The following is a 72,089-nucleotide window of genomic DNA, read 5'->3' on the forward strand; positions in this document are numbered from 1 at the left end:
TATCTCACAACTTCATTTTTCTCGTTTATTTTGCGCACCAATACCCATTCGAGTCCCACTGTTCTTACTCTGTTTAGTGTACGGACTACAGGTCCAAAAACTTTTCGTTGAGTAATAGAATTAAGCTCTTTATTTGTTTCATCTTTCCATTTTGGTCAATATTTTCTATTCATACATTTCTCAATAGATTTAGGTTCAAGATCCTCATTTTCTTTATAATCGCGCGCGGAACATGATATGAAAAATTATTGTCGACGTCTATCTTATTTCGGTTTCATCTTATTTCTGTTATAACATAATTTATTTAGATCTCATCATTTTCATTTTTTCAGGTACCTTATTTTCTTTTGTTATATCATTGGGCTCTTCTAGAGCTTCATTAATATTTTCAAGAGATTATGTTTTCTCTTTTGGACCATCAATTGTATTTGCTTCATTTCATTTTCGAGGATTTTTATCTTTGGAACCGGCTGATCTTCCACGCTTCAAGCGTGCCTATGATTCATTTGCAGTTGTATTTTTTTTTCCTTCTGGGATATCAATTCTAACTGGAGTAAGTATAGCTGGTACATGAGACTTTGTTACTCACTTAGGGTCAGTAAATACTTCTGGCAATTGATTTGCTACATTTTGTAAAGGAATTATTTTTTTTTTATTTCAAGTTCACATTGACTTGAACGAGGATCTAAAGCTGAAAGTGATAATTCCTTTCAATAGATTTTATTTTCCAGCTTCTTTATTTCTCCCCCTAATGTTGGAAAATATGATTCATCAAAATATTAATCATCAAATATAGATGTAAATAAATCTTTAGTTGATGATTTTAAATATTTTACTATAGATGGAGATTTATAACCAACATAAATTCTCATTCTTCTCGAGGACCCATTTTTGTGTAGTGAGGTGGAGAAATGGATACATAAATTGTACATCCAAACATCCTTGGATGGTAAATATTTGGTTCCTGACCGCAAACCAATTGAATAGGGGATAACTCATGATAACTAGTTGGCATTATACATATAAGTGATGTTGCATGTAAAATTTCATGCCCTTAGGTTGATTAGAAAGTTTATAATGCATTAGTAATGGTCTTGCAATTAATTAAAGGTGTTTGATTAATTAATCAATTAGACCATTTTGCGTATGAACATGTGTAACAGGATGTTCGATCCAATCGACATGCAATAATCGTTAACAACTTGCAATGAAATTTTTGCAGCATTGTCAAGTCGAATTATCTTAATTGGGTAATCGTGGAAATGTGCCCTTAGGCTGATTATTTATGCAAGTAATATTGCAAAAACCAAATTACAGCTAGACAACAAGCACACATGTGACCATCTAGTTGACTCATCAATTAAAACCAAAAAATATCTAAATGGTCCACATGGTAGTTGAATTGGTCCACACATATCCCTTTGAATTTTTTCTAAAACTACGACTTTCATACCCAACTTTGTTCAATGATGGATGGGAAATTAATTTTCCTTGAGAGCATGCAACACAAGACAATTCATTATCTTGAAAAATCTTCTAGTTTTTCAAGGAATGACCACTTGAAGTTTCATTTATTCTACATACCATAATTGATCCGAGATGGCCCAACTGATCATGCTAAACTTTGAAGGTATTATCATACCTTTTATTTTCAATATCATGAGATTCAATCATACTAATATTTGTATAATACAATCCGGAGAATAATACATGTAATTTTTTTTTAAAAGATTTTTCTTACCCGATATCATTTTTGTAATATCGAGATAATTTTTATTACCATCATTAGTTATTTCAATATGATATTCGTTAGACCGAATATCCTTAAAACTTAATAAATTTCATGATGATTTTAACGAAAATAATGCATCACCAATTGTCATTATTGTCACTTGTGTAATACTATATTCGCTCTTCCGTAGCCTTCAATCTTGGTGATTTAGACGAAAATAATGCATCACTAATTTGTAATTAGTGTCCCTTGTAATATTACATTCGCTCTTCCGGAGCCTTCAATCATTTTTGCATTACATGTTATTATATTAACATTTGCTTCTCTAATTGATAAGTAAGCAAAATACTTTTCTTTATTAAAAATGTTATGTGTTATTGCATTGTCTGTAAGAAATATATCTTCCTTATTTCTTTTGCGAATATCCATATTTCTTTTCAATAAATAAAGAAAACACAAGAAACATTCGACTTAGAGAAATAAAGTCATATTTTATTAATTTAGGAAGATTGTGACGACATCATTTCTCATGAAACGAATATGACATAAAAACATAATAAATGTCATGCAACAAAACTACACATTATTCTGATCAATCATCATCCATATCACCACTTGTCCCTTCTGGGTAGACAAGAAAATCGGCAACATCCAAATGTGTCATTTCTAGTTGATCTTCATGAACATCACTTTGAATAAAATTTGTTTCGATATTTTTCCTTATATTTTAGAGAATCTTGATAAAGATCAACAAAATGATTTGCTAAGCGGCATGTACAAGACCAATGATCGGTCATTCCACATTAGTCACAAACATTTTCAACTTTTTTTTTGCCTTGACCACTTTTATCATTAGGATGTGGATTTTTGCTATTTTCCAACTTCTGATGGTTACTTGTAATCTTGTTATTTTTATGATAATTATGATAACCTCCACGACATCGGTTAGACCCATGACTATTATAATTATATGATGTTGCATTCACTTCAGGGAATGCACTAGAACCAGTCGGGATTGATTGGTGATTTTTCATCAATAACTCTTGTTTTGTTTAGCCACAAGAAGACATGAGATTAATTCATATTTATTTTAAACCTTTCTCATGATATTGCTACTGCAGGAGCATGTTAGTAGTATGAAAACTAGAGAAAGTTTTCTCTAGCATGGTTTTCCATAATGAAAATAGAAATCAAAATAAAGACTTGTATGTTAAGGAATTGTTAGTTAAGAAATTCCATAAAATAAGTTGCAAGCATTGACATGTAAAATTATAAAAAATACATACCTGAAAATGACAAGAACAACAAGGAGTTAGAGCTCTATGGTAGAGTCGTGCTGATAACATGTTATAAAATATGATCAAGTAACAAGATAAATTATAAAGTAAAGAAAGACATGAGAGTAGAGAGAACTTTTATTTCAATACTTGTGATGAAATCATCAAGTTTCTAATACATATGGCTCACTATTTATACTATCCAAATAAGAAGAAAGACGAGCTATAATATGAATACACATTATGATGGTGTATTATTACATTCATAAAACACATTGAACTGGTTGTTACTAATGCTAAATAATGACGGAGAGTTATGGGAGAAATGGAGAATCCAATGGTCATTCACAAACTAATATTTCATAACACATTAAACAATATATTATATTTAATTTTATTCATGTGTAACTCGCGGATAGAAGTCATATAACTCAAAATAACCAATATATTATATTAATTCAGTATACAAACTATTTTATCAAATTTAACAACGTTATTGTTATATTAAAATATATATATATTTGTAAAGACTCCAATTATATAGGAATTTCTGCGCATTACAATATTAACATAAATATAAATTTCAGTTCCACTTCAATAGCCCAAGAATATTTTGTAAATAATTAAAAGTGATAAATTGTTGTCATAAATGCAAAAACTAAATTGTAATATCAAATTAACTAAAATATTTTCAAAATATATTTTTATAATTGTTAAAAGTTTTCAAATAAGTAGTTTAAAATAACTTACAATAACAATAGTTAAAAATAATTATGTATAAATGATTATATTGTTACCTTTAAAATAAATAAAAAATAATGTTTGATGTTTTAAATAATTATAATGATAGAAATTAAAACATTAAGCAAATAAATTTTAAAAAATTAATTTACAATAACAACTATAAATAACAATAAACCATATATTATATTTAATTTTATTCATGTGTAAGTCGCGGGTAGAAGTCATTCAAACGATTGAGATTAAGAAGTTATAATAGATGTATATATTATCATATAATTCAAAATAATCAATATATTATATCAATTAAGTATAAAAATTATTATATCAAATTTAAAAACAACGTTATTGTTATATTTAAAAAAACATATATTTGTAAAGACTTCAACTATATAGTTGTTTCTGCGCAACGCGCGGACATTCGCTTAGTATATATATATATATATATATATATATATATATATATATATATATATATATATATATATATAATAGTTTGTTTTCATTTGGGGCAATAAAGGTAGTTTAAAAGTAAAATCAAATTAAAATATTTTAATCTTAAGTCATTAAGATTTAAAATGTTAAAAAAATAAACATATTATAACTCCTTATCATTTATAGTAAATTATGTCGTTAACTTAATTGTTCAAGAAAAATATCATAAAATCAAAGTCAAAATTACGAATTAATGAATTGTAGTAATTTTGTCACTTAACTAATTGAGAAATTTTAAAATTAAAAATAAAGCATTAATGTAATTGAAGTCGATTTAATATGACGTTTATAATAATTATTACATATCATTATTATATCATTATTATGTGGAATTTAAAAAAATAAAAAAACCCCATAAAATACAATATTGAAAATATATATATATATATATATATATATATATATATATATATATATATATATATATATATATATATATATATATATATATATATATATATATATATATAGCTAATAGTTTGTTTGCATTTGTGGCAATAAAGGTAGTTTAAAAGTAAAATCAAATTAAAATATGTTAATCTTAAGTCATTAAGGGCGGAGCGTTTTAGAGCTTTTAGCTTCTAGTGTTTGACAAAACGCTCCGTTTAAAACAAAAAGCTCCGTTTGACACTACAAGCTTCTAGCGTTTAGTTTAATCAAAACGCTACAAGTTACAAGCTACCCGCTACCAGTTAGTTTTGCCGAACACGCCCTAAGATTTAAAATGTTAAAAAAACATATTATAACTCGTTATCATTTGTAGTAAATTATGTTGTTAACCTAATTGTTCAAGAAACATATCTTTAAATATCATAAAATCAAAGTCAAAATTACTAATTAATGAATTTTAGTAATTTTGTCACTAAACTAATTTAGAAATTTTAAAATTAAAAATAAAGCGTTAATGAAATTGATGTCGATTTAATATGACATTTATAATAATTATTACATATCATTATTATGTAGAATTTAATAAAATGAAAAAAAACCCATAAAATACAATATAGAAAAAAATTAATTTTAAATAACCACAAATAACAGGTAGCAAAATGGATAGGTGGTGTGATATATGTCAAAAAAAAAAAAGATATTTATCTTATATATATCAAAAGTTAATAGTTTGTTTCTATTTAGAGCAACGTACTATAAAAGTAAAACCAAATTAATATTGAGTCTACCGTTAAAAAAAATAATAATATTAAGTCATTAAAATAGTTTACAACTCTTTAAGAGGTAATTATGTCATTAAACTTAGGTTATATTCGGTCTACTAGTTAAAAAGCTAGTTGTTAACTGAAAAATAATTGATAGCTGAAAATTAATTGTTATTTGAAAAACTATTTGATAAAAAGAAAATTAATGTTTTGTAAAAACTAACAAATAAATTAGTTGATATATAAAATGATTTACAAAATATTATTTTTATAATAAGTTATCGGTATATTTGAAAAATATTAAAAAATTTCTGAAAAACTAGTATAAATAGTTTTTAAAAAACCCAATTTATAATGATGATTTTAAGCTTGTTTTGAGTTGCAAAACATAATAACTTAAAAAAAAAAAAACTAGGTTTTCAATAAAATGTGGTGCGACAAACACAATATAATTTAGAATTTTTGAAATTATAAATAAAACAAGAATAAAATTGATTCCAATGACATTTATTAAAGTGGATATGTAAAAACAAAATTTTCCAATTACCATTGAAAAGAAAAAATAAGTGCCGATTTAGAAACGAATTTAATAGTCAATAAAAGTCAAATCTTGACTTCTTTTGGAATGAATCGAGTATATTTTATTCGTTCTCATGAGTGGTCGTCACTATAAATTGTGTTCCTTGGTTCCAAATATTTATTCTCAAACTTCCTTCTCTCTTTATCTCTCTCTCTCTCTCCCTCACTTTCTCAAAAAATATGAAATTGATTATGTCAATGGGTGTGGTTTTATGGGCACCTTTACTTGTATTTCTCTATCTCGTCTTGAAGATTGCTTATGAAACTCTTACTTGTTATTTGCTAACACCCATACGCATCAAGAACATCATGGCTCGGCAAGGAGTCCATGGCCCCAAACCCCGGTTCCTGATCGGTAACCTCATAGATGTTGCCTCCCTCGTCTCCAAATCCACCTCTTTTGACATGCCCTCCATTGATCACGACATCGTCCCTCGCCTCTTACCTCATCTCGTCCTCTGGTCCAAAATATACGGTACCTTTTCTCATATATATTGGATTCCACACACCATTAACGAGTTTGAAATCCTTTGTCTTTCGTTAAAGACAAACGAAAAGACAAGTTTTTCTTGTCATGTTTTGTTTGTTCTCACACTTGCGTTACGAGTCTATAACCATCTTAAATTCTTGTTCGGAAATGTAAAGACAATATATTCATTTCCTATAACTGATTTCAAATCAACTATGAAGAAAATTTTGAATTCATAACTTGCATGTAATGCAATAAAAGCGTTTCAAACACTTGATCTCTATATATCTTGAAACGTACCGAGGTGAAAAGATATTATACTTATAAGTATTTAATAACATAACGTCTGGGAAAATTATAGTATCTTGTTATGGATTTTAATGTTGTTACTTATATAAATCATAAAGTAATTAATAAAAGGAGTTTCCATTTCCAGGAAAAAGATTCATATATTGGAATGGTACGGAACCGCGGATGTGCTTGACGGAAACTGATCTTATCAAAGAGCTTTTAGTAAAGCACAGCACTAGTTCCGGGAAATCATGGCTTCAACAACAAGGCTGTAAGCATTTTATTGGCCGTGGACTTTTAATGGCCAACGGCGATGATTGGCACCACCAACGTCACATCGTCGCACCCGCATTTATGAGAGATAAACTCAAGGTATATACATACATATTTTCATATATATCTACGTACCACCTTCTATTATTTTACATTAAAACTTAAACTAAAGTAGACTTATTAAAGACTTTTTTATTTAGAGTTATGCGGGTTACATGGTGGAATGCACTAAGGAGATGATTCGATCAATGGAGAAAGAAGTAGCGATGGGACGTGAGGAGTTTGAGATTGGAGACTACATGGCTCAGCTCACAGCAGATATCATTTCACGAACTGAATTCGATAGTAGCTACGAGAAAGGGAAGCAAATATTTCATTTGTTAACGGTTTTACAACAATTGTGTGCTCAAGCTAGTCGTCACTTATGTCTTCCCGGAAGCCGGTATAAATCTTTTTTCCTCAAAAAAAACGATGCAACATGGTTTCCTATGTTTCTTCAAACGTTAATATTATCTCCTTTTTTTTTTGTGTATATATAGATTTCTTCCGAGCAAATACAATAGGGAGATAAAGTCGTTAAAGATGGAAGTGGAGCGACTATTGATGGAGATAATACAAAGCCGGACGGATTGTGTGGAGATTGGTCGGAGTAGCTCGTATGGGAATGATTTACTTGGGATGTTGCTTAACGAAATGCAGAAGAAAAGAGGGGAGAATGGATTCAGCTTGAATTTGCAGGTGATAATGGATGAATGCAAGACGTTCTTCTTTGCAGGACATGAAACGACTGCACTTTTACTCACATGGACGATCATGTTATTAGCTAGCAATCCATCTTGGCAAGATAAGGTCCGAGAGGAGGTTCGACTTGTGTGCAATGGTGGTTCACCCTCGGTTGAACATCTATCGAAGCTCTCTTTGGTATGTGGTGAACTTAATTTAAGAAGTATATATCTATAAACAAATCAACAAATGAGTTCATATTGATCAAATTGTAGATTAAAACATATATTTTTGATGGTTTCCACGTCCAAAATATTAATAGTTTTCGTGAAGTAAGCATCACTAGCAAATATATTAATCGACTCGTTTCTTATAAATAGGATACATAATTGTAGTTTGACTGGTTAAAACTATTAGTTAATTCGTTCATGTATATATAAAATATTAAAACGTATGGTGATGTGACGTAAAGGGGATGGCTTATGTAAAATATACCAAAATAATAATAGTAATAATAACAATGATACTGAAATAGATCTTTTAGTAATTAAATCCAATTTTATTTTTTAGGAAAATAAATTGTGAGTGGAAGTGCCTTGCTTTAAAGTAGGTGAAGTATAAATACTTAAAACAATCCTAAATGATTTTATTTGTTTTAATTAATTTAATATTATTATAAAAAAACAAGTTGACTTTAAATTAATAATTAAATGCGTTGAAATATTTTCACTGAAAACCATTATGATTTAAATAGACTCAAGATTCTCATGCATGGTTGTCTGGTTATAAACGGGTTTCCATTTTCATTATAATTTAAAAAAATAAAATGACATAATTATACTAAACTCTTAATTTTCTTTTGAACGGCAACTAAATTCTAATGGGTATGGTAACCAAACTTAATTCTATTCAAGAAAAAGAAATTTGTTTTTAATTTATTCAAACAAACGCTATTAGATATGAAAACAATAATTTTTGTTTTGTAGTATATATCTAATATCTAAGTTTTGATTAATATAATATTTGTTTTGAAATTGATGCAGTTAAACATGGTGATCAACGAATCTTTGAGATTGTATCCTCCTGCATCCGTGTTACCGAGGATGGCGTTTGAGGATATAAAACTAGGCGACCTCCTCATTCCAAAAGGGTTGTCGATATGGATTCCAGTGCTTGCCATACACCATAGTGAAGATATATGGGGTAAAGATGTAAATGAATTCAACCCTAATCGGTTTGCCTCAAGATCCTTCTCTCAAGCACGACATTTTATGCCGTTTGCTGCTGGCCCACGTAATTGTGTTGGACAATCTTTCGCATTGATGGAAGCTAAGATAATTTTGGCTATGTTAATATCCAAGTTCAAATTTATAATATCGGATAGTTATAGACATGCACCAGTTATAGTGCTAACTATAAAACCTAAATATGGGGTTCAAGTGTGTTTGAAGCCCTTAGAGGAATGAGAGAAGAGACGTTTTAAGTTTGCAAATCGAGAATGATCAATTTTGACTCTTTAGTGTTGGATTTTAAAGATATTTATGCTTTTTTATTTGTCTGTAGTTAAACTTTTTATAAGGGAGTGGAGAAGAAAGAAAAAAAGAGAGATAAAGATGGAATGATGGTTGTAATGATCAATTACACAAGATATGTTAATATAATGTGAAAGAAAAAGAGACAAGATTTTGGCTTTTTATGTGGTTGTTGTCATTAGTAGTTTTAAATTTATATAATCCCATAGAAAATATTGGAATTAGGAGTAAGGATATTTTATAAAACTTACCAAATTTCTAGCAATTTTCTTAGAGCATGTTTCTTTGATTCACTAATAGAAAAAAGAATAGGCATAAATTAAAGGAAGATAGCATGTATTTGTGTCTCATAAATACATATGTTTGTTATATATTTGAATTGATTTTTAACACATGACAGATATTTTCTATGTTATGACATTATGGTATATATATATATATATATATATATATATATATATATATATATATATATATATATATATATATATATATATATATATTCACTAATAGAAAAAAGAATAGGCATAAATTAAAGGAAGATAGCATGTATTTGTGTGTCATAAATACATATGTTTGTCATATATTTGAATTGATTTTTCACATGACATTATGGCTTTATATATATATATATATATATATATATATATATATATATATATATATATATATATATATATATATATATATATGTTATTGTATTCAAAATAATTATTGTGTTATTTTATGCATAAATATGTAACATTCATTTTCTAAATTTATCAAAAATTTACTTATTAGGAAACACAAGTTTAATTAATAAAAAGTTTCGAATTTTCAGATATATTTGATTTTCTTAATTTTGAATTTTCATTTTTTTAATTAATTTTATTATAATTCTAAGATAATTTTGTTAATGATATTTTATGAGAATGTCAGAATATCTATTCTGTCAAAATAAATGTTTTGAATGAATGCATATTTTGAAGACAAACAATAGTTTTAAACCATCAGTTTAAAAATAACTTTAAAAATTTCTTGGAAAATAACAAATTCTTGAACCATCAATTCAAGATTAAAAACAAACATTACATTAATTCTTATAGAATATGAGTAATGATTGCTAAGAATTACATTTATTGTTCAAGAATAAAAATAAAAAACTTTCAAATTGGGAAAGAAAACATCAAAATCTAACAACGACTAATATATTCTAAAAGAATAATGTGCTTCATTTCAATTTTGTGGTCCATTCTTCAAGCATCAACTTCTATGATTCCAACATAATTGGAATTCGTGATTCCATTCTAACAGAATTGGAATTCATATCTTACCTAACCAATTGCAAATAAAATCATATTCCCTAGCATAAATAAGCATCTAAATACCATATTCCAAAAGTGTATTACCTCTGGTACCCCTAATACCTTTTAGTAACTCCATTCTTTGTCCACACATTCATCCAGCAAGTTACAAAAGGGAAATTTCCTATGAATTTGATAATCCTTTTTATTTTGCAAGATTTACACCAGTGGATATTTTATTCAAAGCTAATATCCAACCAAAACAGTTTGGTGTCTAATTGTTTCATTCACAAGTATTGGTCCACCTACACAATGTATGTCTTGAGAAATTTCATTTTATCTCATTCGACCAGTGAATATGGTTCACCTAAACAATGAAATTGTAAAGAAAGATCAAGTGAATCATAGATTGAATAAATATCAATAAATCACAATGCTTTGAAAATCAAAATTAAAGAGTTGACCTCTCGATGCTTAGAAAATCGGAATGCAAAAGCAAAGGGATGAAGCAGAGTTAAGAACAGTAGGGTTGAACAAACCATCACACACATACAACAAAATCGAACACTAAGGTGCAATAGAATCGAAGTAAACTCGTTAAAAAAAAATCGAACTGATGGAAGACTATGGTTCAAAAATCAAACCTTTGATAGAAATCGAAGATTTTACCTGTGATGGAATCGTCGACTGGAGTGGAGTCGTCGGTTGTGTATACGCTAGAGATGAAAGCCTTGCTGGAGATGGGTGTCGTCGCGTGGATGCCGACGGGATAGCCAGAGGTGAGCAGTCGACTAAGGGTCGTCTCGTGTAGCCGGAGGTAAGCAGCGTGGAGAGAAGCGCTAGTGGTGAGCAGCGGAAGTGACCAGCACCGATTGACAGTCTTCTAGTGTGGCCGGAGACGCCTACATTTGGCCTGATACGGAATACTTTGGACTTTGGAGGATTCACGATGTAGGCGAATCCATCTTTTCTCGATCGAAAGGAACACAGGTTTAAAAGCCCTAATCTTTTAAGTGGATCGACTGAAAGCTCTAGCCTCTTATGTTCTTCAATCATCGGCATCGGTTAGGTTGAAAAAGAAGGGATGGATCGGTGATAAAGAAGCAGTAACCGTTTCAAGGGATTTAAAGGAAAGCAATCCAATATTTTAGGGATTAATTAATTTTTTTTTTAATTATATGTCCTTATTTAAGTTTTTGAAATGATTGGCCCACATTTATGCATACAATAACACAATACTTACTTTAAACACCTGAACTTATCTCTCTCTCTCTCTCTCTCTCTCTCTATATATATATATATATATATATATATATATTCCAAATTTACTTTATTCAAACTAAAATACACTTGTAATCCAAAATAAAATATTATATATAAAAAACAAATTTCAGAAAGTCTATATCTTATGTCAAATACAAAGTAGCATTTCAAATTTATTGAAAATATTGATTCCAAGTACAAATAATTCACATATTTAATTTCTCATTTCAATCTCCTTTTTTTTTTGTTTTATGTCAATATCTTCATCACAATCGAACTATTTTCATAAGGTTTTAACAATGTAGGTTTAGAAAATACTTTGTCTCTGTCTATATTCATATTTTCAATATCATTATTATCATCATGACATAATCATCATTTTACTAATTTTGTTTCCAGACCTATATTAAGAAGAGGTGATTGATCACAATCTATGGATTTGTGAAAATACAATTGTAAATTGTTTCAAATAATCAAAGAACTAATATTATAGCATCTAATTTTCTTTTTCTTTTTTCCTTTTACAATATTGTACTTAGAAATATCTACCTAATTAAAGTAATTTAATTTCATCAAAATAAAAAAAAAAGTTTTTAGTGATGTAGATTTTTCAATGTAAATAACTTTATAAGAACAAAACTAAAAGTATAACGTTATTATCATGTACACTTTTTAAAGTTTAATGTGTAATTAAGAAAATAAGTTGAAAATACAATTCTATAATATATAGAAATAAACATGTTATAATACAAAAATAAGTTAAAATATAATACTATATTTCGCATTTAAACCAAAAATATATTCTTTAACTGAATTTTTATAATAACATCTTACTTTCATTTTTTCCTATTACAACATTATAATTTAGAAAATCTATCCAGTTAGTAGCAATGTCACCAAAATACAACAAATTTCACAATGCCAAAATTGGGCTTGTTTTGCAAACTATAATATCGTAATAAGAAAAAAATATGAATGAATAATGCTATAACAAAAAATGGAAGTATGTTATTATTTTTTTGCATTCCAAACACACTTAGAAAGAAAGTAACAAAAATGATAGATCTTACTTTAGATTTCTATCAACCCATTCAGTAAGTGTTTCAACTCTTGTTTGTATCCAATATTTTTCCAAATCAACAATCAATAACTTCTAAGACCAGATGATATCTCTATACGTGGTAATTTGCCAATGGTAGCTGCTATAAATATATACACACAAAATTTTCACTTTTTTAGAAAATGCCCCATAACAAGCAATGTTATTTTTAGCAAAAAGAATTATCTATAAGAGAAAAAACAGTACGCAAATGATATATATATAATTTTTCCTATGTCACCTTTAAGCCACTTGGAACCTTATAATAAAATATTATATTAAGATATTTAATAGGCTACACACCAATAGCTACGTATAACTAGGCTAGGGAAAAATGACGACATGTATAACTTAAAAGACTATGCAATATAGTATTTTACTTTGAATTGTCTCCTGATTTTAGCAATGAATTTCAACCACAACTCATGCCTTTAAATCAACATTTTGATTCGTCACATGTAATTAATAACAAACTTTTGTTAGTATTGTAAAAATAAACACTAAGACAATAAAGAAATTACTCCCCAATGAGAAGGTATAACTATGACCAGTTTATCACCCGATATTACTCATTGGTTCTACATGTAACATTATTTTTCTTAAAATAGGTAAAAGAAAACTTGACAAAGACTTTAATAGTAAAGAGTATTGTCGAAAATCTTACATTCATTGATGTTCTCTTATGATATGAATTCTGTCATATAGGTGTTCAAGATACCAACTAGTGAGATTATTGTCCCTAACATCCATTGGAAAGTGGACTATAAGGTCATTCGTTTAGTCCCCGTACCATAGATGAATGTTGTTAACTAAAATAGTAGCCTTTTGGATATAACACCACAGTTGGATGTCATTGTTTGATTATTGTGTAAGCATTGGTAGCAAGACCTATTGGTGATAGTTGTTGATTGATTTTGACGAGCTTAATTTGTCGGTAATATCTATAACTAATATTGTTGAATAATTTTTGTATCCTTTGCAGTTGGATTGTAACGCCTGGTCTCCAAGTAAAAATTCTTAAGATATAAGTATTATTGAGTTTGTGATTTGGCCTAATACGTTGGGCGTAATCATGGCACGCTGGGCGTACCATGGCGAGCTTTGGACACATGGTTTTCCCCCTAGTAACTTGGGCGGACATATAGTATGCTGGGCGTACCAGAGCTAGATGAAAACCCTAATTTTTACGGTTTGTACCCTATTTAAGCAACCTTATTCCCTAATGTTCTCTCATTACCAGCCTCCATTGTCCCTAAAAGCATTATCTCGAACCCTAACCCATTTTTAGAGAGAATTGATCCTTGTGTATGTTTTGGTGTGTGTTTGGTACATCTTGAAGAAGAAGAAGCTTGGTGAATGAGCATTAATCAGTTTAGATCTTGTAGATCCATGGTTTATTCATCTTTCTCAGCTTCATAGAGGTATAAAGTCTTGACCTTGGTTATTATGTGCTTAGAGCTAGAACTAGTTGAGATTTGAGAATATTTTGGTCCCATGAATGAGTTCTTGTGAGTAAATGTTATTCTAGAAGTTTTGAATTGTCCCTTTGATGTTTCTGAGGTTTTCAGTTCATAAAGTTTGCAACTTGATGGTTGTAGATCAACCATGCATAAGTTAATGATTATTAGATGGAAGTAGAATGCTAAATCTAGGGTTTTAGTCTTTTTCCATTATAGCTAGACAATTAGAATTCGTTTTACTGCTGTTAATTACCTCAATCATGAGCTAAAACTCTTAAACTTCTGTTTGGGGATACAATATTGATACTATGGTTTGATTTATGGTAGGATTAATTCAATGTTGGTGATTTTGTTGATTTTAGCTTGTTAAAGAACCTTGTGTGTGAATAATAACTATTTTTCTATTAATAGGAAGATAATTAAATAGTATGAACATCTTTTAATTGTCAACCTCATATGCTTATGTGACCACTTTATCATATGTCTAGGATTAATGAACATGAAACTAGAATTAATAAGAAAAATAGGTAAATTCAAGTATGAGCTTGTGTGATGATCATCAACAAGAAGTTAACTAAATGACCAAATTAGTTAGCTATTACAAGTCTAAATTAACCCGAATAAATAATCTAGTGAATTAAAATAAATTAGACAACTGATCAATGTTTGAGTTAGTTTGTTCTCTAAGGATTAGTGCAGCGAATGTGAATCTAATCACTTGAATCGGTAACCAATAGAAGAATTAATCCATTGCAAAATTACCATAATATCAACCATAGGATCAATTGAGTTGAACTAAACAGAAGTCCTTCCCATTATTGAATCTAGTTAATTCTTTGCTTTTCTAGATTTTAGATTAAGTGATAGCTAGTAAGTTTCTAGTCTTGTAAAACTAGAGAAACCCCCTACTTATTAATTAATTTCGATAAAATTAGTTTTTAGTTTTAATTTACCGTTCCCTGTGTTCGATACCCTACTTATTTAACTATACCACAATGATAGGTCCATTGCCTTTGTGTGTTCATTTGATAATTAAAAGTAGGTTTAAAACTAGTTCGTTTCACACACAACAAGTATTCTAGGCTTAGGCAATGGATTGAGGAGCCCATTAAGGGAATGGTCAAATAACCTTTTACCCTTGGAGTCGCGATTAAGGATTTGAACTCTCGATTATGATTTATGTCCCAATTGTTAATTAGGGTTTTATTAATAGTGATTTAATACGGAGATTTTCTTGTTCAGCAGCTCGGATGTTATTTGTTTATCAATGGATCGAGGTGAGTCTTTTCACAGTGTTTTAGTCGGTCGAAGGCACCAATGTCGGCCCATCAATTATTGTTATTAGAATGCTAGCTATTTGTGTAACTCTTGCATGTATTGTACGCATTTGTATGTGTGCCGGGTGGGGCCCGGTGCTAGGCGAGGACTGATGAGTGTGTTGAGGGGACCTAACACATGTTACTGACTGATTCGTATCGGGCGGAGTCTGATGGAGGTCAGGTAGGATTAGTCTCTAAGCCCGTAACTATATTTGGTAAGTATTTGACCCGGTTGTGCATGGTCCTTTTAGGTTGCCTTCACCGAAGCAACATGATAGGATGATTTATGAATAAAGAGATTATTATGATTTATTAACATGTTTTATGAATAATATATTAAAGGAGAAATCATAAATTTTAATTAATATTAGACAATAATTAATTAAGAATCAATTATGTGGCTAAAAGAGATTAATTAAATAAAAGGGACTGGAACTGTCAATTGTGTGATAGTTGATTTGGGCTGAAAATCCTTTTGGATTTAAGGGGTGGATGAAATTTAGAGTGGGAGCCCATCTGATTTCGTCCAAGGCCTTTATTTTGGAAGGTTCTTTGGATTGCTTAAGGCCTAAGCTATCCAATTAGGGTTTTGATTGAAACCCTAGCAGCACAAGTATAAATAGACCCTTAAGGATTCAGAAATTGGCTCACCCTAATTCTAAGAGTATTAGAGCCGACTTCAAGAGCTTCCAACCTCTCTCCAAGATCATCCTCTTGCTTGTGGTGTTTGTAAGCCATTAGAGGAGTGACATTTGCGACTCTAAGCTCCAAGGACAAGAAGATTCAAGCTTTTCAAGAAGAGGTAATCATCTAGATCTGTTTTTTATGTTAATTTCGAATTATATACACTAGATCTAGGGTTTGCAAGTCTTGGATGAATTGCATGTACAATAGAGAAACCTAGACCCAAGCATTAGGGTTTGTATGAGCACATAAGATATTCTTTTGGCTCAAACCTATCAGTGGTATCAGAGCCTTGATTGGCTTCTATTGTATTTGATGCTTTATGTTTCACTCTTGCTTGAAAATTGAGTGTTTCGGTCCTTTGCCTGGCAGACTCGGCGAGTCCCAATGTGGGCTCGATGAGTAAATGAACTCGACGAGTCCATAAGGGGACTCGGCGAGTCGAAGCGTCAGACAGAGGGATTTTCGGGATTTCTTGTTGTTTTACTTAAGGATAATTGTCAAAATCGTTTTCAACTAATAAAATCCGAATTTTATTGTTGTTATATGTTTATCCTTTCCAAAACAAAAGATAATTGCCATTTATTTGAATAATAAATTCCTTATATGATAATATTTGATTATTTAAATTATTGATGAAATATCTTGTGAATAAAATTGATTATGCCAAATTTAGATAATCATTAAATTAAATGTTTAATTTTAAATGCTATTTGATCCTATGTATTTTGAAAAGTTCAAAACTTGCCCTCAAGTTTTGAAATTTAAAATTTTTGATTAAAAGTTTAATTTGAACTATTTAAATTTCGAACCCTAGAAATTTACAAGTTTAAAATTCAACCTTATACTTTATAATATTATCAGATTAATATATATATATATATATATATATATATATATATATATATATATATATAACTTAAATGTTAGTCTTACCATTAGTAGGCCTCATTCACGAAGCCGGTCTATAAGGGGGTATAAGGTTATGGCCTATAAAATGGTCGTTTAATGGGTGTCCACTCTCACCCACCGCTTCCTTGATTGGTGGAGGTTCATTAGACGAACGGGTAGGATAGGGCAACCATTTCCTCATAAAAGTATAATGAATTTATAAAAGTAACTAAATATTTTTCAAAATTCCCAATCTTAGTTACTTTAGGCAAAAGTGAATTGATGCAATTTCGGGAAATTACACTTTATACCCTTGCTAAGACGTTAGTGGAACGTGTGTGGTTAACCGGCACACTAATTTGGTTCTAAGAAAAGGTGGCAAATGGTGACTCATTGTTTGTCATAGTTCGATGGAGCGTGTGTGGTTAACCGAAACATTGAATATGTGACTATAACAATGAGGGCACCATGTATATTTGCATGGTTATTCACACCCGCTTTGTGATCCTCGGCATCCCAGTCACAATCTTGAGGGCATATCGAGATTTAAACATGCCATTGAAAAGTTCAATGAATCTCAAAAGATCTAGGAGTTTTCAATACATTTAAAACATAATTTTTTTATTTCGTTTTTCATGGTGGAGAATTAGTGAATCGTCATTCACTTACTTTCAAATTATTTACTTGTTAGATTACGACATCCCTTTTCTGATTTGTAAATAATGTTGTTGGATCCTAGCCCTAATTTCTCATTTGGGTGTTTAATTGGGGATTCATTTCTAATCAAACTTTGTTGTTTTTCCTTTTCAGATGTCGAACGTCAACAACAATGCTTCCGGCTCGAATTCCTCCGGCTCATTCTCACTCATGAACTTGTGTGGGAGAGTGATCTTCGACGGGTCCAATTTCAATGATTGGATCCACAAAATCCGAATGGTCACTCGTTACGAGGACAAAGAGTATTTCCTCGATGAGAAGCTGAAGGAAATCAACGTCAACACTGCCTCTGCAGAAGAGATCGTGGCCTTTGAGGCTCATGAGCGTTATGCTACGAAGGTCCATTGCATCATGCTGGCGACTATGACTGCAGAACTCCAGAAGTCCTATGAGGACATGTATCCCTATGAAATGCATAAAGACTTGCTGGACCGGTACCACCAGAGCACTAGGCAAGAAAGGTATGAGATCATCACTTCGATGATCACTACCAGAATGGGTAATGGAGAGTCCCTTACAACTCATCTGCAAAAGATGTAGAGATATGTCGATCGACTGCTAAAGTTGAATGTTAACTTTGATGAAGAGTTGGCAATTGACATCATCCTTCCCTCCTTGCCTCCCTGCTATAACCAGTTCCGCATGACCTACCACATGAATAAGATAGAGGTCGCTTTGAGCAAGCTTCAAGGCTTGCTAAGGACTGCTGAGAGAAATCTCAAGGATAAGTTTGTTGCATCAACTCCTACTCCTGTTGTTGCCCTTGTCATGGCAATTGGGCAAGGGAAGGGTAATAAGAGGAAGGCTCCCTCAAAGAGCCATCACAAGGAAAGTCCCAAGATGGTACCTCTTCTAGTGGAACCAAAGTTGGTTCTGCTAAACCCTACTCAAACCCCAAGGAGGCAGAGTGCCACCACTGCCACAAGATAGGGCATTGTAAACAAAGCTGACCAGAGTATCTGCAAGCAATCAAGGATGGGAAGATCAATCCATCCTACACAGGTATTTACACTATTAAATCTAATGATTCCTCACATGCCATTTCTTGGGTACTTGATATAGGATGTGGTTTTCACATTTGATCTGATTTGTAGGGCCTAAGAAGAAATAGGGATGTGGAGCATGGGAAGATAAATTTGATCATGGGGAATAGAAGATCGTCGCCTGTCACCAAGATCGGAGTTTACTCTTTAATGCTCAGTAGTGGATTAGGATTAGATTTAAATAATTGTTATTCGCCAGATATGGCAAGAAACATCATTTAATTTCATGGTTTATATAGACAAGATTTTAGATATTCATTTGATAATGAAAAGGGTTCTATTACTGCTTATCTTTATGGTGTCTTTTATTTTGAAGCATTGCCTTGTAATGGAATATATGAAACTGTGATGGTTATATATAACTTAGGAAATGATGTAGTGTGTGTTGATTCATCCAATGGTTTGGATAAAGCATGCTTGTGGCATTGTCGTCTTGGACATGTCAACAAGAAACGCGTAGCCCAACTCCAAAAGGATGGAGTGTTGGAGTCATTTGACCTTAGGGACGATGACGTGTATGAGTCTTGTTTACATGGAAAGATGACCAAGTCACCCTTCACTGGCACTTGTGAAAGGGGTGAGGGTTTATTGGATTTCATACACACCGATGTGTGTGGGCCCTTTAGATCCACCACAAGGGATGCGAGCCGCTTCTATGTGACTTTCACCAATGATTATAGCAGATATGGGTATATCTAGTTAATCAGGCACAAATCAGAAACCTTTGAAAATTTCAAGGAGTTTAAACAAGAAGTGGAGAATCAAATGGGAAGGAAAATCAAGATGCTTCGATCCGATCGAGGTGGAGAGTACTTAAGTCTTGAATTCCACAACAACCTCAAGGAATGCGGAATTGTTTCGCAATTGACGCCACCTAGGACACCGCAGTTGAATGGTGTGGCTGAGAGGCATAATCAAAACTTGATAGACATGGTTCATTCTATGATGAGTCGTGGTTCACTAGCTATGCATTATGGGGGTATACCTTAGAGTCTGTCTCCCATATCCTTAACTTAGTCCCTAAGAAGAAGGTTGCCAAAACACCTCACGAGACGTGGACAAGGAAAGCTCCCTCATTTTCACTTATCAAGGTTTAGGGTTGCGAGGCTTTTGTAAGATGAGAGACTCACGACAAGCTCGAACCTCGTAGTGAACGGCGTATTTTCATCGACTACCCACATAAGTCCTTTCGATATCTCTTCTATAGACCGAGTGACAATTTTGTCTTCGTCACGAGGAGAGGGGTTTTCCGTGAGTGAGAACTCATAAGCCAAGGGGACAGTGGGAGGCAAATCGATCTTAAAGATATCCAAGAGTTGAGCGATGAAGGATCCTCTAACGATGGCACTCAACGCAAGGAAGTAACTCCGGTTGAACCGATTGACGCGTCCTTACCTCTTATACGTTCCGAAAGAGTCAGGGTTTAACCCCAATTTTATGGTTTTCGTATTACTATAGAAGGGGATACATTCATTAGTGATGGTACAATAGTAAATTTGGACAAACCTAATAGCTATAAGGAAGCCATGGCAGGCCCGGAGTCTGCAAAGTGGAAAGAGGCGATGGACAACGAGATTCAGTCCATGTATGACAAACAAGTTTGGAATTTGGTTGACAATGTACTAGGTCATAACGGTTGGGTGCAAATGGATCTTCAAGAAGAAGACCGACATGGATGGGAATGCGCACACCTATAAGGCACGATTGGTTTCGAAGGGTTTCAATCAAACACCCGGAGTTGACTATGATGGAACCTTCTCACCAGTTGCGAAGATAAAGTCTATTAGGGTGATGCTGGCCATTGCTGTATTTCATGACTATGAAATATGGCAGATGGATGTCAAAACCTTTCTACTTAATGTAAATTTGGCTGAGGATGTTTACATGGCTCAGCCAGAGGGTTTTGTCGACGCAAAGCATCCGGATAGAGTGTGCAAGCTTGAGAAGTCCATTTATAGACCGAAACAAGCATCTTGCAGATGGAATCTTTGTTTCGATGAGAAAGTTAAAGAGTTTGGTTTTCTACGAAGCGAGCATGAATCATGTGTATATGTCAAAGACAGTGGGAGTATAGTTAGCTTCCTCGTATTGTATGTCGATGACATACTGCTCATAGGAAATGACATCCTGACGCTGCAGGAAGTCAAGTCCTGGTTCGGGAAGTGCTTCGCTATGATGGACCTCGGAGAGGCTGCCTATAGTCTAGGAATAAGGATAGTGAGAAAGAGAAGTAAGAGACTAATAAGACTTAGTCAGAATACTTACTTGGACAAGGTACTAAAATGTTTTACTATGGAGAATTCCAAGAAAGGGGGAGTTACCAATCCAAAGTAATGCCAAGTTGAGTAAGACTCAAAGCTCGAGTACCAAAGTCGAGATAGCAAAGATGAGCAGAGTACCATACACTTCCACAGTTGGCTTGATTATGTATGTTATGACTTATACTCACCCTAATGTGGCCTTCACTTTGAGCATGGCCATCAAATATCAAGGGAACCCTGACAAAGCGCATTGGACCGTAGGCAAGAATATTGTTAAGCACCTTCGGAGGACCAAGGAATGGTTTCTAGTCCTTGGAGGGAGTGATGACTTAAGGGTGCAAGGGCACAATGACGCCATTTTTCTGACCGATAGGGACAATTACCATTCGCACTCGGGCTGGGTCTTTAGCCTTAATGGAGAAGCAGTGACTTGAAAAAGTTCCAAGTAGGAGACCATAGCTGATTCAACCTACGGATCACAGTACATTGTAGTGAGCGAAGCGTCAAAGGAGGAAATATGGTTGATGAACTTCATTGGAGACCTTGGAGTTGTGCCGGCCATACAAAATCCTATGGAAATTTTCTATGATAATGAAGGGGCGGTTGCCTTGACTAAGGAATCGAGGGATCATGGCAGATCTCGACATATCAACATAAAATATCTCTTTATTCGACATCGGGTGGAAGAAGGACTCCTTGTAGTGAAGAGGGTATCATCGGAGGATAATCCAGCAGATGCGCTTACAAAAGGACTGAGTAGGGTTAAGCACTTGCAGCATGCTAGGAGCATTGGGCTGAAGGATGATATTAGTTTAGATTAGATAGTTTAGAAACGTGTAATAGATAAATTGTAAGTAACATTCGATGATTAAATAAATGGCTATTATTTATGAGTAAATTTAATATCTTATGTTCATTGGTTTCCTATTGTTTCACTTTGCATGTATTGACTTCCTGAATAATGAGATTATTCGAACGGTCCACAGTCGTTCATATGTTGGAAGTAGGTATGAATGAAGACTGTCATGAATTGGTGTGTAGATCGTCTAAAGTGTATTAGACATACCAAAAGTTTTATACAAAGTTCATGAGTGCTTATGAACTTGGTTTGAGCTTTGGAATAAACCCATGCTTGCTGGAATCACTTCATGGAATTTATCACGAGTGATCGCAAGACGATAATATCATATAGTCTTAAAACCTAGATATATGGTTTATTGTTTGCTAATTAGTTGTGCATTGATAATGTGTAAACACATCAATAACTTGATGTTATAAAATGCATTGTTGTGTATGATTTGATTAGTGGATAGTAAATGCACATAAGTCGAAGTTTGTCTGTTCCTTTTATCCTAAGATGGTAAAAGAGATATCAGGACCCCTCAATGATTTGGTTTGACTTATGTGTCCGGCCCGGTCAGTACTGAATTGATGTGTTCAACTAAGTTCTATGTCAAATGAATCTGAGATCGAGAAACAAACTGCTGGACAATAAGTATGATTATGTTCCATGTAATTGTCCACACGATATCTAGAACGGAGGACTATATGATCCCCTATCTAAAGGACAGGTTATTGATAAGATCAGAGTTCGACAGCGTCTTTGAGAGCTACGATTTCTAATCGGATTGTATTTACATTTGTAGATACTAGACTTATCCAAGTGGGAGACTGTTGGATTAGTGTCTAAGCTCGTAACTATATTTGGTAAGTATTTGACCCAGTTGTACATGGTCCTTTTGGGTTGCCTTCACCGAAGCAACATGATTGAATGATTTATGAATAAAGAGGTTATTATGATTTATTAATATGCTATATGAATAATATATTAAAGGAGAAATCATATAGTTTAATTAATATTAGACAAGAATTAATTAAGAATTAATTATGTGGCTAAAAGATATTAATTAAATAAAGGGGACTAGAACTGTCAATTTTGTGATAGTTGATTTGGGCTGAGAATACTTTTGGATTTAAGGGGTGGACAAAATTTAGAGTGGGAGCCCATCTAATCTCGTCCAAGGCCTTTATTCTGGATGGTTCTCTGGACTGCTTAAGGCCTAAGCTATGGAATTAGGGTTTTGACTGAAACCCTAGCAGCACAAGTATAAATAGACACATAAGGCTTTAGAAATTGGCTAACCCTACTTCTAAGAGTACCAGAGCCGAATTCAAGAGCTTCCAACCTCTCTCCAAGATCATCCTCTTGTTTCTGGTGTTGGTAAGACATTAGAGGAGTGACATTTGAGACTCTAAGCTTCAAGGACAAGAAGATTCAAGCTTTTCAAGAAGAGGTAATCATCTAGATCTGTTTTGTTATGTTAATTTCGAATTATATACACTAGATCTAGGGTTTGCAAGTCTTGGATGAATTGCATGTACAATAGAGAAACCTAGATCCAAGCATTAGGGTTTGCATGAGCACATAGGATGTTTATTTGGCTCAAACCCATCAGGTAGGGCCCATTGTATGTATGGTATGTGGTATTTTGGGGGGAACTCACTAAGCTTTGTGCTTATGGTTTTATTTTGTTTTTTAGGTCCTTCCGGTTCGAAGGCGAAGAGCTCGGGATGATTGTATCGCACACACCATGTTTTCCTCATTATTGACTATGTTATATTTTGGACTTGGATGATATACTTATATTTTCCATTATGGTTTTCTATGAACAAATATTGGTTGGTTGTTTTTCTAATATAAAATGATTTTTTTGGTTACAAATTTCTGGACGTTACAAGTTGGTATCAGAGCCTTGGTTTGAGGGATTCAGACATACTCTTGGGTGTGTCTGAACTCAAACCGAGGATTTGGTAAGTTTTCCTTATAAAAGAAAATATTTTTCGACAAGCTTTTCTAATAAAAGAAACGAGTGTGGTGCATTCAATCGACTGAGCTCAAGTAAGTTTTCCTAAAATACCCATACATGTTATATGTTTTATTTTGTGATATAAGAATTGCATGATAGTTTAGGGCTAAGGGCCTGCTCATGATTGCATGATAGAATGCTAGGAGAGATGCCTTTATGTGCCTATTGTATGACCTTGTAGATTTGCATGATAGCATTTAATCAGTTATTGGATAAGATAACCTTTTTAGGTGATGCTATGTTTCAGATTACTCAATGCTTGAATGTTGCATGCTTTGTGCTTTTAGGGTTATCATTAAGGCTGTGTTTGGCGTGCCACATCTAGTTGATAAGCTAGCTTATTTTTTGAGCTTTTTTATGTTGTCGTGTTTGGTAAGCCAAAAAGTGGCTTATAAGCTAGCTTTTTGAAAAGCTACCTAGACTAGTTTTTAGGAGCTTTTTTATAATTTTACAGATACACCCTTAATTAATTATAAAAACACATACTCTTACACATCCTTTTATGTAATTTTATATATTTCAGCTAGCTTTTCAGCTAGTTTTACCAAATGTTATTTTTTATCACCTAGCTTTTCAGCTATCAGCTAGCTTTTTAGCTATCAACTAGCTTTTCAGCTTGTATGCCAAACATAGCCTAATATTGGCTAACTATTAAGCGAATGTGATAGGTTACATATTATTGGTACTAGGCAATTTTAGAAGTTTAATTTTAAATCTATTGTGAAACTCTTGTTTGAGTCCAACCGTTGAAGTGTAAGACCTTTCAGTCGAAGAATTACCTAGTATCACTAATATGTAATTGTATTCATGAGGTAGCTAGATGATATTAGTGGGAGTTCTTTCTGCAACTGATAGCAGAGAGTGTTGTGATCATAGCCTTAGGAGAGCCTAGGAGATGTCTTGGTATGATGAGCGTTTGCTATGCGAATGATTGTTCATATTTTTAGAGAAGTAACTTGGAGGATTGATTGCTTTTTTTGATCAAATTACAAATTGATGTGGAAGGTAGTATTGGGCCCGTACTACTAGAAGCAGATGATCCATGCTCGAATTGAGGAAAGTGAAGATGAGACCAAGGAAACTCGTAGTGTTTAGTAATCTTCGAGTTTTTTCTGTTGGTTTCTTTGGTTTACTTTCAGTATGGTGATCACTCGAGGAGGTTTAGGTTCTGGTGAGGGATCGAGTTCGGGATCTAGAGTCAGATGCGTGGATGATCAAATATGGGAGTTCATTTCGTCCGAGATTACCTGCAGCATTCTGGAGCAGAGTCCTGTTATCTTTGGTTCAATAAACAAGGGTGCTATGAAGTTGATGGGTACGCATCTGAGCATATTCCGTACCGAGATGGTGGCTTTGGTGGGTGCGCGTTCTTTGACCTTCTGAGATTTTCATCCATGTGGGTCCCTTGAATTCTATGGGAAGATGAACTCCATTGCTAGCAGACGGTGGTTGATGGACATCAGGAACGCCTTCCGGTCTAACCTCTGTCCCAAGGAGGCGAAGATCAAACTTGCATCTTATCTTCTGAATGATAGAGCCTGTGATTAATGGAATGTGGTAGGACATGCCTTAGGAGGCAGGGCTGTCGAGGCGATGATGTGGGATGATTTTTTAGTGAGGTTCAGGGTTGAGTTTGCACTAGTGATTGAGGTTCAGCAGTTGGCGAGGGAGTTTCAGGACCTTCGCCATACTACTGAGACAGTGGCAAGGATTACTGCCATGTTTAGGGAGAGGGCCTTGTTAGTTCCACAATATGTTGCAGAAGATGAGATGAAGAAGGCCTGATATCATGATTTGTTTAAAGACGAGATACAGGAGTTCGTTAGTATATCTAGTTGCCAGACATTGGAGGGCATGATAGCTCGGGCCCGCGAGCGATATATTGTTTTGGAGTCTGTACGGAAGAGGAAAATGGTTCAAGATTAGGCATTAGAGGGTTCAGGCAAGATGCCCAAGCGTTATGATTTGAGATCAAGGGGTTAGCAGGGTAGGGGCCGCTGTGGAAAGTGATGTAAGACGTACAATGGGTTTTGTAGGGTGGGTGGTTCTAGTTGCTTCAAGTGTGGCAGCATGGGACACTTCAGCAGGGATTGCACCACTACCACCACCACCCAGGTATCAGATATAATTTGCTTTCATTGCAATTAGAGGGGCAATAAGAAGGCCAACTGCCTGAGTTTAGCAATGGTAGGACCAATTGGAACACCAGCTCTGACGACTCTGAGGATCACCGATGGTCGCCAGGGCAAGGCGTAGGAGCCGATTTTGAGGAGCAGAGCATTTCAAATGATAATCTAGGAGGCTCGTGCTACACCTGATGTGTTAACGAGTATGTTCCTTATCCTTATTTCTTTATTTATGTTTCTTATCATGCTTATATATTTGTTTTTTTTGTTTAGGGTCATTCCTTGTGAACGATATTCCTGCATTGGTTTTGTTTGATTCAGGGGCTACCCAACCCTTTGTATCTTTTGCGCTTAGCAAAAGGTTTGACGATGTTCTGGGGGAGTTGGATTATCCGTTAGAGGTGGATATTGTCGACGACCGTCCTTTGCGTGTGTCGAGGGTTCACCAGGGATGTATTTTAGAGTTACTCAGCGAGCAGTACCCGATTGATTTAGTTCCTACTCCCTTGCGTGAAAGCAAGTTCATTGTAGGGATGGATTGGTTGAGCCCCAATGGGGCGATGATTGAGAGTGGGCTAGATTTGGTGCATGTTCGAACCCCATGTAGGGGAGGGTTAGTGATACACGGTGAGGGAACTCAGCGTGGACCGATCTCTGTTAGGAAGCTAGGCCAAGCATTATCTTCAACAGGGTTGTTACGGCTTTATAGCCTATGTGATGGATACCTGGGAGAAGGATAAGGTGACTGTGAATGATGTGCAGATTTTTTGAGAACACCCCGAACGTTTTTATAGAGGATTTTTCTAGATCACCTACAGAGTAACAGATGGAGTTTTGGACTAACTTGGTTCTAGGTGCGACTCCCATAGCCAAGGCACCTTATTAGTTAGTACCTCCAGAGACACATGAGTTCTCCACCCAGCTGGAGGAGTTGTTGGACAAGTGGTTCATTCGGTCGAGTAGTTCACCATGGGTAGTGCTGATCTTGTTTAGAAAGAAGAAGGACAGGTTGCATCGGATGTGTATTGACTACCTGCAACATGAGATGATTGCTTTTGTGGGTGCATGCTCTTTGACCTTCTGAGTGTTTCATGTATGTAAGGCCCCTGAATTCTTCGGGAAGAAGGACCCTATAGATAGAAAACGCTGGTTGGCGGACATCAGGAATGCCTTCCAGTCTAGGCTCTGTCTCCATGAGGTGAAGGTCAGATTTGCATCATGTCTTTTGAGGGACAAAGCTCGTGATTGGTGGGATGACGTAGGCCATGACTGTTTGATTAGGTGTCTAAGCCCATAACTATAATTGGTATGTACTTGACTTGATAGGAGCATGGTCCTTTTCGGTTTCCTTCACCATAGCAAGTTGACAGGATGACTTTTGGAGAGAGAGTTTGAATTTAATATTTGGAATAATAATTTGATTTATTAATGTATTACGAAAATAACATACTAATTAGAAATCATGTTATTTAATTAGTATTTAATTAGAAATTAATTTGGAACTAATTTTGGGATTGAATGAACTGATTAAACGAATAGGGGCTGTTTTGCAAATCATTGATAGTTATGAAACTGGGCTATTGGACTCCTTAGAATGGAGTGGACGAAAAATATAGGGAATCCATATAGATTTTTTCCAAGGCTTCTTAATAAGGGTCCATGGGATGCTTAAGCCTTAAGCAGGAAATTAGGGTTTCCTCCAGCAAACCTTAGCAACCCACAGCTATATAAAGACCCAACATCATAGGATTTTTGCCCAATTCTTGCTACTGCAAACCCTAGCTGAAATTCTAAGTGCATTCCCTCCTCTCCCCTCTCATCCTTTTACTAGTGGTGTTTGTAATGAAGGGTTTTGAGAATTCTAACACTCCTATGGTGTACATGCAACCCTATAAACCTTGGATCTATGTTTTCTCTATACATGCAAATATTTGATATTCCAAGTTTTCATCCTAACTAGCATAATATGAAGCATCTAAACTACAAGAATCTAGTAGAATGACATACATTTTGATGTTGTAGCTTGATTCCATGGAGCGTAAGAGCCTTCAAGTGTGACACCTCAAATGGTTCACACAACACCATGAACACTTGGAATAATTTGAGAATAAGGATACTTGCACCAAATCGGTTTTGCCCTCTTGTGTACACACACTAGTGCTCAATTCATGAACTAGGGACCTCTTTATATAGTGTGGAGGATTAGGGTTACATTCATGTAAACCCTAATACCCATGCCCTTACATTTCCATAGGATCCAGGGGTTAAACACTCCATGGACTATCCATAGAAGCTTAGCCCGACCTAAATGAACTTGGCCCACCATTTATATAAGAGTCCATATTTAATTAGTTCCTTTTTGATCACTAGAATTAATTCAAATTTAAATCTTGATAAATACTAATTAAATAATACGATTTCATATTAATATATTAGAACTTATAATATATTAATATAAATCACTAGTATCCTTTTTCTCATTTTGTCTATTCAATTGTTCTGATGCCATGCAAAATCGGTTCAAGTACACACCAATTATAGTAATAGACTTAGACACTAATCCAACAGTTTTTGTAACATCCCGTAATTCAGGTATATCTATTTAACCCTTCCCTCTTTCTAAGTTGTCTTGTTTAGCCCTTAAAAGTAGACCATAGCAAATGAGTACGCTGGCCGTACTGAAGAGTACGTTGCGCATACTCAAGGGCGTGTTTTGGACGCGGACTCCACCCGGTACGCTAGGTGTACCATAGGCTATGCTAGGCGTAATGGGTCCAGACTTAAAACCCTAATTGAGACTTGAGCCCTATATAAAGAAAGTTATGGCCGTATCCTCAGCCACCATTTGAGAGAGTGAAACCCTAGGAGAGAGCCAACCTTCATTCTAAGCTTGCGTATGAGTGTTCTTGAGCTAAAAGTGCCTTTGTGTGTTAGTGAAGAAGAAGAGGAGGTTCTTGTGAAGGCTAGAAGTTACAGCGCAAGCATGGATCTGAGTTCTACAGAGGGCGGAGCTTCACTTGGAGGTAAAAAGCTCAGAGCTTTCCTTGTTATTGTTGATTTGTGCTTCGTGGACAAATTTCTTGGGTTTTTGGTCCCAAGGTGGAGACTTTATGAGCAAAAGGTCTCCATAAGCTTAGATCTACTATATTTCAGAGTATTATGAGTTAAGGGTTCATAAAAATCCAATCTTGGACGTGAATATTAAGCTATGCATGAGATCTAGGCTTTACGAGGGAAAAGGAAAGGTGTTAGAGTGATTAGTGACCTTTGCAGCCATGAAAAGGCTTAAAGGTTTCAAATTTATGGATTAAGTGACCTTAGAGAAGTCAGATATGAAGTTTGAGTATATGTCTTAACCGTTTAAGACCCAAAATCAAAGGAGTATGAAAATGGGAGTTACGCGGGGCGTAATCCCAGTACGCGCAACGTAGGGGGTCGCGTTCCCCGATTCTGTGAAGTCGCTTGGTACGCCCAGCATATAGTTTTGGTACATGCAGCGTAACCCGAAGGGTTGACTTTTGTTGACTTTTAGGGTTTAGTTAATGATTGGATCATTGAGCCATTAAAGGGGTAAAATGGTCTTTTAGCCTTTTGAGAGAACTTAGAGAGGGATTAGTCTAGCCTTTGAAAGTTTTATTGATTAGAGTAATTGTTCCGTGTGATTAGGGGAGGCTAGACCAGTATTACCGAGTTCGAGATTTACCGAGTTACCTGAGGTGAGTCTTCTCACTATACTTTACCTAGAGTGGTAATTAGAATCATGTGACAGAGAATGTTGTATGCTATTATATGATGTGATATCTATGTGATTTTGTGCTATGTGTGATTCAGAGTTTACAGAGTTAGGACCGAAAGATCCATAGAGTTAGGACCAGAGGGTCCACAGAGTTATGGGACTGGAGGGTCCCACTAAGGGGCTGTTTGGCAGGATCTGAACTTTTAAGCTCTGAATTTTTAAGAGGTCTGAATTTCTAAGAAGGTCTGAATTTTTAAGATCTGAATTTTTAATAAGCTGTTTGGTTAGAACCTCTGAATTGCTATGCTGAATTACAAAAATGACCATTTTACCCTTTGTATTTTTTTTGTTGAATTTAATGTTTATGTTTATAAAATACAATTCTCTAATAGGAAAAGGTGAAATTAATGATTCTATAATAGAGAAATCAATAAAAATACATTGTTATTTCTTATATTTAACACCATACAAAATCCAAATTAAACATAAATCCAAAATACAACATAAATTCTTTCAAATCCATGAAAACATACAAAATACCTTGGTGTGATCAGCAAATCTATTAGAAAAAGAAAAGTGATTATGAAAAACAACAAATGTTCAAGCTAAATAAAATTATTCATACTCTTTCTCCATCATTACATGAAACATGCCCTTTGATAGCCTCTCAATTTTCATTCCAACATTTCAACCTGCAATTGATAATTCAACAACAAAACAAATAAGCTCAATGGAAATATATACAATCATTAATGGAAGTATTTTCATCGACTTCAAAACTGAATTGATCATTATAAAACAAAAGGGATTAGAAAAAGAAATCCCTGAACTTTGTATAAGTCCAATTAATTCACATTCCAAAAGTGACACCAACATCTTTACAATTGAAGTACATAAATGAAACACCCACATTCAAAACCTATGCACAACTCCAGAAAAAACCCCTCTAAACTCGATCAATCAACCAAAAACCCGGAGAAATATGAAGGAAGAACACAAGTTCAGAAAAAACATATCCAGATTTAAAAATCGAGTTTTAGGGCTTCTGATTTCAGGAATAAAAAACTAAATAACAACCATCTATGAATAGATAATCGATTTTTAGGGGAAGAAAGAAAAAACCTTACCTAGAACCGGTGGGAGGGTGAAGGGGCAGTGGTATCGGAGTCGCTGTCGGGGCTGTCGACGTCAGCGTCGGCGCCGGCATCGCTGGCGGGGCTGGTGTCGGCGGCGGAGAGAGACCGACGGAAGGTTGCAGATTGGAGATGGAGCGGGAGGGAGAAGGGGTAGTGTCGTTGATGGAGTAGAGAGAAATGAAGATGGTTCCTGAAATGTTATAAGGGGCAAAAAGGAATACACGTCGTTTTTTTTAATTCAGACATGGTTTCACATCTGAAAAATTAAGAGGATTTTTATAAATTAAGAGGGTTTTATTTAGATGCTACCAAACACACTGAATCTGAAAAATTAAGAGATTGCCTCTTAATTTTCCAATTAAGAGGCAAACAAACAACCCCTAAGACACTTTGACCGGTGGGTCATACAGAGTTGTAGCCTTAAGTGGCTAATATGTGTTGTATGTGGTATTTTGGGGAACTCACTAAGCATTTATGATTACATTGAGGATTGGGGATGGGAGGCCAGTCAAGGTGGAGCCTACGAAGGCTCAGGGGCACGCCTTCCATCTCACGGCCGAGGAGGAAAAGGCAGCACCAGATGTGGTTGCTGGTACGTTTTTAGTAAACTCTTTGCCTGCTTTGGTTTTATTTGACTCGGGGGCGAGTCGGTCGTTTGTATCTCAGGCTTTTAGTATAGGGTTCAGTGTGTCGGTGGATGAGCTTGAGTGTCCGTTGCGAGTGTCGATCGCCAATGAGCACGACGTTTCTGCTTCTTTGGTCTACCAGGGATGCGAGTTGGAGATTTTCGGGGTATCCTTCCCGATAGACTTGATCCCTATTGCCATGAGGGAGGTATGTGTGATAGTAGGGACGGACTGACTCAGTCGATTTGGCGCAGTGATCGACCGTGAAGGACAACGAGTGGTGGTTCGAACCCTAAGTGGGGGATAACTGATGGTATATGGCGAGGCAACAGGATGGGATCAGGGTTTTGTTCGACGACCAGGGCTCGAAAGTATATTTAGCACGGGTGTGCCGGTTATTTAGCGTATGTGGTGTATATGCTGGATAGGGGGCAACTCTCAGTCTCAGAGGTCCTAGTGGTTAGGGAGTTTGTTGACGTGTTTCCGGAGGAGTTGCCCGGAGTGCCTACGGAGAGGCAGGTTGATTTCAGGATTGATCTAGTAGCGGGTGCGGCCCCTATCGCCAAGGCGTCGTACCGTCTGGCACCACCTGAGATGCAGGAGCTGTCATCTCAGCTGCAGGAGCTGTTGGGTAAGCAGTTTATTCGTCCGAGTAGTTCACCCTGGGGAGCACCGATCCCCTTCGTCAGGAAGAAGGACGGTTCGCACAGGATGTTCATTGACGAAAGGGAGTTAAACAAGTTAACGGTGAAGAACCGTTATCCACTCCCGAGGATAAATGATCTTTTCGATAAGATGCAGGGTTCATCTTGGTTCTCCAAGATCGATTTGAGATTCGGATATCACCAGGTCAGGATGAGGGAGGAATATGTGGAGAAGACCGCGTTCCAGGCTCATTATGGTCATTACGAGTTCGTGGTGATGCCGTTTGGGCTCACCAACGCGCCGACTGTGTTCATGGATTTGATGAACCGAGTCTGCAGACCGATTCTCGATCGCTCGGTTATTGTGTTCATAGATGATATCTTGGTGTATTCCAAGACCCGAGAGCAGCACGAGGAGCATCTCAGGGAGCTGCTGGAGGTTCTGCGGCGAGAACGACTATATGCCAAGTTCTCGAAATGCAAGTTTTGGTTACGAGAGGTCCAGTTCCTCGGACATCTCATTAACCAGGAGGCGATTTTGGTCGATCCGGCCAAAGTGGAGGCGGTTATGCAGTGGGAGATTCCAAAATCTCCCTCAGACATCAGGAGTTTCTTGGGTTTAGCAGGGTACTACCAGAGATTCATTCGAGATTTCTCCAAGATTGCAGTACCCCTCACTCTTTTAACGAGGAAGGGGGGTGGATTTCTGATGCGGCTCTGTGCAGAGGGCGGTTGAGACCCTCCGACAGTGTTTATGTGAGGCGCCGGTGTTGACACTCCCCGGGGGAGTCGAGGATTTTGTAGTATTTTGTGATGCATCCATCTTTGGTTTGGGGGCACTCCTCATGCAGAGGGGACGAGTGCTAGCTTATGCATCGCAGAAACTGAAGCTGCATAAGACGAGATACCCTACGCACGATCTTGAGTTGGGAGCGGTGATTTTCGCTCTCAAGATTTGGAGGCATTATCTGTATAGTGTCCGTTGCACTATATATACAGATCACAAGAGTTTGAGACACATTATGGATCATCCAAAACTGAACATGAGGCAGTGCAGGTGGCTGGATGTGGTCAAGGACTATGTTTGTGAGATCCTTTACCATCCTGGTAAAGAGAATGTGGTTGCGGATGCTTTAAGCCGCAAGTCAGCTGGGTCTTCTACCCCAGCAAGGTGTAGGCAGATAGCGATGGAGTCCCCGCTTGTGAGCTTGATTAGGGATACTCAGGTTGAGGGTACGAGACCGGAGAACTCGAAGTGGGAGAGAATTAAGGGCGAGAGTGCCCGGTTTGTTCAAGACAACCACGGGTTGTTGACCCAATACGGTCGGGTTTGGGTTCCGATGTCCGGCGGGGTTCGACAGACAGTGATGGAGGAGGCTCATAAGTCTCAACTTTCTATTCATCCGGGGGCCACCAAGATTTATCGTGATTTGAGTTTGAGTTACTGGTGGCCCGGAATGAAGCGAAAAATCGATGGGTATGTTGAGAGGTGGTTGACCTGTAGGATGGTCAAGGCTGAGCATCAAAGGCCGCATGGTAAGCTACAGCCTCTGGAGATTTCCATGTGGAAATGGGAGCAGATCACGATGGATTTCATTACGAAGCTGCCTAGGACGGCGAAGGGGTTTGATGTTATATGGTTCATCATGGATCGGTTGACCAAGAGTGCCCATTTCTTGGCCATACGGGAGAGTTCGTCGGCTGAGAAATTGGCTGACATGTATGTCAGTGAGATTGTCTCTCACCATGGGGTTCCAGTTTCTATCTTTTCCGATCGGGATGTCAGGTTTACTTCCCATTTTTAGCAGAAGTTCCATGAGGAATTGGGTACGCGACTGCATTTTAATACAACATTCCATCCGCAGACCGATGGGCAGAGTGAGCGGACCATCCAGACCCTCGAGGATATGTTGAGGGTGTGCGTCATTAACTTTGGTAGGAGTTGGGATTCCCACCTACCGCTTTCATAGTTCGCCTACAACAACAACTATCATTCCAGTATTTGTGCCCCACCTTTCGAGCTGTTGTATGGTCAGAAGTGTAGAACCCCAGTCTGCTCAGGTGAGATTGGGCACAAGGTGATGGGGCGGACAGAGGTAGTTCTGCAAACTACCGAAAAGATACAGCAGATTAGATAGCGTTTGTAGACTGCTCAGAGTCAGTAGAGGAGTTATGCCGACAGACGTCGATCTGAGTTGGAATTTCAGGTGGGTGACATGGTACTTCTGAAGGACTCACCTTGGAAGGGTGTGATTCACTTCAGGAAGAGGGGAAAATTGGGTCCCTGTTATGTTGGGCCATTTAAGATCATTTCCAAGGTTGGCAAGGTGGCTTATAGGCTCGAGCTCCCGAAGGAGCTTAGCCGGATCCATAGCGTGTTCCATGTTTCGTAGTTGCGAAAGTGCATTATGGATCAGGAGGCAGTAGTATCATTGGACGACATTTAGGTCGATGAGTGCCTGAATTATGTGGAGAGGCCGGTGGCCATTTTGGAAAGGAAGACGAATATTCTTCGGAAAAAGGAAATACCTTTGGTGAAGATGCAATGGGAACATCGAAGGGGATCCGAGTGGACATGGGAGTCGGAGGCGGAGATGCGCGAGCATTACCCGACATTTTTTTATTTCAAGGGACTTCGAGGGCAAAGTCTAGTTCAAGTGGGGGAGAATTGTAACGCCCCGATTCTCAGGTGTGGATTTAAATAAAAGTTTCTATGGTTTTAAGTCCTACTCGACGAGTTGGTTGCCTTACTCGCCGAGTAGCAGCGGGGTGGGATCGCGTGGTTAGTGTCCCACTCACCGAGTCCAGGGAGGGACTAGACGAGTAGGAGCTGGCAGAGGAAACCCTAAATCTCAGGGTTTTGCACCCAATTTAAGGAGGCCTAAGCCTCCTTTGGCCTCTTTACAGTCTGTGAGAGCTCAGTAAAACCCTAATTCGTGTGGTACTTTTTTTTGGTATGTTTTAAGCCTTGGAAACAAGGTTGGCTAGGAGGTAAAAGCTTTAAAAGCAAAGGGGTTGAAGCAAGGAAGGTGTGGGAAACAGAACTTACCTTAGCTAGCATCTTTTGGAGGTATCAAGTCACAATCTTTACTCCCCTTCTCTTCTAGATCTCTTTGTGGTTAGTTTTAGGGTTTTATGGATTTTTGGAGTCAACTTGGTGAGCTATGGGCTAGATCTGAAGTTGTAACTTCAGATCTGGACCCTTCTCAAGTTCTAGAATCATCAAGTTTCTGTTTTGGTCGTGGATGAGGCCCTCCTTGTGCATGAAACCCCATTAAGAGCTTAGATTTGGCATTATGAGCCTTTTAGTCATGCATTCATGTAAAGCCTGCAACTTTACATGAAAAGCATGCCCTAGAAGCTTGTATCTGTAATTTAGAGCCATTGCATGGCTTAAATGAGTCTGTATGGTTTAAGGACTAAAGGAACTCGTCGAGTCGCAAGGTTGACTCAAAGAGTCACATGAAGATGGCCATGAACTCGACGAGTTAAATGAACAACTCGGCGAGTCCGATGAAGATTGACATAGACTCGACGAGTTGTATGAACAACTCGACGAGTCAGATGAGTTTTCCCCAAGTTATGAATGCGTGTGTATCCTTCGTGTTACCAGAAGGAAACTCGAAGGGTGGTCTTAGGGTTTCGATCGAAATTGTAGGAACTCGACGAGTCACCCCGGTGACTCGGCGAGTGGGAAAGAACTTCAAGGAACTCAACGAGTAGCCGAGGGTACTCGGCGAGTTAAGGTCAACATGGGCTGTTGACCTTGACTGAGGACTTGGACTTTGACCAGGGATTGTCTAGCTAGTTTATGGAGTACCTTGTGAGGTTGAGGACTTATGAGTATATTCATACTATGGTAATAGGTGGTGGAGTCTTTGGCAAGTGATCCGAGAGTTGGGATTTATCTACCGAGTCGACATCTGCGAGGTGAGTTATCCTCACTGTATCAAAAGGGTCTAAGGCACCAAGGCCGGCCCTGTAGTTGTTATGGTTATGATATGATATATGCGATTATGATCTGATAGATCGAAATCAGGACAGACAGTATGTTATGTTTTGTGATCCTTAGGGATTGGTATGTTAGTGGGCTGTTGGGCCTGTGCTCTAGTCATGAGAGATTGTTATGATTGATGATCCGTAAGATAAATATATTTGATGTCTGTATATGCCAGTATATGTTAGTTATGTGCACGTGATTACTTGCTTGTTGGTTGGGTTGAGGCGGTCCTGCTTTGTGCTAAAGGCCAACATACCCTATGAGCGGTCCAGGGAAACTGTAGGCCCACACGGCGGCCCAGTGATGCCGAAGGCTCAGTATAGATTCAGTTAGACTATAGGCCCTATATGGCGGTCCAGTTAAGCCGATGGCCCAGTATGCATATTGATTGATTGATTATTACTGATATGATATTATTAGTGTGGTATTGGTATTTTCGGGGTAGCTCACTAAGCCCTCGGGATTACAGTTTACAGTTATTGTTCAGGTACTTCGGGAGATCATGGCAAGGTGAAGACGTGACCGTACCGCTCCTCTTCCTGATGATCTGACTTTTGGGACACTCTGATTGAATAATGATTTGAAAACATTTTTGTAAACAATACTATTGGGGTTTTATTTATGATTGAAAAAGTTTAAATTAGGCATAAAATTTATGGATGTTACATGACCTTAGAGCAGTCAGATATGAAGTTTGAGTATATGTATTAACCGTTTAAGACCACGATTCTGTGAAGTCGCCGGGTACGCCCAACGTACAGTTTTGGTATGCGCAGCGTAACCCGTAGGGTTGACTTTTGTTGAATTTTAGGGTTTAGACAATGATTGGATTTTTGAGCCATAAGAGGGGTAAAATGGTCTTTTACCCTTCTTGAGAGATCTTAGAGAGGGATTAGTCTAGCCTGTGAAAGTTGTATTGATTAGAGTAATTGTTCCGTGTGATTAGGAGGAGTCTAGACCAGTATTACCGAGTTCGAGATTTATCAGGTTACCCGAGGTGAGTCTTCTCACTATACTTTACCTAGAGTGGTAATTAGAGTTATGTGATAGTGAATGTTGTATCCTATTATATGATGTGATATCTATGTGATCCTGTGCTATGTGTGATTCAGTGTTTATAGAGTTAGGACCAGAGGGTCCACAGAGTTATGGGACTGGAGGGTCCCACTAAGACACTTTGACCAGACGGTCATACAAAGTTATAGTCTCGAGTGGCTAATATGTGTTGTATGTGGTATTTTGGGGAACTCACTAAGCGTTTATGCTTACAATGTTATGTGTTATGTGTTTCACGTACCAGTGACGATCGCGGGAAGGTGCCGACATGATCTGTACACGAAGACAGAGGACTTTATTTGTGATCTTGGGATATGTTTTATTTTGGTGGCAATTGTTGAACATGAAATTTGAGAATGTTAATTGATATTTATATTATTCAAAAAATGAAAATTTGTTTTGAAATTTACGTCCTTACAAGTTGGTATCAGAGCCGTGGTTTGAGGGATTCGGATACACCTTCGAGCGTATCTGAGCTCAAGATGAGGATTTGAAAAAAATATTCACAATAAAACAGTATTTCCGAAAAGAGTAAAAGGTTTTGAAACGAGCAGAATAGAGTATTGTGTACGGTCAGCCAGCGCCCGAACGGTGATTTCCCAAAATACCTTTACATTATGTGTTATGAGCTACGATATGATATGTTATGCATACTCGAGTAGGCTAGGTACTCATATTAGGACTAGAGTGGCCTGATTTGTGATGCCTTAGCCTAGGAGATTACTGCTGCTGTGAGACGCCTGAGAGTGAGTATGTAACAGCGAGGAGATTACGAGAGGTCTGCTGGAGAGTAGCATGTGAATAGCAAATTTAGAGTACTTGTGATTTGGGATCCTAGGAGGAGGACTTGGCGTGAATATTGATGCGGTGTGGACGGTAGTATAGGGCCCGTACTACTGAAGACACCGGATCAGTGCGTAGTCCAAGTAAGAATCCTTAGGGTACTAGGGAGCAAGTAGGGTTGAGTTATCGAATGTGAGTACACTCGAGCGAGCCTCTGATATTTTTATGTTATATTTCAGAGTCATCATGGTTGGGACACGCCACACGCCTGAGAGTAGCAACGTCAGTGATAAGGAGATCCGCAGGATGATTCATGAGGAGGTGGCTGCGGGCATCCGAGATGAGATACCGAAGATGTTTGGATCTATCAAGACCACTCAGATTGATACTTTTGAAGTGCGGTATGCTGCTCTTACTAATGTTACTGTTGCTTCGGCCACCGCAGCCGTTGCTGCTGCCAGGCCGCAGGGGGGTGACTCGTTCTTGTTCCGAGAGTTCAGCAACACAAAGCCACAGAAGTTTGATGGGACTCAGGATCCGATAGCTGCGATGAGGTGGATCTCTGACATTTAGGGGTGCTTCTACACATGTTCATGTCCGGAGCACTTGAGGGTACGGTTCCCACTGAACCAGCTTCGCTTGGGAGCGAAGGACTGGTGGAAGTTCGTGACAGCGCATTTCACTTCTGCAGAGTTTGTCGCGGTGTGTCACACCCCAAAACCGATAACGGCGGAATACGTTTCGGGGTGGATGACGTAGTGAACAGTATCATCACAATTGCATAATAGTAGAAACAAGAAACATACAACCATAGCATTACATAGTGAATTTAATTACAAGTGTGTTTTGTAATGTTTAACAATCACCCAAAAGTAAATCAAAAATAAGAGATGGGTCTTGTGTGCTCCACCTTCTCAAAAAATGCCGCGTCTGTACCTGTCTATCTTTGACCTGAAGATACAAGTTATTTTGAAAACGATTATCAGCATAAAGCTGGTGAGTTCATAAGAGTTTAGTGTGAGTTTTTGTAAACAAAGCATTAGTGCGAAAAATGTATCATTTATATTCATAAGTAGTAGAAACTTAGAAAAATCCCATATTTTTCCAGGAAATACATTTTAAGTGACAATCTGTGAAAATGTAACATCCAAAATTTCAAAACAATTAAAACTTTTCAAAATCACCCATTTTATTAACATTGTTGCAAAAAGGTTTTCTATACATTATTAAACAGAGTAATTTCCCAGGTTCATATCATAAAACACCAACGCGTGGAACGGTACGATCACGCCTTTGCCTTGCCACAGACTCTTGAGAACCTGAAACATAAAACCATAACTGTAAGCCCGAAAGCTTAGTGAGATACCCCCAGAATACCAACCACATATACGCCTTTCCAGGCCCTGACCTTCCGGTCCCTGTGTCTCAGGGGACTTCCGTCCCTGCTGGGTAATCCTTCCGGTCCTACCCACGCCGACCTTCCGGTCCATCACACAACATAATCGCCTTCCGGCCCATAACATATTGCCTTCCGGCCCATAACATATCGCCTTCCAGCCCATAAGCATATAATGCATACATAAAATAACAAACAATCATATAACAGTTCATAGACAACAGTCGATCAACAGATCACATATCATAGCATTACTCTAATAAGATACCGGTCTAGCCGGTCACTATCATAACATTACCCTATGAATCAGTCAACATACTAAATGCATACATACGCCTTTCCAGGCCATGACCTTCCGGTCCACATAGTAATGCCTTCCGGCCCATAACATGTATTGCCTTCTGGCCCACAACATATAACAACTGACAACTACCCGGATTTCCATCCGATAAAAGGGTTGGCATTGATGCCATAAACCCTAGCGATATAGTGAGGATAACTCACCTCGAAACTGCCGACTGAACAGATAGCTCAAGCTGCTCCGATCACTGATACGATTTCCACCTCTGGATAGTCACCAATGCACTGAGCTCAAACAATAACAACAATTACCAAAATACCCCAGGAACCACTGGTCAATCCTTGGTCAAAGACAAGGTCAAAGTCAACCCCTGACTGACCCTACTCGCCGAGTCAACCCTATGACTCGCCGAGTCCCCATACTCAGAACTTCACTTAACCCGCGACCTAACTCGCCTAGTCACCCCAAGACTCGCCGAGTTCAACGACTCTGAGTCCACTCGCCCTTGACTCACCGATTCCTTAAGATTCCTTTTCTACACGTCGAGTATCCCTTTTTTGCTCGACGAGTTCCTCCTGGAAGAATCGCGGGGCCACCCCGACTCAACTCGCTGAGTCTGAAGAACAACTCGACGAGTCCCAGTTATTCTTCAAACTACTCGCCGAGTCTGTTCATCGGACTCGTCGAGTCCATGCCATGCAGTCGATCAAACTGCTTCCTGAGATAAGTATTGTCCCGAAATACACAAGCATGGGACCTTCTGGACCTCTAAGGTCCTAATACAGGGTTATAGTCGTTTGGGGGACTAGGGTAACACTTAATCTAATCACAAAGGGGTTCCATAAACCCTAATTCCATGACACATCAACATAGCAGAGCATAATTCGAATTCTTACCTGAATAATGTGCCCTCTGTGTCCCCAAATCCTCAGAACGTGACTCCCTTGCTGTTCCTTTAGCCAAGCCCTTCTCTTCCTTGCACCACAAACCTTCCAAGATCAACAATGGCCCTTAAACTTTGCTCCAGATGCACCCAATCGATTTAGGGTTCTTCTCAGAAGGCTAAAATGAACAATGACGGCCAATAAGTGCCTCTTATACGTCCCAAACCTGAACGGTTAGGGTTTTCGCCAAACAACGCAGACTCGCCGAGTCCATATCTGGACTCGTCGAGTCCAGTCGCGAACCCGCGACCCGGTCTTCGATCCTACTCGGCGAGTCTAGGCTCCAACTCGCCGAGTCCCCTCTTAAAACACCCCCAAAATCATAATTATATCAACATTTGAAATTCCGGGCTGTTACAACTCTCCCCCACTAGCACTAGACTTCGCCCTCGAAGTCTCACTCTGAAAATAGCTCCGGATGCTGCTCCCGCATCTCACGTTCCAGCTCACCGGTCATTTCCGATCCCCCCCCCCCCCCCCGGTGTTGCCACCGAACTAACACTAGAGGTATCTCCTTATACCTCATAGCCTCGATCTTCCGATTTCTGATGACCACTGGTCTCTCAGCATAATTCAGGCCCGCATCCACCTGAATGTCTTCTAATGGGACCTCTGCCGACTCATCAGCTAAGCACTTCCTCAATTGCGACACATGAAAGGTGTCGTGGATCTGTCCCCACTCCGCTGGCAACTCCAATCGATAGGCTACCCGGCCTGTCCTTGCAATCACCCGAAATGGCCCAATGTACCGGGGGCCCAACTTGCCCCTCTTCTTGAATCGAATCACTCCTCTCCAAAGAGAGGCCTTCGGGAGTACGAAGTCGCCGACCTGAAACTCAAGCTCGGATCGGTGGCTGTCTGCATAACTTTTCCTGTCGGCTCTGGGCGGTCAATAACCTCTGTCTCATCTGCTGAATCTGCTCTGTCGACTGAAACCCGATCTCTGTACTGTCCATCGCTCTCTGTAACCGACAATTACCCAAGATGTAACTCTGCTCTAAATCTTAACAATCACTCGACCCATAAGGGTTAGGAAACCATGACCCACCGGATCCCCGATCCAAAGCCCACTTTGTCCATCCCGGACCGACTGAGAGATCCATTCTCACTCTCAGAGCAACTCTCACAAGTTCTCCTCTTGCCATCACATACACCTACTGAACTAGTCCCAACACCCGCAGGTTGGAAGACCCGATACACTGATGCTATCCTCGAACATCTCCCAAGATGAACCATTACATCCATCCTACACTCTGATCAGAATCACACGGAGAATTTAAGATTCTCTCTCCCCCTGCATTCCTTCTGAGCCTCAACAGACATTTCCAACCCGGATGGGTTCCTACTTCGCTGCCGCGAACACGATGCTCAAAGCCATACTCGAAATACTCTAACCATAACTCTGCTCTGCAGCTTTCATTCTTGTGAACTTGCACTCCCCTTCGGAGTTACACACCTTTCCCTTTTCCTTCCAAGGGACCCTCTTGGCCATAATGCCACTCCAACCGGCGCCACGGTGCTTGCCCCAAGCGACACCACCCTTTTTGTGTAACCGCTATTCACATACTCTGGTTCTCATTGCAGGGGCTCTCAATCCCATGCACTCTCTCCACTCATCAAAATCACTGCCTCAGCTAAACAAGATCACTAACCCGGGGCCAGACCTTCCAATGCATTCACATTGCAACACACACAATCCGAAATCTCAAACTGATCCATCAATACCAACAGAGTCTCCAGCATGACTGGACCGACTCTCATAACACATATTAGCCACTCGAGGCTATCTCTCTGTGGGTCCGTACACCCAAACTCTGCGAACCCTCAGGTTCTAACTCTGGGAACCTTCCGGTTCTAGCTCTAGAAACATGCACAACATAACCCCATGGGATTAATGCAATACAACCCATCACGTACCTCAAACATACAAATGCTCTGATCACATAACCCCGGTTACTTACTCAAGCTTGATCTCGGCCTTCTCTCAGGCCTCCACAATCAAATGCCCTAGGTCTGTATTCCGCCCCGCATACCCGACACTCGCTCTCGTCGGCCTATACTCTGAGCTGACAAACACTGCTGAATCCCAACAGCTAAGCACCCTCACATACTCATCGATCCCCCCCGAAGAATTCTCCAATTCTCCCCCACTAAAGCACTGACTAACTTCCACCGATCGTCATCAACGACCTCTCAGAACAATCCTGCACAAAGAGAACATTTACACACTAACTGCTTCCCACGAGCATAAGCAACCCTCAGCAAAACATATCTCCTCCCTGATCAACCCACTCAAAAGAATCCGGTCTTTCAATCACCCACTCTACGACTGCAGATGCTACCCGACATTCACCCCAGTGCCGCACCTCCACTAACAACCCTCACGAACGATAACCAACGGAATTCCCAACAATAACCCGTAACCAAACCCACAACCTGCCAAAGGATGAATACCACCTCGAAAACCGCACGAGGCTACCGGCACCAAAACACCAAACTATAACCATACCAACCCATCAGGGAACAACGATTGCCAAAGCGAAAACCTGAAGCACCAATCCATAACCATGCCCAACCCGCGAAATAACGAATACCGCATCGAAATCCACACAAGATACCAGTACGAACAATACACCACAATCAACGCAAGGCAATCAAGACATCAAGAAAGCCTCATACCCGCAGCTGCCTCCGGCACTGCTCCGTCTCCCTCTGCCGCAAGCCGATAAGTACGACCCTGAGCCCTTAGGGCTCCGCTCCGTCCTGTCCTCCTCCTGAACTCCTCGAGGTGGCCGGTGCTAGAGCCTGCACCGGTCCTGCAGAAAGCTGTGGACAGTTGACCCTCAAATGTTCAACCTGCCGACACTGATAACAAATCCTCAAATCCCGAATTGGCACTGACTGCCGACAATCCCGTGCATCGTGCCCCTCCTTTCCGTACTTGCGGTATGCACCACCGGACCAACAAGCTCCGGTGCCATCCCTCCCACACTTCCCACAAGTGTGACCGCTCCGATCCCCCATTCTAACGTCTACGGTCCTGGACCGTTTCGGCGCCGACTGCGACTGCATCGGGGCCTGCCTCAGCTCACACAACTGCAACTCAACCTCTAACTCACGCCACATGGCGGCCTCCTGCAAATCCAACAAGGTCTCACACTTCTGCGCAGACACGAACTGTCTGATATCCCTCTTGAGCATACTCAGATCTGAGCCCGCTCCGAAGCGAACGCAGGGCAAAGCATCGCCCTCTCAATAAACATCCTGGTGATCTCAGTCACCGACTCCGAATCCTGCTTCAGCTCAAGGAACTCCCGAGCAAATCTCTCCCTCTCATCTTGCGGAACATAGCGAGTACTGAACATCTCTCTAACTGATCTCCCTGAAACCGCAGCCCTCTACGCATCGGAAAATGACCTCGTGGTCAATCTCCACCAACCCTTCGCCCCGAGCCTCAACCGGTTCAGAGAACACCTCACCCTCTGGTCAGCAGGGCATAACTCGTGGAGAAATACCCCTCCACGTCTGATAACCATCTCATGGCAACAATCGGGTCCTGAACCCTATCGAATGTGGGAGGCTTCTTATAATAGAAGTCCCGATACTGAAAACCCCGACTAGCTCCTCCCCTTGCCGCTGCTACAGGCGTTGTAGCCGCCGCGGCAACCGTCTCTGTGAGGGCCGCATATCGCTCATCGAAATACTCAATCATGGCGGTCTTGATCGACCCAAACAACTCCGGCAACTCAGCCCGGAACAATGCAGCAACCCCATCACGCAGGATCTCATGAATCCTCGCATCCCGCTCGCTCGTGCTCGCCCGATCGATAACCTTCGACGGCATTGATCCACCCGGAACTTGCTCTCCATCTCCCGATCCTGGTCCGGATCCGCTATCATCATGCCTCGAGATCTCCATAATGAAGACACCTTACCAATCCCAGACACTTCCCAAAATCCTGGGATCCAACTCTCGCAACCCTACCCTAGAGACCATGGTTTCCCTGATACGCGTATGGGTCCTGTGCTTTCAGTAGTACGGGCCCATACTACCTTCCACACCTACCCATATTTGTATGAAGTACTACCATAATACCCTAGGGAACATGCATAACAACTATCAACCCTCACCACTAGAGGAACACTGAGAACATCCCATAAGGGACCCTAGGCTACAGGCATCACATATCAGGCAACATTATCATGAATTCCTGAAGATCCCTAGCCTAGCTCTAGCATGCTGTTCTATCAAGCTTAAATAAACAAATATCATGTATGGTATCTTGGGGTTACTTACTGGCTCCGGCTGATCGTACCTCCGCGTCCTCCTTTTACTAAATTTGAAAACCATTTTAATTTCTCATATTAATTTTTCTTTTTAAAATCCTCCTCGATTTGAGACTGGAGTCACACGAATGTTTCCCCAATTCACTCAAACCAAGGCTCTGATACCAACTTGTAACATCCAAAATTTCAAAACAATTAAAACTTTTCAAAATCACCCATTTTATTAACATTGTTGCAAAAAGGTTTTCTATACATTATTAAACAGAGTAATTTCCCAGGTTCATATCATAAAACACCAACGCGTGGAACGGTACGATCACGCTTTTGCCTTGCCACAGACTCTTGAGAACCTGAAACATAAAACCACAACTGTAAGCCCGAAAGCTTAGTGAGATACCCCCAGAATACCAACCACATATACGCCTTTCCAGGCCCTGACCTTCCGGTCCCTGTGTCTCAGGGGACTTCCGTCCCTGCTGGGTAAACCTTCCGGTCCTACCCACGCCGACCTTCCGGTCCATCACACAACATAATCGCCTTCCGACCCATAACATATTGCCTTCCGGCCCATAACATATCGCCTTCCGGCCCATAAGCATATAATGCATACATAAAATAACAAACAATCATATAACAGTTCATAGACAACAGTCGATCAACAGATCACATATCATAGCATTACTCTAATAAGATACCGGTCTAGCCGGTCACTATCATAACATTACCCTATGAATCAGTCAACATACTAAATGCATACATACGCCTTTCCAGGCCATGACCTTCCGGTCCACATAGTAATGCCTTCCGGCCCATAACATGTATTGCCTTCCGGCCCATAACATATAACAACTGACAACTACCCGGATTTCCATCCGATAAAAGGGTTGGCATTGATGCCATAAACCCTAGCGATATAGTGAGGATAACTCACCTCGAAACTGCCGACTGAACAGATAGCTCAAGCTGCTCCGATCACTGATACGATTTCCACCTCTGGATAGTCACCAATGCACTGAACTCAAATAATAACAACAATTACCAAAATACCCCTGGAACCACTAGTCAATCCTTGGTCAAAGACAAGGTCAAAGTCAACCCCTGACTGACCCTACTCGCCGAGTCAACCCTATGACTCGCCGAGTCCCCATACTCAGAACTTCACTTAACCCGCGACCTAACTCTCCGAGTCACCCCAAGACTCGCCGAGTTCAACGACTCTGAGTCCACTCGCCCTTGACTCACCGATTCCTTAAGATTCCTTTTCTACACGTCGAGTATCCCCTTTTTGCTCGATGAGCTCCTCCTAGAAGAATCGCGGGGCCACCCCGACTCAACTCGCCGAGTCTGAAGAACAACTCGACGAGTCCCAGTTATTCTTCAAACTACTCGCCGAGTCTGTTCATCGGACTCGTCGAGTCCATGCCATGCAGTCGATCAAACTGCTTCCTGAGATAAGTATTGTCCCGAAATACACAAGCATGGGACCTTCTGGACCTCTAAGGTCCTAATACAGGGTTATAGTCGTTTGGGGGACTAGGGTAACACTTAATCTAATCACAAAGGGGTTCCATAAACCCTAATTCCATGACACATCAACATAGCAGAGCATAATTCGAATTCTTACCTGAATAATGTGCCTTCTGTGTCCCCAAATCCTCAGAACGTGACTCCCTTGCTGTTCCTTTAGCCAAGCCCTTCTCTTCCTTGCACCACAAACCTTCCAAGATCAACAATGGCCCTTAAACTTTGCTCCAGATGCACCCAATTGATTTAGGGTTCTTCTTAGAAGGCTAAAATGAACAATGACGGCCAATAAGTGCCTCTTATACGTCCCAAACCTGAACGGTTAGGGTTTTCGCCAAACAGCGCAGACTCGCCGAGTCCATATCTGGACTCGTCGAGTCCAGTCGCGAACCCGCGACCCGGTCTGCGATCCTACTCAGCGAGTCTAGGCTCCAACTCGCCGAGTCCCCTCTTAAAACACCCGCAAAATCATAATTATATCAACATTTGAAATTCCGGGCTGTTACAGAAAAAGTATGCATTCTTCATTTCTTTGAAACCGTTTATAGTAAAGTATATTGGCAAGTCTCCAAATAATAAATGTGATAGAATTGGTTAAGCCTGAAATCAGTGATAGAGGTGCAAGCTTCCTTTAGTGATAGATACTTACTTACTTCGGGATGTAGTTTAACATTTAGTGTAGTATTTTAGAGTAGTTGTAGAGTATTCCTTGTATATCACTAATAGTGAGAATAATAGAGGATCCCATGACCTTCCCAGTCACGCACAGTATAGTGAAGTAGTGGCATCCCTGGGCCTGCACGGCGCGGACTGAGATTAACAGTTGGGATGTAATAGCGTTTGCCCTGTATAGATCTATACATGTAGAGTCGTCTCCCTGCTGGAAAACTCCGGGCGTAGTGGATAGCGAATAGAGTATCTCGTAGTGGGTTCGTGTATTATTGTTTGTTTAGTGTTTTCTCCTTTGCTATAGTGTAGTATTCTTTTAGTATTGATCATAGTGTATTCTCTTACTAGTTTATTATCTAGTAATAGTGAGTATTATATTGTAAAGTGTAGTGACTTTAGCGAGCAGTAGTAGTAACAACATTAACTATACCTATTATAGTTAACTTAGTGTGGATGGTTCTTGACATGTAGTGACTTTAGTATCAAGTGAAAGAAGTAATATTCGTATCCCATACTGATATACATGTTATATAACTAAGAAATCAACGACAGTCGGACAGATAACTACTACCCTAAGCCCACAATCAAACAAGAACAGGAAATAAGGCGAGATATCGGTCCTAAGTCCTCAAAGTCTTACTTATATAAATATATCAGAGTGGTTACATTTTATAAGTAAATTGATTTAATAAAAGTATTTTTCCAAAAGAACATTTAAGATCTGGCTTACTGTTTAAAAATAGTTTGAAAATGTAAAACTCGTTTATAAGGCATAGGGACAAATCACATGTGATTTGAACTAAGGGTAGTGAATCACATGTGATTAATCCTTGTAAATGCGGAAATTGTTTTGTAAAACTTTACATAAACATTTATAAGCAACTTGTATCTCCCCCGTAAAACATTTAAAATATTTGAAAGGTTCATTAAAGGGGTATGAACTCACCTGAAATCGCGGAAATCGGGTGAATCGGGTAAATCGGGTAAAAGTGTCGATTGAGCGTTTGGTACCAAATAACCACTTGAGAACCTTTTAGGACCCTAATGTCATATGAAATATGTATTTTACAAGAAGTTAATCATCTTATGCTTTTCATTATAGTATTTGGACATTCTAGCATCGTTTTCGGGGTTTTAAGGCCTAGAAAGGGTTCCCGGGAGTGGTACAAGGCCATGGATGATTTACGGGAGGGTCCATGAGCTCACTCTCTTAGAGTTTATGGCCTAAAAGCCACCCTTTGGGAGTTTACGGCCGTAAGCCCCCTAGGCTTGGCCGTAAACTCTTGTGACACTCCAAAATGTATGTTTAGGGCCTTATTTCACTTCCTTAATTTAATGGTATGTGTTTTGGACTAAGAGGGAAGGATTAAACATCATAATTTGTGACATTTTTGGGGAGTTTACGGCCAAGACTTGTTCTTGGGCCGTAAACTCCAATAAATCCTTCAAGATGTATGTTTTAATGGTATAACATGGTCTCACACACCTTAGATAATTCCTAGAAGGCCCTATAATGAGTTTTGGGACAATTTGGCATGAACTTTTGGGGAGTTTACGGCCCAAGAACATCCTTGGCCGTAAACTCTTCATTTTGTTCCCAAATGTGAAGTTTAATGGTACAACACACTTCCAAAGGCCTTAGCTAAATTCCTTTCAAGCACTAGAGTAGTTTAGGGACTTGTTTGACACAAAAATATGGGTGTTTACGGCCCAAGCTTAGCCTTGGCCGTAAACTCCTCTTTTTGTGTTCAAATGAAGTTGTTTGATGCATTTAAGTGTTCCTTGGAGTCAAGTCCAATTTACCAAACATCCTAGAAGAGTTTTTGGGGCTTTAAACATAGATTTATGGTGGTGTTTGAGGTGTTTATGGCCTAAGCACAAGCTTGGGCCGTAAACTCCTTTTTAAGCAACAAATCCTTGTGTTTTAGTGTCCAAACTCTTCTAGATATATGCCTTAATTAGTATACTAGCTTAAAGGAAGGAAAAACTTGATCTTTGGCATGATTTTGGGGGTTTACGGCCTAAGGAGCTTCTTAGGCCGTAAACTCCTCTTTGGTCCTTGATTCCTATGATTTTGGCCCCCAAATTCAATGAAGCATGACTAGATTAAGATAGAGGATGAGTACTTACGTTTGGAAGTCGGAAATTAGCGGAATCGGGGTCGATTTCGAGTCTAGAGAGAGAAAGTAGAGAGAGAGAGTGGGTGTGTGGTAAAAGAGTATTCAAATTTTGTGTACACTCATTTCATATGTCTCGGGTATCGCACCCGATACACGGCTACCCGATGTTTAAAGTTAACTGGGTTAAAACTTTTTACCCGGGTGAAGTGGTTGAAAAGGTAATACAACTCTATTAGGTTAAACGGGGTTAACACATACGAGTTATATTTCTTATGATAATATCAAGCCATGCATAAATTTAGATATTCAGATATTGACGATTCCAAATATTACATAAAATAACGTATAGTGACACGTTCCGTTAGTGAAAATGGGATTTGTAACGGGAATAGATTTGGGGTTGTCACATCATCCCCCCGTTAGGGGAATTTCGTCCCGAAATTTAGAATACAACAGATACGTTACTACAATATTACTAAGCAAAAAGACGAGGATATTTGAGTTTCATTTGATCCTCGCGCTCCCAAGTGAATTCCGGTCCTCGCTTGGCGTTCCACCGAACCTTCACAATTGGGATGCGGATTTGTTTCGTCCGTTTTACTTCACGATCCAAAACCTCCGCAGGTTCTTCCACAAAGTTGAGGCTCTCATTGATCTTGATCTCGTCGAGGGGAATCACGAGAGTCTCGTCAGACAGACATTTCTTCATGTTTGAGACGTGGAAAGTAGGATGTATGTTACTTAGCTCGCGGGGTAAGTTTAGTTTGTAAGCTACAGGGCCGATTCTAGCAAGAATCTCAAAAGGCCCTATGTACCTTGGGTTTAACTTTCCACGCTTCCCGAAGCGTATCGTGCCTTTCCAGGGCGAGACCTTCAGAAGGACCCGGTCTCCCACCTGGAATTCCAAGGGTTTTCTTCGTTGGTCGGCGTAGCTTTTCTGTCGATCCCTAGCGGCTTTTAGTCGTTCACGTATCTGTACAATCTTCTCGGTCGTCTGTCGAATGATCTCTGGACCAGTGAGGGCGCTGTCAGGAACTCGTCCTTTAGCTAACTGAGTGTCTCCCACCTCGGCCCAGCACAACGGGGATCTGCACTTCCGGTCGTAGAGGGCTTCAAATGGAGCTGCCTTGATGCTCGTATGATAACTATTGTTGTAGGAAAACTCCACAAGAGGTAAGTGTGTATCCCACGATTTCCCGAAGTCGATCACACAAGCTCGCAGCATGTCTTCCAATGTTTGGATCGTCCTCTCACTTTGCCCGTCAGTCTGCGGGTGGTAGGCTGTACTCATGTCCAGCCTCGTCCCTAGTGCCTTTTGTAATGATTGCCAAAATCTAGAGGTGAGTCTACTATCTCTGTCTGATATAATAAATATAGGGACGCCATGCAATCGCACTATTTCTCTTATATAAGTCCTAGTAAGTTTTTCCATCTTGTCCGTCTCCTTGATGGGTAGAAAGTGGGCAGACTTGGTCAACCTATCAACGACGACCCAAATGGTATCTAATCCACCTGCTGTCTTGGGCAGCTTGGTGATAAAGTCCATTGTGATTCGCTCCCACTTCCATTCTGGTATTTCTGGTTGTTGGAGGAGTCCTGATGGCTTTTGACATTCTACTTTGACCTTCGCGCAAGTAAGGCACTTACTTACAAAGGTAGCGATCTCCGCTTTCATGTTCGGCCACCAGTATAGCTTTTTGAGATCCAGATACATCTTATCTGAGCCCGGGTGGACGGAGTAACGAGTGTTGTGTGCTTCCCTCATAACCAAATCTCTGAAACCTCCATGGCGTGGAGTCCAGATTCGGTCCATAAAGTAATAGGTTCCGTCACCCTTAACTTCTAGATTTTTATCGATTCCGCGCAGGGATTCTCCCGTCACGTTTCCGGGCTTTAAAGCTTCCAGCTGAGCCTCTTTGATCTGCGTGGATAGATGTGAATGTATAGTCATTGTCAACGACTTGGTCCTTCGTCCGGAATATTCCTTTCTGCTCAGGGCGTCCGCTACTACGTTGGCTTTCCCCGGATGATATCTAATTTCACAGTCGTAATCGTTAAGTTACTCGACCCATCGATGCTGTCTCATGTTGAGTTCTTTTTGGTTTAGTATATGTTGGAGGCTTTTATGATCAGTGTACACCATGCTCTTCGTCCCATACAAGTAGTGTCTCCAGATTTTTAATGCGAAGACGACCGCTCCTAACTCGAGGTCGTGAGTAGTGTAGTTCACTTCATAGTTCTTTAGCTGTCTCGAGGCATAGGCGATAACCTTGCCTCGTTGCATCAAGACACAACCGAGCCCCTGATTGGATGCATCACAGTATACGACGAAATCTTCTGTCCCTTCGGGAAGGGATAATACTGGTGCGGTGCATAGGGCTCGCTTCAGGGTCTGAAATGCCTTCTCCTGTTTCTCTTCCCAGTCGAATGTTACCCCCTTCTGTGTTAACGTGGTGAGAGGCTTCGCAATCCGAGAGAAATTTTGGATGAACCGACGGTAGTAACCAGCAAGGCCTAGAAATTGACGAATCTCCGTAGGCATCTTTGGTGCTGACCAGTTCTCAATAGCTTTGATTTTGGAGGGGTCCACGTGGATTCCGTCTTCACTGACCACGTGCCCTAAGAATTCAACTCTCCGGATCCAAAACTCGCACTTAGAGAACTTCGCATACAACTTCTCGGATCGCAGGGTTTCCAGGACTAATCGTAAATGATTTCTGTGCTCTTCCTCGCTTCGAGAGTAGACGAGTATGTCGTCAATAAAGACGATGACGAACTGATCTAGATATGGACGACATACCCTATTCATCAAGTCCATGAATACTGCGGGGGCGTTAGTCAGTCCAAAGGGCATCACTACGAACTCAAAATGCCCGTAGTGGGTTTGGAAAGTTGTCTTTGGAACATCTTCCTCAAGCACCCATAACTGATGGTACCCCGATCTAAGATCAATCTTGGAGAAGTAACTTGCTCCTTGGAGTTGGTCGAATAGGTCGTCGATACGAGGGAGAGGATAGCGATTTTTGATCGTGAGTTTATTTAGTTCCCTATAATCGATGCACATCCGAAACGACCCATCCTTTTTCTTCACGAACAAGACCGGAGCTCCCCAAGGTGAGAAGCTCGGTCTTATAAAGCCCTTGCTGATCAGTTCGTTGAGTTGACCGGATAGTTCTTGCATTTCGGCGGGCGCTAGACGGTAGGGCGACTTAGCTACGGGGGTAGCTCCTGGGATTAGGTCGATTCTGAATTCAACCTGTCGTTTGGGAGGTAGGCCTGGAAGATCCTCCGGGAAGACATCAGGAAAATCGCATACTACAGGAATGTCTTTTGGATCATTCGATTTATGGTTAGTGTCGACGACGTGAGCAAGAAAGGCGCGATATTCCTTGCGCAAGTATTTCTGAGCCTGAATACTAGAGATGATACGAAGGTTTGTACTTGGCTTATCTCCGTATATCAATAGGGTCTCTTGATTCGGAAAGTTCAGGCGAATGGCTTTCTCGGAGCATAAGATGTCGGCGTAGTGAAGGCTTAGCCAATCCATACCAACAATGACATCGAAATTTTTGATTGAGACGGGTATCAGATCGATTAAAAAGGGGTGATCATCTAACGTGATAGTACAACCTATATAGATTTCATTAGAGCTTCTTTCTTCCCATTAGCCATTTCTACAACGAATGTTTCTTTTAGTGGTTGAGGGGTTTGTTTGAGTAAGTGTTTAAAGTTTTGATTTATGAAGCTTCTTTCTGCACCACTATCGAATAAGACACAAGCACAAGAGTTGTTGAGAAGAAACGTACCCGTGACCACCGTGGGATCGGCTACCACTTCATTGTGACCGATAGCAAGTAACCTTCCAGTTCCCCCAGCATTTGCAGCCTTCGGACAGTTCTTCTTAAAATGGCCCGCTTCACCGCAGCCATAACAAGTCGGGGTCACTCCCGTACCAGGAACCTGTGTGATAGGTTTGGGAGGGGCCTTGCAAAATCGGACAGTATGGCCCTTTCGTCCGCAGTTGGAACACTGCAATTCACGGCAAGGACCGTTGTGGTGAAAAGGGCACTTGGGACACTTAGGCAAGTTTCCACTGTAAGCCTTCGGTGGGGCTGGAGCAGCTGGTGCGGCTGGGATGGTGGCAGCATGGACCGCCACAATTTGCTGATCCTTGGAGGCGGTTTGAGTTTTCTTGCCTTTCTTCTTATCCCATCGTTTCCTCTTTCTATCAGATGATCCGGATGGTGCAGTGGTTGTTGTGGTTGTTGTTGCTGGAGTGGAGGAGATTTCGTGGTTGATCAGACTCTGGGCCAATTCCTTGGCGTTGTCGAAAGTGGTAGGGCGTGAGGCCAGAACATTTCCTCGATACGGGGGCACTAAACCCCAGATGTTGGGACACATAGCCACCAAGTCGCAAAACCTGGCCGTATAAGCCGTTATGTCGGTCCCCTTCATCTTGAGGTTCCAGAGTTCTTCCACAAGCTTCTGAACTTCACCCCTAGGGCAGTACTCTCCTCTCATAAGATCTTTTAGAGTGTCCCAGCCCATGGCATTGGCTGTGACCAAGGAGAGTGCGTTGACATGGCCATTCCACCATGACAAAGCCCTGTTAGTGAGGGTAGCAGTAGCGAACTTGATTTTGCTCTCTTCGGGACAAGATCACATCTCGAATACAGCTTCGGTTCTTTCGAACCATTGGGACAATGCCAGAATTCCTCCGGTACCATCAAAGAAAGCAGGTTTACAATTCATGAAGTCTTTATAAGTGCATCCCTGCACTCGTTGGTGGACTTCACCTAATCTAGAATTCCCACCGCTCGCGTCACCCGAGTTCATTTGGGCCATGGCTGCTGTTACAGCCGCAGTCACAGCCGTTTGGAACAACACCGGATCGAACTAAGGAGGAGGAGGTGGTGGAAGAGGGGTTTGAGTTTCGGGTCTTCCTCTGCTGGGATGCTTTCGTGGAGGCATCCTTCACTGGAAGATCATAGAAATGGTAACAATAGTAAGAGCCTATTGCGAATATGAATAGAGTGTTTCGTGGATTAAATCAACATAATCCAAGATCAGGGTAAGAGTTATAGAAATAGAGAGATCAACTGCCAATATACTGGTATTAATGATGCAACAGAAGTTCATGAAAATTGACCTAGCAGTAGGTCTTACATCACACCATAGAGAAAATGTTGGAAGTTTAGAGGTTCAACTAGAGTACTTTTAAACTAGGAATGTTTACAGACAAGAGACCTACGGAACATAGAGATAAAAGGCTAGTCCTTTAAACAAAAGAGTGAGGTAACTAGATGTCTTCTACTGGCGACGGTTGCTTGTCGGGTGAATCCTCAGATCCTCTAGTTGACGCACAACTTCTTGAAGGTGTCGATCATGAGTCCTTTGGCGTGCTCGGAGTTCCCTAACTTCAGCTCGGGATGCAGCCAGCTGATGCTGCAGAGCCTCGTTGGTCCTCCTTGTCCTGTCCACGGCTTCTTCAAGTTGGCGGATGCGAACAGTGTTGAGGTTTGAGTTGGCATCCACTTCTACAACTCGACCAATGGCAGCTTGACTTTGCTCAACATTCCTGGCAATCCTTCGGATCATGATGGGCAGAACCCGATCCGCTGATCCTCCTTCGCTTATGTTGTAGAAACTTCGGTCTCCATTGTAAGGCAAAGGCTGACCCTGCTCCTCGTTCCATCGACGCAAGGATATTGCCCACATAGGAGTGGGGCCCTGAAATGCCGGTCGGGGGTTAGGGTTCGGGGCTTTAGGAGGTTGGTTGTTGACTTCTGGCTCGGAGCTCGAGCTATCCGAGAAGCCTTCAGCATGATGATCATCCAAAGGAATAGGGTGATCGTCGTCTGACTCCTCTTCGAGCCATCCTCCATTGCCCTGGTTCGGAAAGTACGGATCACCGGGTATGTGGAAGCCAGCCATGTTATCTACGCGAGCAAGGGGGAAAAGAAGATTAATAGACGTACTATTCTAAGGTACTTATAGGAAGAATCATTACTATTTGACCCAATACTTGCATAGTGCATACCGATTACATGTAACCGAAGCAAGATAGTCCTTCGAATAAACCACCCTAACTCCAGACCCCCAATCAAACAAGAACAGGGAATGAAGCAAAGGCTGCAGATTCTGAGTCTATAGCGCCCTAATCACATGTAATCGTGGTGTATCCACTTAGCAACTATTGTCCTACTAGTAACGACCCTTTTTGTTAACACATACGTATAATCTAGAGATACAGAATACTCCTATAGTATTCTTATGTTAGCGTTATTGTGGTATTGTTGGTAAGTTTTAGACTTGTTGGAACATCACAATCGAACTTAGGCACATGCTAGTCACTCTCAGGAAAACGTAGTTGATCAGGCTACATCATCCTGAATGTGACTATATGTCTCTAAACCCAATTGCGCTGCGCAACAATCTTAATACTTTCGTTTTGTTCTAGGACAATACTGATTCCTGTATTTTATAGTGATGTGTGTATATATATACTTAGTTAGATCTTTTAGATACTTAACAATATATATTTTTAGTCAGAGTGTTTTAGTCCCGAAGTGTTTATAGTTCGTATATCTTTTATAGGTTGATATACTTGATTCACTATAAACAATGCTCTGATACCAATCTGTCACACCCCAAAACCGATAACGGCGGAATACGTTTCGGGGTGGATGACGTAGTGAACAGTATCATCACAATTGCATAATAGTAGAAACAAGAAACATACAACCATAGCATTACATAGTGAATTTAATTACAAGTGTGTTTTGTAATGTTTAACAATCACCCAAAAGTAAATAAAAAATAAGAGATGGGTCTTGTGTGCTCCACCTTCTCCAAAAATGCCGCGTCTGTACCTGTTTATCTTTGACCTGAAGATACAAGTTATTTTGAAAATGATTATTAGCATAAAGCTGGTGAGTTCATAAGAGTTTAGTGTGAGTTTTTGTAAACAAAGCATTAGTGCGAAAAATGTATCATTTATATTCATAAGTAGTAGAAACTTAGAAAAATCCCATATTTTTCCAGGAAATACATTTTAAGTGACAATCTGTGAAAAAGTATGCATTCTTCATTTCTTTGAAACCGTTTATAGTAAAGTATATTGGCAAGTCTCCAAATAATAAATGTGATAGAATAGGTTAAGCCTGAAATCAGTGATAGAGGTGCAAGCTTCCTTTAGTGATAGATACTTACTTACTTCGGGATGTAGTTTAACATTTAGTGTAGTATTTTAGAGTAGTTGTAGAGTATTCCTTGTATATCACTAATAGTGAGAATAAGAGAGGATCCCATGACCTTCCCAGTCATGCACATTATAGTGAAGTAGTGGCATCCCTGGGCCTGCACGACGCGGACTGAGATTAACAGTCGGGATGTAATAGCGTCTGCCTTGTATAGATCTATACATGTAGAGTCGTCTCCCTGCTGGAAAACTCCGGGCGTAGTGGATAGCGAATAGAGTATCTCGTAGTGGGTTCGTGTATTATTGTTTGTTTAGTGTTTTCTCCTTTGCTATAGTGTAGTATTCTTTTAGTATTGATCATAGTGTATTCTCTTACTAGTGTATTATCTAGTAATAGTGAGTATTATATTGTAAAGTGTAGTGACTTTAGCGAGCAGTAGTAGTAACAACATTAACTATACCTATTATAGTTAACTTAGTGTGGATGGTTCTTGACGTGTAGTGACTTTAGTATCAAGTGAAAGAAGTAATATTCGTAACCCATACTGATATACATGTTATATAACTAAGAAATCAACGACAGTCGGACAGATAACTACTACCCTAAGCCCACAATCAAACAAGAACAGGAAATAAGGCGAGATATTGGTCCTAAGTCCTCCAAGTCTTACTTATATAAATATATCAGAGTGGTTACATTTTATAAGTAAATTGATTTAATAAAAGTATTTTTCCAAAAGAACATTTAAGATCTGGCTTACTGTTTAAAAATAGTTTGAAAATGTAAAACTCGTTTATAAGGCATAGGGACAAATCACATGTGATTTGAACTAAGGGTAGTGAATCACATGTGATTAATCCTTGTAAATGCGGAAATCGTTCTGTAAAACTTTACATAAACATTTATAAGCAACTTGTATCTCCCCCCTAAAACATTTAAAACATTTGAAAGGTTCATTAAAGGGGTATGAACTCACCTGAAATCGCGGAAATCGGGTGAATCGGGTAAATCGGGTAAAAGTGTCGATTGAGCGTTTGGTACCAAATAACGACTTGAGCACCTTTTAGGACCCTAATGTCATATGAAATATGTATTTTACAAGAAGTTAATCATCTTATGCTTTTCATTATAGTATTTGGACATTCTAGCATCGTTTTCGGGGTTTTAAGGCCTAGAAAGGGTTCCCGGGAGTGGTACAAGGCCATGGATGATTTACGGGAGGGTCCATGAGCTCACTCTATTAGAGTTTATGGCCTAAAAGCCACCCTTTGGGAGTTTACGGCCGTAAGCCCCCTAGGCTTGGCCGTAAACTCTTGTGACACTCCAAAATGTATGTTTAGGGCCTTATTTCACTTCCTTAATTTAATGGTATGTGTTTTGGACTAAGAGGGAAGGATTAAACATCATAATTTGTGACATTTTTGGGGAGTTTACGGCCAAGACTTGTTCTTGGGCCGTAAACTCCAATAAATCCTTCAAGATGTATGTTTTAATGGTACAACATGGTCTCATACACCTTAGATAAATCCTAGAAGGCCCTATAATGAGTTTTGGGACAATTTGGCATGAACTTTTGGGGAGTTTACGGCCCAAGAACATCCTTGGCCGTAAACTCTTCATTTTGTTCCCAAATGTGAAGTTTAATGGTACAACACACTTCCAAAGGCCTTAGCTAAATTCCTTTCAAGCACTAGAGTAGTTTAGGGACTTGTTTGACACAAAAATATGGGTGTTTACGGCCCAAGCTTAGCCTTGGCCGTAAACTCCTCTTTTTGTGTTCAAATGAAGTTGTTTGATGCATTTAAGTGTTCCTTGGAGTCAAGTCCAATTTACCAAACATCCTATAAGAGTTTTTGGGGCTTTAAACATAGATTTATGGTGGTGTTTGAGGTGTTTATGGCCTAAGCACAAGCTTGGGCCGTAAACTCCTTTTTAAGCAACAAATCCTTGTGTTTTAGTGTCCAAAATCTTCTAGATATATGCCTTAATTAGTATACTAGCTTAAAGGAAGGAAAAACTTGATCTTTGGCATGATTTTGGGGGTTTACGGCCTAAGGAGCTTCTTAGGCCGTAAACTCCTCTTTGGTCCTTGATTCCTATGATTTTGGCCCCCAAATTCAATGAAGAATGACTAGATTAAGATAGAGGATGAGTACTTACGTTTGGAAGTCGGAAATTAGCGGAATCGGGGTCGATTTCGAGTCTAGAGAGAGAAAGTAGAGAGAGAGAGTGGGTGTGTGGTAAAAGAGTATTCAAATGTTGTGTACACTCATTTCATATGTCTCGGGTATCGCACCCGATACACGGCTACCCGATGTTTAAAGTTAACTGGGTTAAAACTTTTTACCCGGGTGAAGTGGTTGAAAAGGTAATACAACTCTATTAGGTTAAACGGGGTTAACACATACGAGTTATATTTCTTATGATAATATCAAGCCATGCATAAATTTAGATATTCGGATATTGACGATTCCAAATATTACATAAAATAACGTATAGTGACACGTTCCGTTAGTGAAAATGGGATTTGTAACGGGAATAGATTTGGGGTTGTCACACGGTGACCTGGGAGAGGTTCACTGCTATGTTTCGAGATGAGTACGTTCCCCCTATGGAAAGGGAACAGTTGGCCAGAGAGTTCTTTACCCTCAAGCAGGGTACTGAGTCTATTACTACGATTACCAGGATGTTTCACTAGAGGGCGATGTTTTTCCCTGAGCATGTGTCTATGGAGCAGGCACGAATTAGTCAATATCTGAGTATTCTGAGGAGAGACATTTGCAAGATCGTGGCAAACTCGACGTACTGGACATTTGCCGAGCTTCAGGAAAATGCTCAGAAGAGGGAGATTGAGCTCGAGACTCAGGCCAGGGAGGAGGCGGAGTCTCAGGGGAAGGATCGGCCACCAGAACAGTCCCAGCCGGCAGCCAAGCGGGCAAAGCCCGCCGATTCGAGATCAGGGAACCAGAAGGGTCGCACTTGTGGCAAGTGTGACAACAACCACGAGGGTATTTTTCAAGAAGGGCCCGATGTTGTGGCTGGTATATATTCTTTCATCTATTTATTTTGAGTTTGAGATATTGTGTTTATATTATGATACGCGTAGGTAATTTTCTTGTGAGTTCTGTACCTACTTTGGTGTTATTTGACTCGGGTGCGAGTCGATCTTCTGTGTCGTTAGCCTTTAGTCAACACATCGGTATCTGTCGAGAGGTGTTGAGTCGACCTCTACAAGTTTCCATAGCTGACGAGCGAGTGGTATATGCTACTGAGGTGATTTGAGGATGTGTACTCGATATCTTTGGTGTTGAGTCTCCGATAGATCTTGTCCTGATTGCGATGGGGGATGTATATGTTATAGTAGGCATAGACTGGTTGAGCAGGTTTGGAGCGGTTATCGACTGTGAGCGACAGCTGGTGACCTTACGAGATCCTAGTGGGGGAGTACTTACGGTGTACGACGAGGGTACCCGTTCTGGATCAACATTTTGTTCGGCTGCTAGAGCGAGGCAGAGTCTACAGCGGGGCTGTAGTTGGTTTGTGGCATATGTGATGGACATACGAGTGGCTGCAGAGAGGCCGAGTTCGGTTGGTGACGTACCAATAGTGCGAGAGTTCCTAGATGTTTTCCTCAAGGAGTTTTCAGGTGTGCCTCCCGAGAGGCAGCGTTCATGGATCTCATGAACCGGGTGTGTAGGGCGATGCTGGATCAATCAGTGATCGTGTTCATCGATGATATATGGTTGTACTCGAGATCCAGAGAGCAACATGAGGAGCATTTGAGAGAGATTCTCAGAGTTTTGAGATCGGAGAGGCTTTACGCCAAATTCTCCAAGTGTGATTTCTGGGTACGAGAGGTCCAGTTCTTGGGGCATCTCGTTAATCTCAATGGGATATTGGTCGACCCGGCTAAGATTGAGGCGGTTATGAATTGGGAGGTGTCGAGATCCCCCACTGAGATTAGGAGTTTTCTGGGGTTGGTCGGCTAAGATTGAGGCGGTTATCAATTGGATTTCTCCAAGATTGTCGTTCCTCTCACCAGTTTGACCCGGAAGGGTGTGGCTTTCAGATGGGGTACAGAGCAGTAGGCCTTGTTTGAGACTCTTCGCTAGAGATTATGCGTGGCCCTAGTGTTAGCCCTTCCAGAGGGGATGGGGGATTTAGTGGTGTATTGTGACGCATCGATATCAGGTTTAGGTGCGGTGCTTATGCAGAGAGGGCATTTGATAGTGTACGCATCGAGGCAGCTGAAGCATCACAAGGTGAGATATCCCACCCACGATTTGGAGTTTGGGATCGTGGTGTTCGCCCTCAAGATCTGGCGTCACTACTTGTATGAGGTTCGGTGTACCATATACACGGACCACAAGAGCTTGAAGTATTTGATGGATCAGCCCAACCTAAATATGCGCCAGAGGAGATGGTTGGATGTGGTAAAGGATTATGATTGTGAGATCATGTACGACCCGGGAAAGGCTAACGTAGTAGCCGATGCCCTGAGCCGTAGGGCGGAGAGTGCCCCAATACGAGACGTTTGTATGAGGTTGATGGTGATGACTCCGGTGTTGGATACCATTCGAGGGGCCCAGTTAGAGGCTGTGAGACCGGATATCTAAGTTCGTTACTGATAGCCGAGGGCTTATGACCTTTCAGGGTCGGATCTGGGTGCCGTTAATGGGCAGGGGATGTACCATATTGATGGAGGAGGCGCATAGATCGAGGTTCTCAATCCATCCCGGGGCCACTAAGATGTATTTGGATCTGATGAGAGACTATTGGTGGCCCTGTATGAAGAGGAATGTTTTCCGTGGTTCGTTGAGAGGTGCTTGACCTATCGCAGGGTTATGGCCGAGCACCAGCGTCCACATGACAAGTTGTAGCCACTTGAGATTCCCCAGTGGAAGTAGGAACATATTTCAATGGATTTTTTCACTAAATTGCCGAGGACCGCGAGGGGTGTCGATGCAATCTCGGTGATCGTCGACCGAATGACGAAGATCGCTCACTTTCTTGCTATTAGTGAGAGCTCTTCCGCTAAGAGGCTGGCAGAGTTTTATGTAAGAGAGGTGGTGTCGCGACCTGGAGTGCCGATCTCGATTGTGTCAAATCGAGATGTATGTTTCACTTCCAGGTTCTGGAAGAAGTTCCATGAAGAGTTGGGCATGAGGCTGCATTTCAGTACCTCTTACCATCCACTGACAGACGGACAGAGTGAGCGGACGATTCAGAGGCTCGAGGACATGCTCCGAGCGTATGTATTGGACTTCGGAGGAAGTTGGGACACGTACTTGCCGTTGGCTGAGTTTTTCTATAACAACAACCACCATTTGAGCATTGGTATGCCTCCCTTCGAGTTGTTGTATTGGAGGAGGTATGGGACCACCAGCTGCTTGGGAGAGGTAGGGCAGCGAGTGATGGGCAACACTGAGATAGTGCTTCAGACAACAGAGCAGATACAACAGGTTAGGCAGGGTTTTTTGACTGCTCAGAGTTGCCAGAAGAGTTATGTGGATAGGCGACGGTCTGAGCTCAAGTTCTAAGTGGGAGAATTCGTACTCCTGAAGGTGTCTCCTTGGAAAGGAATGATTCGATTCCGGAAGAGGGGCAAGCTGGGACCCCGGTACATTGGTCCTTTCAGGGTGACCGCTAGGGTAGGCAGGGTAGCATACTGTTTGGAGCTACCTGTGGAGCTGAGCCAGATTCATGATACCTTCCACGTGTCTCAGTTGAGGAAGTGCATGGCCGACGAGATGACAGTTGTACCGCAAGAGGACATTCAGATGGATGTGAGCCTGAATTATGTTGAGAGGCCAATTGTGATTGTGGATCGACAGACCAAGGTTCTGAGGAACAAGGAGGTGCCCATGGTTCAGGTCCAGTGGCAACATCGGAGAGGGTCCGAGCTGACTTGGGAGCCGGTGTCAGAGATGCGGGAGCAGCATCCGGAGTTGTTTGCTGCATGAGACTTTGAGGACGAAGTCTGGTTCTAGTAGGGGAGAATTGTAACATCCCAAAATTCAGGTGTATCTATTTAATCCTTCCCTCTTTCTAAGTTGTCTTGTTTAGCCCTTAAAAGAAGACCATAACAAATGAGTACATTGGGCATACTAAAGAGTACACTGCGCGTACTCATGGGTGTATTTTGGACGTGGGCTCCACCTGGTACACTGGGCGTACCTTAGGCTACGCTGGGCGTAGTGGGTTCAAACTCAAAACCCTAATTGAGACTTGAGCCCTATATAAAGAAAGCTATGGCTTTATCCTCAGCCACCATTTGAGAGAGTGAAACCCTAGGAGAGAGCCAACCTTCATTCTAAGCTTGCGTATGAGTGTTCTTGAGCTAAAAGTGCATTTGTGTGTTAGTGAAGAAGAATAGGAGGTTCTTGTAAAGGCTAGAAGTTAGAGCGCATGCATGGATCTGAGTTCTACAAAGGGCGGAGCTACACTTGGAGGTAAAAAGCTCAGAGCTTTCCTTGTTATTCTTGATTGTGCTTCATGGATAAATTTCTTGGGTTTTTGGTCCCAAGGTGGAGACTTTATGAGCAAAAGGTCTCCATAAGCTTAGATCTAAAATATTTCAGAGTATTATGAGTTGCGGGTTCATAAAAATCCAATCATGGACATGAATATTAAGCCATGCATGAGATCTAGGCTTTACGAGGGAAAAGGAAAGGTGTTAGAGTGATTAGTGACCTTTGCAGCCATGAAAAGGCTTAAAGGATTCAAATTTATGGATTAAGTGACCTTAGAGAAGTCAGATATGAAGTTTGAGTATATGTCTTAACCGTTTAAGACCCAAAATCAAAGGAGTATGAAACTGGGAGTTACGTGGGGCGTAATCCCAGTACGCGCAACGTAGGGGGTCGCGTTCCCCGATTCTGTGAAGTCGCTTGGTACGCCCAACATATAGTTTTGGTACATGCAGCGTAACCCGGAGGGTTGACTTTTTTTGACTTTTAGGGTTTAGTCAATGATTGGATCTTTGAGCCATAAGAGGGGTAAAATGGTCTTTTAGCCTTCTAAGAGAACTTAGAGAGGGATTAGTCTAGCCTTTGAAAGTGGTATTGATTAGAGTAATTGTTCCATGTGATTAGGCAGAGGCTAGACCAGTATTACCGAGTTCGAGATTTACCGAGTTACCCGAGGTGAGTCTTCTCACTATTCTTTACCTACAGTGGTAATTAGAGTTATGTGACAGCGAATGTTGTATGCTATTATAAGATGTGATATCTATGTGATTCTGTGCTATGTGTCATTCAGATTTTACAGAGTTAGGACCGAAAGGTCCATAGAGTTAGGACCAGAGGGTCCACAGAGTTATGTGAATGGAGGGTCCCACTGAGACACTTTGACGAGAGGGTCATATAGAGTTATAGCCTCGAGTGGCTAATATGTGTTGTATGTGGTATTTTGGGGAACTCACTAAGCATTTATGCTTACAGTGTTATGTGTTATGTGTTTCAGATACTAGTAACGATCGCGGGAAGGCGCCGGCATGATCCGTACACACAGACAGAGGACTTTATTTGTGATCTTGGGATATGTTTTACTTTGATGAAAATTATTGAATATGAAATTTGAGAATGTTAAATGATATTTATATTATTCTAAAAATGAACAATTGTTTTGAAATTTACGTCGTTATAATTTTCCACTTGGATAAGTCTAAAACTATTATTTCGTATCACTCCAAAACCCGACTAGCAATCATAGCTCTTAAAGCCGCTGCCGAACTCTGAGCTAGTCAAATAACTTTTCCATTAGATAAGGGATCATATATTCCTCCATTCCAGATATCATATGGACTGAGACATGGATTATAATCATTCTATCTATCCATTTGTTGTTTCCCGATTTCCGATTTATGACAACTGACTAATTGAACAAATCAAATCAGTCCAGGCTTGGCCAAGCACTTAGGGGTGTCATCACTAAATGATCGAGGGGCCCACATATATCACTTTATCCCTTCAAGGTTAAAAGGAATGGATAAACTTTGACTCATAAGCTTGTCATACTACTTGTTGAATCATACACAAAGGCACGTTTTATAACATCGAGTTACCAATGCGTTTTCGTGCAATCAATGTATGACCAACTCATAATTAACAACTCATATCTATAGGTTTGAAGAATATAAGATATTATTGTCTCATGATCACTCGTGATAAAATCTAGGAAGTGAGTCAAATGAGCGTGGGCTTAATCCAATACTCGGAACTTATGAGCACTCATTAATGTTTTAGCAACTCTTGCTATGTCCAACACCTTAGACATCTACAAGCCAGCTTCATGACAGTCTTGCCTTAATACCTACTTCCAACGTATTATCAACTGTGAATGGTTTGAATAACTTAGTTATTCAGAAGAATGACCTAGTTATTCTGGAAGTCAAAACATGCTAAGTGAAACACAAGAATAATACTAATTCAATACGGCCCCAAGCACCTTTGAGAGTAAATACAACACCTTTTATTTAAACACCATATTGATTACTCATTATTCATTTCATAATGTTTCAAATTTATCAGCTTAATACTTGAATTAAAAGAATAGTTTTCCCATGCTCCAAACATGTACACTATGTTTTCTAAACAATAGTTATGCCACACACTAAGTATGGACACTATGTTTGTCTATGATCCTTACATTGTGAAATAGACCAATTGAACATGATTCCAATGATGCTCATTTCACAAACCCAAATCCTTACCGTAAATGTAAGAATTCCGAAATCCTGCCATTTACCGAAATCTGTTAGATTCTAAACTTTATATGCATTGATTCTCTCTTAATGACTATGCACAAAGTCACAAAGAGTTGTTAACAACCATTACAGAGTATTGCAATGGAGATCATTCCATGGAAATGAAGTCTCAAATTCAAGGTACAATGCTTTGAACATCCTTCTTCCATTAAGTTTCCAAATCTTACACAGATCTAATGAATAACTTTCACCTATGGGAACATTTCCACATTCCCATTTTGACTATCACTTTTGAACAAGAGTAGCCTCTTTTCAGAATATGTCAATATGGTCCTTCCAAAATTAACACTACATTTCCAACTGTCCCTGAGAAACTAATCTTTGGTAAACGTTAGATTGTCCTCGACAATTGCTTAATCATTTTAGTCATATCCAATTCTAGACCTTTTCCCCTCTTAATGCCCCCAGGCATTTGGAAAATTTAGAAAGGATAAGTATTATAGCACATGTAATCGATCTTATACCCAAAGCATATGGGACACAATTCATGATGTCTCACATAAAAACATGATCCTTGATCAGTCTTTTGCTACAACACATTTTTAATTTTCCATGTTTTCATAATTCCAAAATGAAGAGGGATGTCATAATCGTAATCAAATTTTGAGAATTCAATATATAAGGAATTTCCTTAAGTTGAGCCATACCAACATAAAATTCTTATATATATATATATATATATATATATATATATATATATATATATATATATATATATATATACATATATATATCCTTGGCTAAAGATGATTAAAATCTCAATCTAAGCTTTTTAGAATTTAAATGAAGTATATTTCATTCTCCCTTAATTATAGCAAAACAACTTTTTCCCAATTAAAACTTTTGTTTTCTATAATTAACATTGCTAACTTGCAACACTTACCATAATTATCATGCTCCCACTAACATGATGATTATTAGCATAACACTTATGCTCCCACTAGCTTTGAGATGTACTCAGAAATCAGTTGGACTTCTAGAAATCAATACTTTATTGACTTTCTTATCAAAGTTTAGATTTCTGATATGAGATGCTTTGATAAAACTTTATCAAAATGATACACCTTTCCTTAGATAGCACACATGTGTGTCTAAACAATGTTAGTGTGTCGGTTAACTACACACGCTCCACTAATGACTTTGAGAATGTGATTATCACAATTGCTATCTACTTAAAATCACTTAGTGAAAGCGTTTCCTCACCATCATTTTCAAGAATCAGAGAGAAACCTTATGACACTTAGATTTTATGGTGTATGTGTTCCTATCTATGTGAATTTGTCAAAACCATAATCACAAGACAAGGTTAGTGACAAATCCAAACTCATATGAACTAAACTTGTGTCGTCTTAACTTCTTGCCACCTGGCAGCACAAGGGCCTGCTATTGCTTCCAAATTGTTATGCAACCAATTGAGAACTCAGAACACATATGCAATGCGAACTTTAACTGGAATGGGCATAGAAATAGGAATATGTCAACACGATATGTTATAAACCTCAAGTCGTGTGCTAGTGATAAACTATAGGTTTTATTATTGATTACATCTTGAAATTCTTATAGGATCTTTAAGACTCCCACTGTCCTCTTGACATATAGGACTCTCTTTCCAAGACCCATTCCTTGAAAAACAAATATTCAAGAGATAGTGCGGATTCTTATCAAGAGAAACACTTCACACAATTGGCCTTAGTTGGTCTTTGTTTTATCCAAAACATCATAGCTTACCAATTTCAAATGTACAAGAGTAGAACACATTTTACTCCTACATTTGACAAGTGTTATAAACCTTCTTTAAGATGTGTCACTCAAATTACAATCTTGGAGTATGACTCTAAGACTTGTTTTGGAACGAAGTATGACTGACCTTCTTGATTTAACCACTTCAACAATTCATGACTCCTCTTCTTAGCCGTAATAATGCACTAAGATATCCTTAGAGGATGATTTGTGATATGGTCTCACAATCATTAAGATGATCATAAAACATGATACTAAAGTACTCTCCCATCTTTTCACATTTGATAAACTTTTAGCTTTCTCCCAAATTTGATTGTTCTCATTCGTTTTTCCATACATCAAAACTTTTCCAATGTTTTAGAATTATACGTAAACTTGTAAGTATAACCATATTTACTAAACTTTAGTAAACCATGATGAATAGTCTTATCGAATTTTAGTGGTGGGCTTGACTAGTGCACAAGAATGTGTACTCAATCCCTTAGTCCTTCACTTGAATCACATATACATGTGAACAAGGAATTAGTCTTAATTTTCCAAAGATGAAAATTCTCATTCATCATACAACTTGTATGATTCCAAGTTTCTGCCCAATTGAAAACTTAGGTTATCAGAGTCTTTCCTTATTTGGTAAATTTAGACACTACCACAAATGAAAGAATCAAATTCATATCTCCATTATTCCTAGAAACATACAAACATTAATTTTCCATAAATGCCATTACAAGGAGATACACAATTTTATTTATTTATAAATGCGGAAAAAACTTTTTCCTTACAATGCAACTGAAAACTATGGTATAAAATATTTTCTAGAAATCTACCATAACTCATAAGTAGTAGCTCAAGAATCCGATCTTCGAACCATAGGATTTTCCTAGAGTGCCTCCGGAGAGACAGGTGGAGTTTTGGATTGACTTGGTTCTAGGTGCAGCTCTAATAGCCACGACACCTTATCGGTTAGAATCTACAGAGATGTAGTGGTGGTCAACCTAACTTTAGGAGTTGTTGCACAAGGGGTTCATTCAGCCGAGTTGTTCTCCTCGGGAAGTTCCGATCTTGTTTGTGAAGAAGAAGTATGGGTCGCATCAGATGCGTATCGACTAGTGGGAGTTGAATAAGCTAATGATGAATAACCATTATCCACTCCACAGGATCGACAATTTGTTTGACCAGCTTTAGGGCACATCTTGGTTCTCCAAGTTTGATATGCATTCAGGTTCTCATCAGATGAGGGTAAAGGATGAGGACATGCAGAAGACGGCCTTCTGAACTTGTTATGATCATTAAGAGTACGTGGTGATGCCCTTTGGGCTCACCAATACTCCAAAAACGTTCATGGATCTCATGAACCCCGTGTGCACACCTATAGTGGACTGGTATGTGATTGTGTTTATTGATGACATCTTGATATATTCAAAGACTTAGGAACATCATGAGGAGCATCTTAACAGAGGTTTTGAAGACTGTTATGACGGAGACGTTGTATCCAAAGTTTTCCAGGTACGAGTTTATGTTTCCTGAGGTGCAGTTTTTAGGGCACCTTGTCAAGTAGAATAGTAACCTAGTCGATTTGGCCAATGTTGAGGAAGCGATGAGGTGGGGGTTCCTATGTCACCGCTCAAGATTCGGACTTTTGTTTGGTTGGCAAGGTAATATCGGAGATTCATTCAAGATTTAACCAATATTGCGGTTCCTTTGATCTAGTTGACGAAAAATATCGTCACATTTCTTTAGGGGCCTGAGCAGCAGACAACTTTTGAGACTCTGAGGTATAGATTGTGTAAGGCACTGATTCTGACCCTGTCAGAGGGTGTTGAGGATTTCATGGTATATTGTGATGCGTCAATCACAACTTTGGGAACAGTGTTGATGCAGTGGGGTCATGTGATCACATATGCTTCGAGGCAGCTGAAGCCTCATGCGGAAAACTACCCTATACATGATTTGGAATTGGAGGTTGTGGTTTTCGCCCTCAAGATTTAGTGTCATTACTTGTATGGGGTTCGTTGTATTGTATACATGGATCACAAGAGTATGAGGTATCTGATGGATCAACTGAATCTTAATATGAGACAGCATAGGTGGTTAAATGTAGTGAACCATTACGATTATGAGATCCTTTACCACCCGGGGATGGCCAATGGGGTGGTCGATGCTCTCAGCCAAAAGGTGGCTACCGCTTCGATCAGGGATGTGTGTCTGAGGATGACTGTTATTACTCCACTTTTGGAGCAAATTCAGGAACCGCAGGTTGAGGCTATAAAGGAGGAGCACCAAAAGAGCGAGCGTATAGTGGGTTAGGTGTCATCACTAGATTTTGGTAGCTGGGGTCTATTAACTCTTCATCGGAGGGTGTAGGTTCCATATTCAGGTAGTACACGTCAGGTTTTGATGGTGGCGGTGCACAAGTCGAGGTTCTCTATTCATCTCAGAGTGACAAAAATGTATACATGTCTCTGGCTTGATTATTGGTGGCCTTGCATGAATTAGGACTTAGCTTGGTACATGGATAGGTGCTTGACTAGAAGGAAGATCAAGGCCGAGCACTAGCAACCTCACGGAAAAACGGAGTCGTTAGGTATTTCCGTTTGGAAATGGGAGGAGATCACGATGTACTTGATTACAAAGTTACCACAAATGGCGCGAAAAGTGGATTCAGTATGGGTCATCACGGATTGATTGACCAAGAGAACACACTTCATCCCGATTCACGAGAGTATCCCTATGAACAATCTGGCAGACATCTACATCCGAGAGGTTGTGGCACGACATGGGGTGCCGGTTTCAAGTGTTCCAGATAGAGATGTTCGATTTACTTCAAGGTTCATGAAGAGATTTCATGAGGATTTGGGTACTCGTTTGCATTTTAGCACAGCTTTCCACTTGCAGACTGATGGTTAGAGTGAGCGAACTATTCCGACTTTAAAGGACATGCTTCAATCATTTGTACTAGATTTCGGTAGGAGTTGGGATACATATCCTCCTTTGGAAGAGTTTTTGTATACCAATGGTTATCACACCAACATTGATCGGCATCCTTTTGAGATGCTCTATGTGAGGAAATGTAGGACCCCGATATGTTAGGTTGAGGTCGGCCGATGGGTTATTGGGAGTACAAAAGTGGTACTCAAGACGATGGAGTTGATTTAGCCGGTTGACGGAAGAATTTAGACAACACAGAGTCAGCAGAAGAGCTAAACCGATAGGCATCGCTAGGACTTAGAGTTCCAAGTTGGGGACATGGTACTCCTAAGGGTGGCACCTTGGAAAGGTGTCCTCCGATTCAGGAAGCGGGGCAAGCTGCAGCCATGTGTATTAGTCCTTTTAGGGTTTTAGCTTGGATGGGCAGCATTATGAATCGATTGGATCAATACAAGGAGCTTAGTCAGATTCACGGAACATTTCACATCTCTCAGCTGCAGAAATGTATGGTTGATGATACCGTAGTGCTTCCTTTAGAGGATATTCTAGTGGATGAGTGTCTGACTTATATAGAGAGACCAGTGGCGATCCTCAACAGGAAGAAGAAGACTCTTCAATGCAAGGTTGCGGAATTGGAAAAGGTGTAGTAGCAACACCTAAAGATATCAGAGTGGACATGTGAGCCTGAGGAATAGATGAGAGAGCACTACACAAAGTTATTTGCACAGGCGGACTTCGAGGATGAATTCTGATTCAAGTGGGGGAGAATTGTGACGCTCGGTCTCCAGGTAACAGTTCTTAAGATATAAGTCTTATTGAGTTTGTGAGGTGGCCTAGTACTGTAACATCCCGTTTGGTAAATAAATAAATAGATAAAAATTAATATGAATAGTAGCCCTGAATGCGGAATAATTTAGCAAGGCGTTAGTTCTGGGAATTAAAAGATATAAATTTAGAAGTTGGGGGTTAAAATTGTTAGCTTCGGGATATATTTTGTGAATATTTTTAGAAGACTGGGGTGTTTGGTAAGTATTGGACTTATTATGAAAGGATTTTGAGAACTGAGGGCTGCTTGGTAAAATTTGTTCCTAAATTGTAAAGAATTTCAGGAGTGAGGGTAGAAAGGGTATATTAAGGACATAGTTTGAAAGAAGAAGGAGAAGGAGGGACCATAGTTGTCATTATGGAAATAAGTTGGAAAGGCATCGGGTATATAACCCTTACGGGAACCCTAACCTTAAGGAACAAGTTCAGCCAACCCTACACCTGGACTCACTAGCTGCCACCTGCAACTCCGCTTGCCGCCACCTTATACCCCTATCCTTCCTTCGCCGCCATCTTTCGTTCATTGTTCCAATCTGACCAGGCTGCTAAGAAGCTACCTCACCGATAAAACGCCGCAACAGCAGCTACATTGTCGGAGATGTCATGTGCACCGGAGAACCACCGAGACCGAGGAATGCCAGCTGCGTTCATCACTGTGCGATTCTTGAGCGAACAACAAACTCTCGGTAGGACCATCACCACCCACCTACATCTTCTTCTTCTTTCTTCTGTAGATGGATGTCGTGTACGTCGATCGGGATCGACGGTGGCTTTTGGTCACCGTTTCTAGGTTTCTGGTCGTTGCCTGCCACCCGTAGTGGCTGAGTTGGAGATGTCTCAGTCTTCAGATCGTGTTTACGAGTGTGTACATGTGTTTGCTCGATTGGGAATTAAGAGAAACCGTCGCTATTACCGTGAGGTGGTGGCTGTCATCACAAAAACACCGCCGCTGCCACCTTTCCGTGATTTTGCCGTCGCCAAACGCCACCAATAGGGTGGGTGTGTTCCTATTCCGGCCAAAGCAAGTGTGTGGGTGTATTTTCTGTTATAGTGTGTGTTGTGTGTGGTTTATTTGGCCAAAAAATTGAAAACAGCCACCACCACCGCCGGTCACTATAAGGGTTCATGT

The 72,089-nt window shown here is 39.8% G+C and overlaps 1 protein-coding gene and 1 long non-coding RNA gene across 2 annotated transcripts; both read left to right on the forward strand.

Annotated features, from left to right (window-relative positions):
* Positions 1 to 6,113: 6,113 nt before the first annotated feature.
* Positions 6,114 to 9,253, forward strand: LOC145093092 (cytokinin hydroxylase-like). The gene is made up of 5 exons (XM_079031134.1): positions 6,114 to 6,453; positions 6,884 to 7,110; positions 7,212 to 7,453; positions 7,551 to 7,932; positions 8,778 to 9,253. Exons 1-5 carry the CDS (start codon positions 6,159 to 6,161, stop codon positions 9,198 to 9,200), a joined length of 1,569 nt encoding a protein of 522 aa, XP_078887260.1. The 5' UTR covers positions 6,114 to 6,158; the 3' UTR covers positions 9,201 to 9,253.
* Positions 9,254 to 35,408: 26,155 nt separating this feature from the next.
* LOC145094640 (uncharacterized) lies at positions 35,409 to 36,951 on the forward strand. Its single transcript, XR_013703457.1, has 3 exons — positions 35,409 to 35,491; positions 36,288 to 36,351; positions 36,909 to 36,951. It is a non-coding gene; the product is annotated as an uncharacterized LOC145094640 (long non-coding RNA).
* The last annotated feature ends 35,138 nt before the right edge of the window (positions 36,952 to 72,089 follow it).

This window comes from Lactuca serriola, chromosome 3 (genome assembly GCF_051521515.1).
Source record: "Lactuca serriola cultivar US96UC23 chromosome 3, Lser_US96UC23_V15, whole genome shotgun sequence".
Lineage (NCBI taxonomy): Eukaryota > Viridiplantae > Streptophyta > Magnoliopsida > Asterales > Asteraceae > Lactuca > Lactuca serriola.

Bases quoted from the DNA above. Each gene is read 5' to 3' on its own strand.
- LOC145093092 (XM_079031134.1), top strand. From the start codon at position 6,159: ATGAAATTGATTATGTCAATGGGTGTGGTTTTATGGGCACCTTTACTT. The intron at 6,454-6,883 runs GTACCTTTTCTC...TTCCATTTCCAG, and splicing joins CCTCTGGTCCAAAATATACG to GAAAAAGATTCATATATTGG. The intron at 7,454-7,550 runs GTATAAATCTTT...GTGTATATATAG, and splicing joins TTATGTCTTCCCGGAAGCCG to ATTTCTTCCGAGCAAATACA.